Below are 72,089 nucleotides of genomic sequence, written 5' to 3'. Positions count from 1 at the left end.
TAAGCCAATCAACTGAAGAAAAAAAAAAAACCTGAGCAGTTTTTAATCTGAACTACTTACCATCTAAACTTTTCTAAAGACAGTAAGTTCCCCTCAGACATGCATTCATATAACACCTAAATGAATTCCGATTGTTTAGCATCCCAACCGATTTGAATCTTCACATATCTGAATCGATTTTCAACCAGCTCGTGGTTAATAGCTACATCCCTAATAACAAGTGAAACCCACTGCTACAAGCACACGGCACGGAACAAGCAGTGGAAGTCTTATTCATTTTTATTTCTACAGTAAATTACAACTGCCTAATGCTCACAAAGCACACAATTTTCTTTATTTTTAAGTACCACAATCTCTAATAGCTGTCAGCAGAGAATTCCAGTGTTCTACTGCTTCAACTAAAAAGGCTGACCTGGCAAATGTTGTTGATCTATATTTAATTCACTTCTAGAAGCCGACTTAGTCATCATAGTAACAGAAGGGTTTAAATTTGTTTTTTTATTATTTGTGCCATGTAGTTTCCATCAGCTAATTTCAATCACACTTATAACCAACAGCGTCAGAAATGAACCAGGGCTTGTAGCAAAAAGCCTAACAGGGACAAAAAAGCCATCAAAATCCAAAGCTTCAGCGGCTAATAAGAAGAAGAAGAATGAAATGTACATGTTTTGCATGTAATATCGGATAATATATTATAAATATCACATATATTATGAGTGGATGTTCATTCAATTTATAATAACAAAATGTTTGCAACAAAATTATGTTTAGAATAAGGCCTTCATCCAAGTAAAAAGTTCATTTCTGACACTGATAACCAGCTAACACTGGCTTGTCTTTTACACTGATTGGAGTGAATTTATATATTATATAGGCCTGTTTTTATATTTTATAAAAATGAAAACAACCACTCCATAAAAACAATAACAACTCCTAAATAATTAGATGCCAGTTCTGGTGTTGTCTTTACAAAGAGTGTTTACTGCAAGAATTAAAATGATTAGTGTCAAAAACCAATTTAATTACCAACGTAACGTTAGGCAGCATCTGGGACCTTGTAGGCAAATTATAATGTTCAAATTCAACACCTTTGATACCCAAAATGCTAAATAAACAGGCAACTCGTTAGGTTTAGAGACACATCCATTAACAGGTCGGTTTCCAAGAGCAGGCAACAGTACTGGCCCTCAGTGCAGCAGTTACAAAACACGTCCAGCCCGGTAACGTTAGATAACGCTAGCCTGCTAGTTAGTTTGACAAATGTGGTGTAACTTACTTTTATTATGTCCAAATCACCCTTCGAGTAGACGCCACTTTCCAGGCGGCCGTCAAATGTGCCTTTCTGACGAGAACCCACTCGCTAAACATCTAAATATTTGGACCGTTATTGATATTAGCGCGTTTCGACTAGCGCAGCTAAAGGTAAACCCAGCTAGCTGGCTAGCTAATGCGGTTAAATTCACACGGTCAGGTCTGATCTCAACGGCTCTCGTCTGGGATTACGAGCTGGAACGAACATCTTTGACATGCTGTTTCACTTCGGCTCAAAGGAAACATAAGTGCGCCCTGACTCGTGGTCATCTGAGTTGAATTTCGAGCCGTGTTAGCGTTTCTAGCTACATGTTAGAGACAGGTGACGTGCCATTGACGGCCGCGCGCTGGGGTCTGTGTTATGGGAGGGGCCTCGCCTCTATGATTGACATCATTGGCCGAGAACTTTGCCTGTGCTGAAAAGAGGCTCAGAATCAAACTGATTCATACGTGCATACATGCTTGCTTGCTTGCTTACTTAATTATTTACTTACTTATTTAGACTATGTATGCATGTATGTATTTGTTTGATTGATTGTCTGTCTGTCTGTCTATCTATCTATCTATCTATATAATAATAAATTAAGTCTCAAATTAAAGTCTCAAAATAAAGTCCTCCTACCCTTGTGAAAAAGAAGTACAATAGCATACTCTTAAAAAGAGTACTTATTACGAAAATGATATACTTTAAAAGAATATACTTAAGTGTCAACAGATGTGAGGTTTTCAGACAATTGTCTGTTATTGCAGTTAAATGAAAATGAAGGCCTAATTTAGATTTATATAGAGATACAGGATTTATATTAAATGCAGTTAGCTAAAGAGTGCTTTACTGCATTTAAATAGGATTTAAGTAAATATTATTTATGTGTCATTTAATTCTTTTATTGTCTTTGAAGTATGGTTAAAGTATACAGCGAATGTACTGACAAGTATTTATAAACTTAAACATTTAAATGTAATTATATTGACGTTTGTATGAGTTGCAATTTAGCAAAAAGGTTAAAAGCATCAAGTATTTTACATCAACAGATCAAAATAAGTGTTCTTATTTAAAGCATGATAAAATATGAATAAAGCATAATAATATAAATGTAATTTAAAAGCATAGTAAGTGTATTGTCTTCAAGGACACTTAAGTGGCCTTTTATTTCACTAAAATAGTAATATCTGCACATTTATGTTTTTTTTAAGATTTGAAGTGTACAAGTGCACATTCAATACACCTAAGCACACTTCTTCACAAGGGTACGGTGATTGTATTTGAATCATTAACTTGTAGTCTTTGGAGAAATGTGTTTAAGCACTATATTCTAACAGGCATTTATAGACTGATAATTTTGTCATTCTGTAGATGAAAATGTTGTTACTTATTGAATTTTAAACTAATTTTTACTTATAAACATGTTACCTATAAGCTGTTTACTTATAGCTGCGAAGTTTATATTTTAGATAACTATTGACTCGTGGATTGCTTCACATTCCTACATCCTGCAGATAATCTTTGCACCTCTTCTGTGAGCTTGTCAATTAACTCACAGGTATCTATCTTCATCAATTATTGATTAGTATTAGTAACAGAATCTGGTTCCCACAGGTAATCTTACCGGGAAGGCAGATACCTCTAACTTTAGAATGGGTTAATCAGCATTTACATGATTAATTTCAGATACATTTAATCAGATACAGGATCACACTAAAACTTTTCTGGTTCAAATTTAATAAATAAATATAGCTGGAAAGATTTAGAAAATGAAAGCAAATTTTTAAGTCAACTTCTTAAAGTTGTTGCAATGAGAATGGATATTTCAAGAAATCTCCTAATTAGACACAAACCATTTGGAGCAGACTAAAGAATCAGACTATCAAACTTTCAAGGTTGCTGTGAAATCTAAAATACTGCTCCCTCCTTGCATTTAGCCCAGATGTCTAAGGCTGCAGACCACAATGAGCTTTTTTAAGTTTCTTAGCTCTTAAGTTTCTAAACTTCTCAAAAATTACCTTAACAAATTCACCAACCTGGAGATCTGAGTTATCAAGATTATCTTTCACACTTATTTCTTTTTCTGTCATATTGTGAACTGATGACTTATGTACAATGTGTTTTAAATACCATTTGTGTATGAAGTGCATGAAAATGCTAAAATAATAAAACTGTTACATACACAGATAGACTGCATAACAGATAATGTAATAAAATACATTGAAGATGTCTTAATAAAAATTTTACTTCTGTCAACCCATATTTTTATATATCTTAAGAGCAAATCTTAAAATATATCACCAGTCAACAAACTTGGTTTAATAAGTAAAAAAAAAAAAAACGCTTTTTAATTTTAATATTTTGAGAAATGCAATATCCTGTAAAGATTTTAAAAATGAACATTTGACAAACATATTGTCTCATAAACATGGTCAAATCAGTTCTTCACAACACAAGCTTTACATTTGAAAAACAGTTTGTGGATTTTTGCTACAGTAGCTAAACCTGTTTTTGTTACATTTTCTGTTGGCTGGAAGTTAAATGACCTGTTATGTCATTATAAAGATGTGTTGTGTGCAGGGTAATACCTCATCATGCTTATTGCTCTTTGATGACATCACTGATTAGATCATAGCAGGACCATAACAGACTGATTAGATTATTGGAGAGCCAGCTGATAAACTCCTCAGTGATTACATAAATGATCTCATCATGAGTTTATGGGTGGATAAAGATAGGCACTGCTGTCAGATGGGCCTAACCCATCAACTTAACTACAGTAAACAGTAGGCCAAGTACCAAACCTGTACCTAGTAAGTGCTGAAGGAGCATCACTATGGAGACTGCAGAGTGGTTTTTATCACCATGGAGACTAGTATAGTCTGAACATTACAATCTTGTTATTCAGAAATAAATGGTAGCTGTAGCCTAGTGGCTATTGAGGAAAACCACCACTTCTAAAGTTACTGGTTTAGTCTTTAATTGTGACCAATTACTGTACACCACCCTAGATGCCCAACTGCAGATATGCCTTTTACTAAGTTACTGTTACTGTATTAGCTTATTAACTTAAAGGAATAGTAGAAAATATTATAATTCTAGTATTTCATGGAAGAAAGAAAACACAATGGTGAGTCAATTATTATAAAGTAAAATATGAAAAAAAAATTCTTACATTTGTAAAATTTGTATTTATTCATCTATCATTTTATAACTTTTGCTTATAAGAATATTTGCATTTTGTATATGCCACATTCCGGTTAACACCTCAAAACATTACCTTAATTATTTTGAAAAGAATCTGACCACTCATGCATTTAAATGTCATGACCTGAAGATCAAGAGGGGTAGATTGTAGGAAATTATCACGGAGTACCAGTAAAAGGTCAAGAAGCAAAAGCAGCAGGTGACTTGAGCACCTATACAAATTGTCAGAGATAAGTGCTCTTTTTGACAATTATTGTATAGAACTTGGATATATGGTAAATACTAAAATGTATGTGCAGTTTAATCTCTAACTACAAGCTTATGTTCCACTTAAGACAACACAAAATGACAGAAATAAGGTTTTTAACAAGAGGTAATTGTCCAGCAGGGTGACAAAATACAAATAAAAATTACTGAAAAAATGAATTATTTATACTTACAGAATTTTTAATGAACATATTATTATTATTATTATTGCTGTTGTTATTTTATATTTCAACAATTTTTAGTTGTGTCTTGTGTGGTTGTAATAAACAAATTTATCATTAAGGCTATTTTAACTTTTTGTTTCCCACATCTATCCACAATATTGCTTTCTCCAGTAAATAAGTCATCTCGTCTAAAACAGGAGAGAAATATGCATATATCAAGCACCATTAACAAGCAAACATAGTCCAAAACCCTAAAATAAGAAAGGTGGATTTTGATGTGGATTGGTGATTTTAGTGGATTTGGATTTAAGAGAACAACAGGGGTTTGGTTTTTCACTGGAGGAAGTATTATGGATTATAGACTTGTATTTTGGCCACAAGATACAACAAAATTAAAATGCCTTAAGGATGGATTTGTTTGTTACAAACATGCATATTTTTGCTTCACAAGATGTTTTTATCATCTGTTTAGGCTCTCATTCTGACGGCACCCATTCACTGCAGAGGATCCGTTGGTGAGCAAGTGATATAATGCTACATTTCTCCAAATCTGTTCTGATGATGAAACTCATAAAAGTGAATATTTCAGTAAATTTTAATTATTTAATTATTTTATGTAAAGCATTTTGAATTCCCATTGTGTATGAAATATGCCATATAAATAAACTTGCCTTGCCTTGAACTATTCCTTTAATGTTCTTAATGTAAGTTATTATGAAATGAAGCATTTTATAATAGGTGGTCCTTGGGTTGTGGCTGAGAGTCTGGATAGGTCGACTCAATGCTGGAAAAGACTGAAAATGCCTTAAGTGGTTATATATGGTATAGGCTTTCTGACTGCAATAAACATGGAATAATGACAGTCAGTTTGTCACAAAAAGTGTTTAACACACTCACAACCTCTCCAGATGTACCCAATTACAAAGTTAGTTTTTGTTGTTGTTGTTGTTGTTTGTTTTATTGTTTTTTTTACAAGTCTTGCCATCTGCATCAAGGTCAGTTGTACTGTATATGTGTGTGTGTTTGGGGGGGGGGGGGGTAAATAAAAAATGCTATAATGAAATAATATTCAGAAATTATGCCATCGCTCAGTGCCTTAGGTCAACACATCCTCCTTGCTTTTTCTGTATCCTAAAGGAATGAGGCCATGTCTGTATGGACATCCATTTCTATGACATTTACAGACCACAAAACCAATTAAGAAACATATTTTCCTCTGTTCACCCTTATGCAAATGCAAAACATGCCACACTGTCACTCTCTGTAATTCTCTGTATGCTCTCATTAAACAGCTGTCTCTCAGAGGTTTATTTTTCTCTCACTGTCATTTAGAAATGTTAAGACCATTTTTGATCTGTGGCAAACAGCACAGGATAAGAGCCAGGTGGGTGAGAGATAGTGGGAACCACACCAGCTGCAGAGAGACTGCCTGCCTGATCAAGACTAACCCACATATGACCCTTCAGTCTCCACATATTACAATGCATGGCTTATAATCATATCTAAAGACATGTACATCTTTATTATCTGTTTCTATATAAAATATTAATTATATTTAAATGAATAAATATTTACCTAAATGATAAGAAATAATCTATAACATTATAGAACCTTAGAGATAGAGACTTATTTATAAATAAAACAATAATAATAAACTATGACATTCCAAATCATATAAAAACAAAGTTACCCATAAACCAACTAGACAAGGGGGAAAAAAACACTTGAAAAATCTTGTTTTTTCACATGGGCAATTCCTGAATATATAGCCACAAAAACAGTTCACAGTGTCTTACTGAATGTGGCTAAACAAACCGGCTTATCTTACACCATTCTCTCCTGCCAAAATGATTTAATGATTGAAGAAGCAGACAAGCAGGTATCGTCAGGTGTGTAGTGTTGTTGCCGTTGTGTTTATTTCAGATCAGAAGCTTATAGCACCATCTAGTGGTTCTTAGTAATCCAGCTCACATGAGACTTACATACCTGCAATGTACCATTTTTTTTATCAGAGAGTTTATTTGCAAAAACAGATAACTCAGATAACTCTGAGTTTTCATACATCATGTTTTTATTGTGTTTTATTGCATCAGTTATTTTTATTATTATTCAATCAAAGCAACCAAACTGCAGTTTGATTGATATTCATTGGAATGCAGGATAAAAAACAACTTATCTGTTTTTGCAAATGACCTCTTCATATATATGAATGTATATGACATGCTTTTCAAGTTATTGCAAGACGATTTCCTTTCTTTTCTATTCTTTCCTATCTTTAATCCTTCCATTATATTTGTGTTTCTCATCCTTTCTTCATACTTGCATCCAAACTAAAATCTGACAGCTTTTAATTTAATACATGTTGTCATTTTTTTTTTTTTTTTTTTTTTTTTTTACTGCTAAATAACACAAATCTGATAATCACATAATCACAAATCACATAAAATTATTGGTGAAAATAAAGCAATACAACAAACAAAACATAACAGCTAATATACAACCCTATTTTGTATCTAAAGTGCCACCTAAATGTTCTTGAGGCATCTTTTTGTGTTTATAGATTTTCTAAGAGAAAGGTTAAACAAGCATTCTTCAGAAATAACATTCCATGCGCGCAGTGAGCTACTGTTGTTCTTGGTTGGTAACAAAAGTTCATCAGTGCAGTATGTGCTACAGTGAGCTACGGTATGCTGCTACTTTCAATTCTTTCAAAGTGACCCCCAGAACAACATCATGACCCCTTCATCCTTGTATCACATTCCTCAGAGTGTTTCCCAGAAGCAGTTCATCCAGAAGAAATCATTTAATGATTGAATGCTGGCTTTTTCAGGAGCATCCACCAGGCTTCTTCTGCCTCTGCATGCCATTTAATGTTAATTGATTTCCACAGGAGAACAAGCCAGATTTGTTTACTGAACAAACACAGTTTTATTTGGATTTTCAGTGGAGAGTGTTGAGTGTGGACTGATTTATTTTTATACAGTCATTATACTGAATTTGTATTGTCAGAGCAGAGGACATGAACATGCAGTTTGTGTTCAAGAAGATTAGTGCATTCCTGATCCATGATTATAAAATACAAATGAACTGATTTTAAGTGTCAGTTATTTAGAGCAGAAATAAATGTAAATGTTGATAGTTGATTTAGCTTTATTTCGAGGAAAAAATGTCATGTTAATCCCCAGCTTCTTTGCATATAAAATTTGTAGTAAGCATTTAGCTAATGAGGCAAACTAGGTTAATGAGACTCGTCTTTAAATTAGTGATGCAAATCTCAGACTGACCTGCAAAATGTGTGTGTGAGCCTATATCAGTGTAGCATGGGACATAGTTAAGATGTTCCCTCGTCCATGCGGAGCTGTCACTGATATTTAGCGTCCATTATTGATGATGTCATTTAAATATGTATCAGGACAAAAGAGGTTACCAAGTATCATAAGAAGAGTGTAATTTTATCTTACTGTTTCATTATAAAATTAAATAAGAGATCGGGATGATGAAAATTATAAGTAATATTTTCTTTAGAGTACAATCTAAACTGTGGCATACAGAACAGTGATGGATGTTTTCCCAGATTAACAAAAACATACACACTACCATTCAAAAGGTTTTTTTCTTAGAAAAATAATACTTTTATGCACCAAGGATGTATTAAATTGATCAAAGGTGACAGTAAAGACACTCATAATGTTGTTTCTTGAGCAGCAAATCAGCATATTAAAGTTTTTTCAACTGCTTACACAAAAAAATTCTTTACTTGTCACACAATGGATTTGTGTGTAAAGTTTTAGGGAAAAAAGAGGCAAAGTTTTGAAAATGTGTGTAAGCAGTTGAAAAAAACTGTAGAATGATTTCTGAAAGATCACGTGACTCTGAAAACTGGAGTAATGCCACTGAAAAATCAGGTTTGCCATCATAGAAATAAATTTAAATGTAATAATATTTCACAATATTAATGTTTTACTGTGCTTTTGGAGTAACAGGAAAAGGATATTGAATTTATTTATTGATTTTATTGATTTATTTGTAATTTAATACCAAGGCTATAACACAAAAGTATATTGTAAAATAAATGTACTGTACATTACTGTAACAAAAAAGTACGACAGATCTCAACTCAGCGTTTTTTTGTGACTGCATGTGTTTGTTCTTGATTTTTTTTTTTGTTTTTGTTTTTTTTGATTTCCTTAACCTGCATCAAATTTTATATAATGTTGTATATGTAATATATAAAAAAAGAATATATAAAACCTTTACTATGTTTTCAGTGTTAACAACTGTGGAAACACATCAGTCTGTGAAAAGGGTTCCATGATAGCAGTACCTGTGTGTGTGTGTGTGTGTGTGTGTGTGTGTGTGTGTGTGTGTGTGTGTGTGTGTGAGAGAGAGAGAGAGAGAGAGAGAGAGAAAATTATAACCATTTTTCATCAGCATTAGTGTGTGCATGCTGTCTCAGTCTGTGACCACGGATGTGTGATCTAACAGTAGCTGACAGGGAGGTTGGAGGGCATTCTCTAGGGTCCTCAGACTGGGAGCACTCTAGACCGCATACAGCAGAACTGTTCCCTGTCCCACTGAGCTAACAATTAGCACACACACCATATAGGGCTCAAGCGGGCAAGTGTTTCATACAACCTACATTTCTCTGTCCATTTAAATGTGAATGATGTCTTTGTATTTGATGCATTTTCATTAGTTTTTAATAGAATTTAGTCATGTATGTATATATTAGGTGTATGTACACATTGTTAGATGCACAGTTTGAAATACACCATATGGCGTATTTCAAACTGTGCATCTACCAGTGTGTACCTAAATGGCTCAACCAGAGGCATGATGGTGAACTGGTGGCACAATTTTAGGAGCTCAGTAGCACTAACGTGAATGGACATCTATGTGTCTGGTGAAGACCTCTCCATCTCCCCTCAGTTTTGGAGGAATCCACCCCAGAATTCACAGCTTCCAACCCACACACTTCACAACATGATCCGCAAGCCTTTGAAAGTGTAAAAACTGCCCATTTAAATAGTATTTTACTGCACACGTAGTGTCTGTGAAGTTTGGGGGGGGGGGGGTAGGTACACAGGATGTAGAGTGTGTGTTTTCGAAGCCAAGGTCAAAGGGTGGTTGAGCAAGATCGATGCCATGATTGCTGGTGTGTGAGATGGATATTCACCAGTGACCCTCTGTCCCCAGACGTCTCATGCAAGAAAGTTGTCCATCCCCTGAGACACTCAGACTGTCTGTATTGTGAGCATGACATGCTTTACCCAATCACTTTGTGTGTGTGTGTAATATAGTAGGTGACAATAACAATAATTCATTTAGCGAATTTGTTGTTTTAGTCAGAGCAGGTAAAAGGCACTTGAGCAAACTCATTGGGCTTGGCAGCAATTTAGCAAAGCAGAATAAAGTTAAAAGTAAGCTGCCTTTTAAACTTGCATTCTGAGTCTCATTTAATTTCATAACAGTGAAATATAGTTTGCTTTGTTAAAGATAAAAATTCTTAGATATTCTAAGTTAAATTCTTAGATAAAAATTATAGAATTCTTAGTTCTTATGGCCAAAGTGTCAGTCATGCTGTGAACATTAGTAAACACTTATGAAAGTGAGTCCTCTAAAGTATTTCGTATACATAACACAGTAATAATTCAATTAATCTTATATTTATATAAGATAGATAGATAGATAGATAGATATAAATATATACATATACACATAAATTTAAATTTTCAAAGTACATATACTTTTATATAAAATATAGTTTAAGTTAATTGCAAAATATACACATATAAATAAAAAGTATTTTTTTTCATAACACACATTGGCTGATGCATCATCATCCTGCACATTATAATGTATATATATATATATATATATATAATATATATATATATATATATATATATATATATATATATATATATATATATATATATACACACACACATAATAAAAAAAAATCATTATATAACACCATAATTCCATCACTTGGTAGAGGCCATCACTAATTGTTTTTCTAAAGAACTAGAGATTCTTTCAGGTGGCCTCAGTCTGTAAAACCTTTTTTGATTTGAACTGGAACCTTAAAGCATGTGCATATGAGTGGAATGCGAGTAAAATCTCTCTAGCTCTTTGACAGAGCAGAAGATGCTCTTTAAAGAGTACTTGTATGTTTGGGAGCGTGTGACTGAAGGTTTTGCGTTGCTCAAGGGCAGCAAGAAGGTGACACCCAGCATATGATCCTGAAAGCCCGTGACGGCTACTGCATCACCCCCTCCCTCCCCTGACTGACAACCGCCCATCATAAACCCCTGCCCCACTCCTGCAAGTAGCCAGGGGCTACACAAACAGAGAAGTCCCGCAACGGAGGGATGGATGAGCGGACGGATGAACTGGAGGCCAGTGCACAGACAGATACAGAGACAGACAGAGCACCAAAGGGCAGGTGGCTTAGCAGACAGCTGTCCACTGTCGTAGCCAAGTCACTCAACTCAGGGGTCAAGAGATCATTGTGACAAATATAAGAGTACGGATGGAAGGAATGAAAAAGATGAGGGCTGATAAGGTTTGAGACCTCCCTTAGGAGAGGTTGATGGAGTGAGGAAAGGCCATGACAGATGAGCGAGGCAGTTTGGATCAACAAAGCCAGCCCAGTCCCTCAATCTAATGTGATTCTTGCCACGAGAGCGATATGAGGATGTGGAAACGAAGGGCTGAGGGAGAGAGAGGGGACAAGAAATGGGAGAGATGAGAACCTGAAGATGAGTACATGACTTCTGACAGAGAGTCAAGATGCCAAGATGAAAGCATCTGGAGAAACTGACCATGACCTTGTTCACACTGCACACTAATATAATTTGGTTTTCAAATATTTAGGGCTGACTCATTTTGCAAGCGATGAAAGCAGATTCATTTGTCAATATCAAATTGCATAATCATTATCATCTGTATCTACATTCATAGCTGAAATAATGATTTAAATGTACTGTGAGTGATTTTAGATGAAGGACATCACTGAATTGAGCTTTCTGAAATATCAAACCTATCTTTGTGACTGCCTTCTGCAAGGTTATTTGTTTAGCCAAACAGAAAACTTTCTGCTTTCAGTCTGTCGGTCATATTGTGAGTTCACAGTACAGTCTTGTGCATGGGAGAGTAAACTAAATTTAAAATGAAAACAGAAAAAATATATAAAAACAGTTTAAATATTAATAAAATCACATATATTATATTTTATAAAAATCATTTTGTTTAATCTTATTTTTTGTTATCAGTAGGATGTTCTGTTCTGTTTTCTGTAATTAAGTCAATGTTTATTTAAATATTTTAGTGTTGAGTGTGTACTGTCCAGTCCACCATATGTATATGAGTATTTTCTATGTTTTATGACTTACAGTGAACCCTGTTTTATCATGTGGCTATATGTTTTACCACCTGTATTATCATGGTGGTTATTTTTACATAGAAAGCATGTTTTGGTAGTTTAAGTGGTATATTATGGTATATAAACATCCAAGTTTCAGAACTCAAAACTTTCATTTTAGTCTAAAAACAGCTTATATTGAAGCCAGTTTGCCAAAAACGACAGGTTGCCTCTTTATGATGTAATAGTGTGGCTAAACATGGCCTCCACAGAAGAAGATCAAAGCCTGCTGCTACAGCACTGCCTGTTTAGCCCCACCCACCGATTAGTGCATGTAGTGTAAATAGTGAGAGAGGTGAACGCAGGTCTACGCAGAAACAAAATGATAAAGATGGCTCCGAAGACAAGACCCTGTGCAGTGCCAAGCTGTGGAAAAACAGTCTTTGCATTGCCTTTCTTCTGATCCCAACTTTAGGAAAGAGTGGATGAACTTTTGTTAAATTAAGTTCCAGTTGAGACCGCGTCAGTAAGAACTTGGTCTTTTGTTAATTTCATTTTACTGCGGATTCGTTTAGCATTTTTTATCTAAATCACAGGAATCTATAAGGAATCAGCTGTTAGCCAGTCATAGCAGTAAGCGTTTACTTCTGCCATCAGAGCGTTCTGATGAGGGGCATTATAAACACGACAGAAAATAGCCTATTACCTCTAAATTATGATGGTTTTTGATGTAAAAATCTTGATGACATTATAAGGGGACCCCATAGGTAGTTCATGATCCCTTTAATATTTACTGTTATAAGTTACACAAACACTATACAAACTATACAAACACCAATATGTTATGCTGTAATAAATGAAACATTGTTACTATATTTTTTACAGTGAATTTCTGGCAATGACGTGCTGTTATTTTACTTTACAGTTAATATTATATTTAATGTTTTATAACAAATGTGGTGTAATTATCATTACAAATGATTTTAAATAAATATATTCTAATGTTTATTTTAAATATTATTTTTCAAAATATGATCAAAAAGGATTTTTAAGGTTTAGCTACTTACCATGGCTCTATTAACCCTTGCTGTTAGATGCATTCTCCAATACATGTACTGTATTCTGACATTTCTGTCATCATATCCCTCAATAATATTTCACTTTTGATTACTTTTAAAACATAGACTTATATTTTTCATGTTTACTTCCTGTCAATCACAGTTCATGATAGCTGAGGTAGTGAAGTACTTTTCAGGATATTATTGAAATGAATGGGAAAGGATAGCTTCCTCCAGGTACTATAGACCTCTTTGGTTCAGAGCACAAAAAACTAAACAGATCTGAGTTGGAAACACACACATAACAAAACAAACAAACAAAATTTTTCTGTTTAAAAAAGGTGGCACATGGACACATTTGAGTCTACCCATGATCCTCTCACAGCCCATGCAGTCAAAAGGCCCAGGGGCTTGTGTTGGTGATGTGCAGGAAGGTAGCAGCATCATGACAGTAATCTCTCTCCCTCAGGACACACAGACTCTGACTGATAAGTGCCAGGGAGCAGGGGGAACCTATTCCGTTCTGGGTGTCTCAAGCAGAGCGCGAGGCCATCCGGCATCCCCTCAGAGCTCAGCCCCGTAATCTGACACGACACGGCTGACATTACACACTGACATCAGTGATGGCGAGCCTCTCAAACTAACTGCAAGAGAGGATGAGGAGGAGTGTTTTGGGTGCCCTGGCATCCTGTGATGAATTACTGGGTTTGGATTATGAAACTGAGATCAGAAAAGTATACACACATATTCAACAACTTAAGCAGACAGCAGTAAGAAACATAAAACGGTTATTGCATTAACAATAACTGACAATGAGCAATTATTATTATTACAGTTTACAACAACATTACTCCTGATGTAAGATCAGAAAAGTATACACACATATAATCCACACAAAAAAGTATACACACATATAATCCACACTCTAATATACACACCAATACACCCACGCAATTATAATCACATAACTTAAATTCAATTGGCCATTTTTTTCAGCGGATGCAGAAACCGGAGGGAAAAAGAATATTTGCTCTATAGGCCAAACTGAAAATTGTGCTATCAGGTAGAAAATAGTAAAAAATACAATAAATATATATATAAATAAATAGTAGTAGTAGCAAACATTTTGGAAACTTGCCAACAGAACAAAAGTCTGAATGAATGCATTATTTGAATGCATGATTAAATATTGGGTTTAAAAGGGGCATTTTTTTCTCCCTAAGGTCCTGAGTGTAACTTTTTATTTTTTGTACCTAGTGTAAATTAGATTTATGAAACAAAATGAGGGTTAAATATTAAAATTACAATAAAGATACACATATCTGACCAAATTATGCTGGTTGCAATGATCACTGAAAAAACAGAAGTGAAAAAAACAAAATGTGAGGATGCAAGGGTTAAAAAACATGAACAGATCCATCTTTCGCTTTTAATAACATATTAGTAAATGTTTAAATAATTATTACCAATGATTAATAGATGCTTTATAGATGCCGAATATGCACAAAATCAATAATATCCCTTCATCTATCCAATCAGTTTGTGTGAAATTACTTGCACTTGGGTAAATTGTAAATGACCGATCTGTGTAAACTGCATTTATCTCATGACAGCCGAGGACAGCAGATGAGGAAGTGAAGGAACTGGAAAGGGCATAATTTTTAATGATTGAGGACAGAAGACATGTAACTTCAGGCTGTGAAGTAGAGAGGAAAAGGTCAGGTCAGATTGAAGTCTCCGCACCTACTCTTGGTCTTGTCATTACTGAGATGGAGGATGAATTTTATAAACCCCCCTCTAAACACCATGTAAAAAAAGAACAGAGGAAATACAATGGGACATTTCCAAAATGTCATGTGGCTTAAGGCTGCTTGGGTCAAAAGGCAGAAGAGCTGGGCTAAAGCTCTCAGGAACGGGCTTTGACGAGGTGGACAAGGAAACAAGCAAAGGTGAGGAAGACCATGCAGCCAAAGGAAGAAGGTCAGCATGTCTGTCTCAGTTTTCAGCACCTGGTGTCTAGTTTTTGGCACCCAGTGTCACCGGTGTTTAAGTCTGGTAAAGCCACGGGGCACATGAGTAATTCAACGCAGATTTGTTCAAAGCACATAAAGCCTCAACCAAAACAACAAAAAACAATTAGTGTTTCTAATTAAACATATCTTGAAATGTATGTCAAATATATGTTAATTAAACTAAAATATTTGCTAAATTATTTGAATAATTCTTATTATTAATTATTCATACATATTATTTTTATTATTTTATTTTATTACATATGTTATATTTTGAGCCAATTCAATTGAAATTAATTGACAGCAATCCCATTTTTTAAAGGAAATTTATTTTTAACTTTACTAAGCAAATTTGCTCTCTAAAATAGTCACATTAGGTGAACTTGATGTAAGTTCTCGAGAACACCTTAAATTGGATGCATGGATTTCCTAACCCAATCTCCTGAAAAATAAATAAATAAATAAATAAATTATGTGTATACATATATGAGTGCTGTCAAGCAATTTAATCAAGATTAATCGCATCCAAAATAAAAGTTTTTGTTTACATATAATATATGTGTGTATACTGAGTATATTTTTTATGTATATATAAACACACACACATACAGTATATATTTTGAAAATATTTTCATGTATATATATATATATATATGTGTGTGTTATAAATATATATATATATATATATATATATATATATAAATAAATGTGTGTGTGTGTGTGTATGCATATGTGTGTGTGTGTGTATATATAATTCATTTATTTATTTTTCCATGAAGGTCCACCCCTAAACCTAACTCCCAGTGGGCCTTGAATCAGCCATCAATTCGTTAAAGCAGTTATGAATACTTGTGAATTTCCATATTTCCATCAAAGTGTGTTGCATTTCTTTGAAAATGTTTGAATTAAGGGTTTACATTTCAAGTGAGTTCATTTTTGTAATGGACATTTGCTGGAATCCCTTTTGAGGTGTTGCAGGTTGAGATGTCAATGTGACAATCGCATGTTGACGACTCCATGAAGATAAGCTAAAGGGCAGCTGTATATTATGGAGAGGCTTCTTCTTTCTCCCTGCATCATGTCGCTCTCAGGGTTTCCCTGGCTGTTGACATGCTGTTGCATATGCTTGAATGAACACTTGCATCCTCCAATGCCTCGCTCATAATTGCTTCTTAGTAATCAACTCCATTACAGCATTGTTAATTCAGGGTGTGAAATATGAGATGCTATGAGGACAGCTGAGGGATGTGATGGAGCTTAATGTTTGTTAAACTGCTTGGGAATCTGGGATTTGCCTCTTCATTGCATAAGATGCTGATAAATACAAAGTAGGGCAGAGTGGGGTAAGATGTGCCACTCTGCAAGCTGTGTTGCTCCCTCGATCAGGAAAATTGTGCATCATTTTTGTTACATTATTACATTTAAAACCAGCTTGTGGTTAAAGGTACTGTACAAACTTATTAAAAAAAATTGGAACAGCCCTACAATAAATATAGAACCCTTGACAAAATGTGACAAGAAAACCTGGTATTGCAATAATCTGGACATGGTTTATGTGACTGACTCAATCAGTCAGACTCAAGAACTGAATCAGTGAAAAGATCTGAGTTAAAAAGTGTGATTCAGACACCATTTCTCATGAACTCGTATAAACATGCCAGTGAATAATGATTTGATTTTCAGTTTCTCACATGAAATTGTTGTATGACTTGTAAAACTTGAAATATAACTCATATCGACTACATTTATGTACCAATTACTACACAGCAGTCTTCTAAATTTCGATTTTTATTTTAGTTTTCTAAGATTAATGTTTTCTTAATTTTGTTGTTTTTTTGTAATTTTTATCAATTTTTTGTGTCTATAGTTTTGTTTTAGTTATTTTAGTACATCAAGTTAAACTAAATGAAAATGAGACATGTTGCCTTGGCAAGTTTTTTTATCACCCAATTTTTATTTAATTACATTAGAAGTTTATTAAGTAAAAAAAAAGTAAATAAAGTTAAATAAAATTTATAATGAATAATATAGAACTTATATATAAAGTAATATGTATTTATATACACATGAAATATTTGTGATTAATTGACATAATATTTTACTTTATATTTTATTAAAATATTTCAAATTACTTTGAATAGTTACTTAGAATAGCCACACATAAGAAGAGCTGTCTGTCAGTTTTTCACAAATAAAACAGCACACACACACAAAAAGAGAAATGTGAACACTATATGTAAAGCAACAAGCTTCATTTATAATCTTACAATCTGCTTTTTGAAGCCATGTGCATCTCATTTGGAGTGACAGCCTGTAGTAAGGACTACACACTTCACTGCATCACATAGTATAGAAATAAACACTAGGTGTGTGTGCGTGTGTGTGCTGTCAAGACCCCTACCCAATCAGAGTCCAAACACAGGAAGTGCAGCAGAAACCATCCTGTCACTGATCACAGAGGCATGTATAATTCTCAGGTAATTATTTTTCAGCCCGAGGCATCATTACAGTAGCGTATCACATCATTCCTGCCTGGCTCAGGCACAGTTCTCCTACACCAAAGTCACAGGATCTTGGCCTGTCATGAGATCAGCCAGGCAGTCTCATGTGAGAGTGTGCAAATATATGATTTCTCCTTTACTGTCACGCTTGAACAGGTCAGCGGAGGGATGGAGCTGGCCGCCGCATGCTGAAACGGAGATGGAATCAGACAGGACTGGATTCATGAGGAGCAGAGAGGGAAGTGATGATGCATGAAAGGCCCTGGATGACAATAACAACATAATGATAGAAGTAATGATACATGGATGATGGCAAATGCCACAATGTAGTCTTATCAGACAGATTACTATCACTGTTTTGTACACAGTCTTACACTTGCACACAGAAAATACAGCTTTGCCATCACAGGAATAAGTTATACTTTAAACTACAAAAGCCAAAAAAAAAACACCACATATACTAATTAATTTCCTCATATAAATGAATGTTATAACTTATTGCATTCTTGGGATTAATAAAAGCCATGGCTGAGATTTTGGGACAGCTCTTACAATGTGAGAAAACATCAGCTTAGATCTGTGAGGCTGTGTGCTCATGTTCTGCTGCCTGTACGTCTCTCAGCCCCTTGAGATTTCCACGTGTTTGCAGTGTCGTTTCCTGCCCACGGTTCTGCCTTCTATCCTCATGTGTGACATTCAAGTTCACAAGGATCTCAGAGAAACAACTCTCTTCACACCAGAGAGCCCTGCAACTGCCATCACATTCACACTGTCTGATCCACACAGAAACGGACAAATCCTCAGGGACGGCCTGTTTTCTCTCTTTCCTCAACACTCCAGCTCTCTCTCTCTGTTCTCTGTAGCTCAGCACAGTAGCACAGTCGAGTCTCTGAGCCTTAGATTTGCTAATTATTTACACTTAATGTCTTCCCAAAATAATATATTCTGAGATAGCTAGTGTCCACAGTAATGGGGAACTATTCCAGAGGCACTTGAATTGAATTGCTGTCATAAATAAAAACATAAAGTCTAAAGACAGCAACCATTGTGAATTATGGGAAAAGAATGAGCTGGTTGGGTCATAATCTCGTGCTGGTTAATAGGTAAGTCAGGCAATGTGAAGTTACCTACATTCCTTTTGACAACAAATCTTCCTGTCATATTAAGAAATAAGGAATGGCAGAGGCCTCTGGACATAACCTATAGGTGACAAGATGCTTGTGCCCTGCTTTGCTGGCCAACCTGACAGAAATTATTAAGTCATAAACAATGCAGTATTCTGTATTCCATGGTAGAAACTTTTCTAGGTGGATCTAGAAGGTTTTTTTTGAATAAGAAAATGAGAATGATATGTGCAGAGGCATTGTTTTCAATTATGAGTAGGAGGAAGAAAGATCAGCAAAAATCTTTTGTAAAAGAGGGAAAATAATCAGTTAATAATTGATAGTTTTGATGAATAATAAATCACTAACACAGATGCATTCATGCTGCAGAAAAACAGAACAGACCCTTCTTGAGTTCATTCAGCAAACAGAAAGGAGGAAAGGAGCAAGCCTTTCCTCTCAGCTCACCTCATCTCTCCTCTTCTATAATTCAGTGACCTTGAGATATTTCTTCCCCTGAGCTCACCACTTTTAGCTCTCATGCCTACGAAAAGCAAGGGCTCCCTTCGGAATAAGAAGTAAACTGACGGTACAAGTCTCTGGGAGTGGCACATGCTCGCTGACTTTGCAGGTGAGGGTCGGCGATTAATTCTTTAACAGCTCAGTGAAACAAACAAACTTTGAGATACATGGTCTTTATGTTGTGATATTGCTTACCAGTTCAATGAAGAAGTTCATATTTAGTAACTTACTATTTAGGCACAATACTGACAGTTATGTTGTGTGTATTTGCTTGAAAATGATAATGAATCCAAAAGCAGGACTGACTGAGTTGTGCATTTCAGAGCAACTAACAGTGTAGTTCCTGAAAGGATCTGTGTTTTAGAAAAAATAAATTGTGAATGATACATTTATGCTGCCTTCAAAAATCATTCAGATGAAGGTATCTCAGGAGACAGTAAGTCTATTAAGTTAATGTTGGATTCAGACATACCTTGATGCCTAATACATTCTTCGAAGGCAGCATTTTTCAGCTTTCGGATGCAGCCAGTGTTTTTGAATGAATTGGTTGAGTGAATAATTCAATGACTTGCTCACTTTTCTGTTACTGAGTGAATCAGTTAAGTGAATGATTTAATGACTCTGTCATTAGTCACTTGGTTTGTTCCTGAATGAATCTGTTGAGTGAGTGTTTCAGTGGCCTCACTCATAAGTCACTTGTTTAATTCCTGAATGAATTAGTGTCCTAGAAAACTTCAGATGAGTGAATGATTCATGGCCTCACTCATTAGTCACTTGTTTTGCTCCCGAATTAATTTTTTTTTTTCAGAATGAATCATTTGACTCATATATTGATCGATTCGTATAGCCAGTCACTTGTCACCAATTGGTGTATCAATGTAGAATCCCCACCACTAATGCACAGACTGACAGTCTGTCTTGAACGTGATATCACAGACAAATGGAGTGATACAAATAGTAAGAAGTCCCAGTGCTGTCAAATGCATATTAGATTTATAACAGGCTCATGCAATATATGATAAACACTATTCAGTTTTGAAAGATTCAAGGTATAGTGGAAATATATGTGTGTGTGGGTGCTGAAAAGCACACTGAAAAGTATGGGGAGGTTCAGATTTGCTCTAACAGATAAATTTCTACTGCCTGTCTACTTTAAACATTTAAATCATTTGCATTATCAATTTATTTAATAAGCAAGTTCTGCACTTTAGCTTTTAATACACATTACTGCTATTCTTGCTGCTCACCATGCCTTGCCAAAGCAGCTCAGCATCCTCCCAACCCCAACATCATCCCACTGTGGGGGACTCGGCAGACAGGGATGGGCTCTCCAGCGGGCGAAACAACATGCCTGGCAGGCAATGCCTGTTCACTGTCACCTGTCAGCTGTGTAGTGTGTACTGCTGTGCGGGTGGCTTGCAGTGTGTCAGCCAGGGAAATGAGTTTGGCATGCCACACGTCTGACAAATTGGGGCCCCCTGGCCCCTGATGCCTGGCACGAGACAGAGTGGCCCAGTGGGCATTAGTCTGTGCTTGACAACACCCCACCTAGCTGACCTTTTCCAAAACTGACCCCAAGCTGCCACCAATCAGCTTCCAGCTCCAGTAAGCCGGTAAACAATGTGTCTCTCATCAAGCTAAAAACACATGGCAAGATTAATCCAACACATACCTTTCTGCAATTGAAATTAATTTAGATTTTTCATGAGGACAATACAATTAGGATTGGGTATACAGCCATTATAGTCATTGAAAAAGATTAGGAATATATTGCAAATTTTGTAAAAATGACTATAGCGTTATTATGTGACATGTTAGGTTGTAAAATGTTGAAGTCACAGATCTGAAATTATTTTCATGTTTACTTCGACATTGTTTAAGCAAGGTTGTTATTTTAAACTAAAACTGATGAAAATCATCTTCAGTATTTGAAATACAGCTGAAATAAAATAAAATAAAATAAAAAATAAATACTAGATGAAAAACTGAAACATAAAAAAAAAAAAAATCTGGAAGTTAGAAGTTAAAGTAAAAATTATACAATGAAATAATAACATTTATACTAAAACCGCAATAAAATAATATATAGAGCGATATAGAAATTACTGAACTTAAATTAAAAAGAAAGGTTAATATATATGCTAATTCAAAATACATGACATAACAAACACATTTAATTATTTTATATCAAGCTAAAGTGTGCTAGATTATTTTGTGTATTTTGTTTATACATGTTCATTTGTCCATTAGCTTCCGTAATATTTTCAGAATGATCAAACGGAACGCATCTGAGCAATTTGAACAATAACGCACTTGAGTAGACTGAATCCCCCCCCACCCCATGAATACATTGGTCTCGTCCATTGCTCTCTGGCCTGTCACATGATGCGGATGTCCTTCGCGTTTCCTCTCTCTGCATGCTAAACATGGCTGCGCTCTTAAGATCAGCCCGGCTCCTTAAATGTTCACCGACTGCATTGCTTCAGGTCTTTGGAAACAGCAGACATGTACCGGCAGCTGGTCGTCTTTACAGCGGAGCGGTCGGGACTACTCGTGCAGGGTTATGTGTCCAGACAGTCCCGGGACGCTTAGATGTAAACAGGTATATAACGCAGCATGACTGCCATGCGTGTGTAACGTTAGATCATGCAGTTGTCATTGAGAGGTGATCACTCCTTTAACAATACTGTGCAGTTGTAACACGTTGATCAGGTGCTGTATGCAGGTTATTTCACCAAATTTGAATGAACAGCCCTAAATCTAAACCATCTAATGAAGTTATATATATATTTGAGATGTGCCTTTCTTGTATAAGCTCATAACCTGCAGTATGTGGTGACCCATGAACATCACTGCAGAATATATGAATGTATCCATTACACCTTTTCTTTGTAATGCTTATAACATTTTTCAATCAGATTATTTTTCAACCCGCCTTTTTGGAAACAAAGTAGTAGTATTAAAGCCTTAATTTAAATACATAACCATTAATTCATTAACTAAACCATTGACTAAAAGCCTAGGAAGAAAATAAATCTGTCCATATAATACAATAGTGTTTTGTTGTGTATAGTAGTTTTAGACTAATACTAGCATTTCAGTAAGCTGTATGCTAACATGTGCCAAAACTCAAAGGTCAACATGCCAAGGTCGTTTTGATCTGTCTCAAAATACTGCACATCATATTGGCCAACATTTAGTCCAGGGGTCGACAACCTTTTCGGCCTGACGTGCCATTTTTAATTTTTCTGGTTAACCACTGTGCCAACCTCCCCCACCCCACCCCCCTCTTTTTTAATGCATTCTGTATTATACAGTATGCATTAATGCTTTGTACAGTACATGCACATTTTTAAATGATATGAATAAAAATAAACAATAGGCCTATTTTGATTTTCATGCAAATAGTTTTTGAAGATCTTTTCATAAATTGTTTTTTAAACTTTTTAAAAGTTTCTTGAATAACAGATGTACAGTGTTGACCGTACTGAACATCACTGTATGTGTATGTGTATGTGTGTGTGTGTGTGTGTGTGTGTGTGACAAGGCCAATGCATTAATACCATTCAGTTTAATCGCCTTTCTATATTAATACGCTGCATTTATTGATGTGCGCACACAAACACACACCACTGGCACACAGATCTGATATCACGCTGTGAAAAAGTAACATTCAGAAGCTCATAAACTTGTCGTCAGCGCTGCCACACATCTTTTATTAATCGATGCTGAATCACTTATATTTCTCAGTAAGGAGGGGTGGAAAATTAAAAACTAAACTTGGCTTCATATTTTTGTAGAGAGAGATAGACGCAGACAATTTACAATTTATCTCTCTCGCTCTCAAAATGGCCATATTTGAGAAAAAAGAAATAAATTTGAGTAGTTTGCGTCACTGGATATAGCTGTCGTAAACGTATCGTTAAAAGTTGACTAATATTAAATGATTTGCAGCTTCATCTTACCTTGCTCTCTTTAACGTTAAAGGTGCTGTATGTAAGATTTTGACTCTACTAAAGCATAAAAATACCATAATATGTTTGCAGATATTTTTAAGTAACATGCTAAGTTAACATATTTGTTTGTCTGAAAAACAAATCTACAGTCAGTTATTCTCCTTTGAAAATGTACGTTCCGGGCCGGAATGTCGGTCTCTGTTTTGGTTTGTAAAACCCACCCACTGCCAGTTCACCCAATTGTATTTCGTCACCCTGGGTTGCCAATTGGCGGAAAAGACAGCGTATTTCGTGTCTTTCATCGTCAAGTACGCTCGTTTTTGTTGGTGTCGTCATCCCAAATGGCACCCTAAACCCTTGTGGTCTTCCTCTGACTCCGCACTTTCGTGACGTAATGCCGCTTTGACTGTCGGGTAGAAGTCTACTGCAGAGCTCGCCCCAGTGAGGGCTCGGCTGAAGTGCGGATCGAGGGTGCATAATGGCCGCAAAGGGGGCGCTAGTGAGCACCCTTCTGAACGCTCAAATGACAAATGGGACACCCTATGGTCCTGTGGACTTAATGGACACGTGCACGCGCTGCTCTCGTGCCAGCGATTATCACTCTGCGTGCCACTGTTGGCACGTGTGCTGTAGGTTGCCAACCCCTGGTTTAGTCTGTTTCTTGCTTGTTGGTTACTTAATGTTTTCCTCATATTCTTCATATTCTATGTGGTGGTTAGTTCACAGCAGGGACAGAAATGGGCTTTTTCATTAAGTGGTGATACCTGCCCCCCTTAAATTAATTCCCAGAGGCATTTTTACTATTTACTTTACTTTTTTTTTTTTTTTTTTTTACTTAAATATGTCATAATTTCAAATTCTTGTATTTATTCAATACATTTTACTATAATAAAACACTGTAGGACTGTCTGTTACAAATCAAATGAAACAGTATCAACAAAATCCATCTCTGCACTGCAGAGGAAACACAGAATCTGTATTTGAAGTGGCTTTTATGTACATTTAAATAGACTATTTATTGCAGCTCAGAGGTAACATAACTGTATTCACACTGTAATTACAGTTGTGTAAATAATACTATGACTTTGAGATTGTTTCAAAATAAAATTTTGAATATTGAAAAAGAAACATTTTTAAATATAAGACTACAACTAAGAGGTTGGAAGAAAATCATGGAATCATTCATTCAAATTATTTGTTTAAACAAAGCAAGCGAATGCAGTCTTTATGAAGCGACTGTCTCTATGATGCTCAACAGTTCTTATGAGGCATTGTTTGCTAATTATTTTTTTTGTGGGGGGGGGTATTTTAACTGCATCCTAAATGGAAAAGTGTTACATCGTCTAAAATAATATAATTGTTTTAATAATGTGCGAGATGACACTTTCAGGGTGTGTTTTTGTTTGGCTGTGAGTGACATGCTTGATAATGTCATTTCGCACATTATTAAAACAATTATCTTATTCGATACTGTAACACTTTATTTTAAGGACCAATTCTTATTATTAACTAGTTGCTTATTAGCATGCATATTACTAACATAATGGCTGTTAATTAGTACTTATAAAGCACATATTACTACCTTATTCTGCATGACCATATTTTAGATCCCTTAGTCCCTACTCCATATTAATAAGCAACAAATGAGGTGTTTATTGAGGCAAAAGTTGTAGTTAATAGTTAGCAATAACCCATACTTATACATGATTCATGGGCATGATTTTAACTTTGATTTTATCAGTTTTTTTTAATGAGGCCTGTTAATTTTGTAATTGGTTTTGTAGTGATCACCTTCATTTCTTGTAGTGCCATGCGTGTGAATTGATTGTATACACTTTTGTTTTTGCAGTTTGTCCTCCTACAGATCGACCCTGCCCTGTGTGAGCTGTCGTCAGTATTGTGTTGTCCCGGAGCAGAGGGGGCTGGTGAAGGATGAGTCCAGTGTGGCGGTCCGTTCCAAGCAGGCTCAGCAGTTTGACTGGGCTCTGGCCAAACTAGACAGCTCAGTCCGAAGGACAGGCAGGGTCACCAAAACACTGCTGCTGCGTATCTTCCATGATATTTGCAGAACAGGTACTTGTCTGTTTGTTTAAGGATCTTTCTTGCATCCATTTCCATGTCATCTCATTTCTGAAATCACTTCTGATAGGATATCCGAGTGGAAATCAAGCCCTGTTGTTGCTGAGAAGCTGTGGCTCTCTGCTTCCTGAGGTTCCCTTGGCTGAGCGCGTAGAGCTGTCACAACGGATCTGGGATAAGCTTCAAGAACTGGGTATGTGTAGAGACAATTGCACAGTTGCTCGTTGTACTTCTAAATCTGGTTTTAACTCTCCTATTGCTGTTCACTACAGGTGCTACCTATGATGTAAGCCATTACAACGCCCTGCTTAAGACGTACCTGCAGAATGAGTTCAGGTTCTCTCCAACTGACTTCCTTGCTAAAATGGAATCTGCTAATGTTCAGCCGAACAGGGTGAGTTTAATTGTAATTAAAGGTGGAGTAAACAAAATATATATTTACAGTATATATGTGTGTGTGTTTATGTATATGTTGCTACATCGCAGCTCCAAGGACAGAAAAAAAATGCTAAAATTAAATGAAACATTCACTAAAAAAATCTATTGATAATCTATTGTAAGACTGCCACAAGGTGCAACAAACAATGATGCTATATAGATATATTGTCTTATCACTGATGATAGCTAGGAAATTTAATTGGAAACCATGTTTATTTACATTTATATTATATTGTGCCTGACTAGGTGACTTATCAGAGACTCATTGCAGCCTATTGTGAAGTTGGCGACATTGAAGGTGCAAGGCGAGTTGGGATTTTTGATTTTCTTCCAATAAGTTTACCCTTGTAATTCTGTAAAATTCTATGTAATGCAACATTGAAGTAACAGTGTTTATTTCACAACTTCTTGAGTACAATCCTGGGCTTTATGAAGAGCAAAGACCTGCCCATCACAGAAGCTGTGTTCAACTCGCTGGTGACAGGCCATGCCCGTGGAGGGTGAGTGGACAGTGCTGCTGATTTGGTGCTTCTTTGTGTCTGGTGCCTTTGTGTTGAGTGACTTGTGTTTGTACAGGGACATGGACAGCGCTGAAGGCATCCTATCAGTCATGAAAGGTGCAGGGATTGAGCCGGGCCCAGACACGTACCTGTCTCTCCTCAACGTGTATGCTGAGAAAGGAGATATTGCCAAAATTAAACAGGTCTGTTATTATGGGGAATGAAATGGACTCATTAAGATAATGCTGTGTGTAATGATTCATTTATATATTTAAAATAAACAGCTTGCTGACCTCAGATTTTTGAATGGTTGTGTATACATTTCATTATTTAGATTTTTTAAGAACCGTTGCATAATCAAAAGTTAAAATGCAGTGATTGATTTTCTTGTTTATTTGTATTTGTTTTTAGGTAATAATAATATATACATCTTATTTTGTCTCCTCTAGACTCTAGAGACGGTGGAGAATGCAGATATCCTTCTGATGGACAGAGATTTGATGCAAGTGGTTTTCAGTCTGACTAAGGCCAGCCATCAGCAGTATGTGCCTGAGATTGTGGAGCGCATGCGTCACGAGAGAGGATATGTGCCAGGTGTGTCTGCTGACTGCAGTGTCATGTCATGGAAGAGGAAGGAATATGCAACCATACGCTTTGAATTTTGCTCTAAGCGCTTACCATAGTGGTCCATACTGAGCCATAATGGTCCCATATGTATTCATAGCAGTATTCCATTTTAAGGGTTTTAAATATGAACCCAGGCCAATTAGAGAAATGGGATATATCAAATATTGATGCAGTGAGAGGTTGTTATGGGATTTTGGGAAAGTTATCAATAATTGATATAGTTTTTTATTTTGATACTGACCCATCCATTTGTTTCTATTTCCTCAGATGCTATGAACCTGTGCTTGAGTCTGATTACCCACGGACACGAAGAGACTGCGTTTTCTGTGCTAAAGAGCTTCACCGGCCTGCTGGTAGAGTCACAGACCACTGATTCCCCAGACTTGGGAAACTTCTTTCTTCGACACTGCGTCAATATGGACAAGGTAAAGGGAACCAACCTAAACATTTTTACAAGTGCATATTAAGTGTACATGTATGGTAAAGGAATAGTTCACCACAAAATGGATTTTTCTGTCATTTAATTACCATAATTTCGGTCCAAACCTGTATGAGTTTCTTTCTTGCAACAGTTTTTGGTCCCCATTGACTTCCATAGTTAGGAAAAAAAAATACTATGGAAGTAAATGGAGACCATCATCTGTTTGATTTCCAGCATTCGTCAAAATATCTTCTTTTATGTTCAACATGAGAAAGAAACTTATACAGGTTTGGAATGACTTTACATTGTTCTGAGATGGCTTAATATTATTAATGCTGTGTTCATTTGTATGTTTATGCTTTACAGCCTGTGGAAAACATAGTTGGGTTTTGCAAAGATCTTAAAGATTCAGGTCTGCACTCATCGCCACTGCAGTTCACCCTTCAGTGCGCCCTGGAAGCTAAAAAGACCAGTGAGTGCAATGATGATTTCAAAAACAAATCTTAATCCTCAGTTATTGTCTTTTCAAATCCTAGGCTTTTACTGCAAGTTTATTTGTCCATTTTTCTTTCTTTTGTAATTCAAAGATATTAACCTAATAAGAAAGATAGCAAGGTGTTTGAAATTTTGAAACATTAATACACAGGAGGTATTATTTTAACAAGATTAAAATGATCCTGTGTTAAACATTTCTGGGCCCAGTTCTTTCTCTTTATTTTTAGTTTATCTGATAATCTCACAACTCGATTTGTGAAATGTGCTTCATCATTTTAAGGTATAGCTGTTGAGCTCATGAGAAGCATGAAGGAGGAGGGCTTGCCTCTCAGACCTCACTACTTCTGGCCCCTGTTCACTCATTACCAGAAAGACAAGAACATTCCCGGTGAGTCCTGAGCTTCCAGCCTTCTTCTTAAACACACTGATCTGTACAGTCATTATTGTGCATGTTGTGGCCACATTTACTTCCATAATATGATGTATTTCCTATTGATATACAAAAAGGAAGAATTTTCCAGGATTTGGAATTATTCATCTGGAATGAATTGGATTGTGAATAGTCAGAGTAGTCTATTTATTTACTTTGTCTTTAGCTTTGGAATAGGAAAAATTGGCACCTTTTTGACACCTAGATGATGAATAGAATTTTTTCATCCATAATTCTTTCAGTTTCTCTGTTCCAGACTTACAAATAAATGTTCTGACAAATGAGCATGTCCAGATAAATCCTGCTGAAACTGCAACAGCGAGTATAAAAACATTTCATTTTTAACCAATAACCTTTATTAAACATGCAGGATCACTCTCACCTCTCTGTTCCTGTACAGGTTTTTTTTTTTTTTTTTTTTTTTTTTGCACATTGTTGAAGTCTGCACTACGTGAAGGTTACATGACAGAATTTGTAGTGACTGGGTCTCATGTAAATGCGAGCGCTCTGAGGGAATTCACTTTAAATTACGTGCGCCACTGTGCACGGCCGTGAAATATTTAGCGCCATGTCACATTCAGTCCACAGGTGTCACCAGCGGGCAGACGCCCATCCCCCTTTTCACCCACCGGTTTTCCACCCGTTCACGAGTGCGGAGAGGAGGAAAAGTTTGCATTTTTATGAGGTGTGGATTTGGGCAGGCGATTTTGAAAAAGCATATGCTAGCTTTGTCTCAGCAGCCGCGAGCGAGCAGGGCTTGTCAGATTCAAGAAGCAGTGCAGCTCATTGCTTGTGACATGGTGCGAGAAGAATGCCTTAGTCCCTCACATAGCGCACAACAGGCTTTTACATCTGCATCTTGAACACTCTTTGCCCTAGTCACATTTTGAAAATCCATGTTTTGTCATCCACTTGCATTGGATGCTGGGTTCTTTCAAATCACAGTAACTGCAGAAAGCCACTTTAGGGCTTCCATCAACTTTAATATCCTTTCTTAGGGGAATCCTCTCAAGGACTAGAGGTGGGAAGTGATCTTGCCATTTAGCTCCTCTCTATTTCTTCATATCATCTTGTTTCTGGAGATTTCTTGAACTGGCACATTTTTCTTTCTGGATTACATAAAACAGGAAGACTCAATCTGCAATGGATTTGCCTTGTTCTTACACATTCTGTTGTCAGATAATGTATATTGTAGTTATAGCACTACAGAAACTTTCAAAACCTAGTGTCCCATTTGTCTTCTGAGTCTGACCATAAAGGCAGCTGCCTTTTAAATGAGCATTCTAAGGCTTATGTGGAATTTGTTGACTTCAATTTTTGCTTCTAGCAAGATATACTTTTGGTTTTTAAAATTTAAAAAATCCATTTCATTTCAAAATTGTTGACAGTTTGAACTCTGACCTCTCCCTTTTAGTGCTCCTCTAGTAAGAGAGACCACAGTCTTGGTTACTTCCCGCACTTACAGGTCAATCATCAAACCCGGTGATGTAGCAAACAGAAACTTGGAGGTCGCCCGAGAATTCATTGAACCGGATTTGTTCCATAAAAGCCCTCTCACACACTTTCTGAATTGAGAGAAGTCTTGAATCAGCGGGTGATGTGACTGGATATCCATTTTCTATCCCCATTCACATGCTACCTATCAGCCAGCGCTGTCTGGGCCAACTTTTATGGCTGACAAATGGATCAATGGATTATTTAACAGCAAAACAGGTGTGCTTCTCTCATAAAAATGAAAGAATGAATAGACAGACGGCCCTCAGGCTCCATTGAGAAGAGAGTGTCTGGATGACTGTTTACGTTTGCTTGAAAGCAAAGAGCTACTGAGTTGCAAGAAAGGATGAATGGAGAAAGACGCTCAGATGAGAATGAAATGGAGAGATGGGATGGATGGATGGAGCCTCCAGGTGCTTTACCTGGCTAATGCTCTCACACACTGGTTGCCGGCCGCTCCTGGTGCTAGATGCAGGTTTTAATGGCAGATAAAAGCAGCTCTTATCTTTTATTCAGGTGTGTAGGTGTCCCCTGAGCATTGCGATACAGAGTGCCAAGGACCAAGGTGAAGAGTAAACAGAACACAAATCGCTAGTTCACGTGTTCCCACACACACACAGACGTTTGCCCGAGTAGGTCGAGAGACTGTTCCATATGCATGTGGTGCTTTAGGCAGGAGTGAAGGGCCCTGCTGGAGAGCCGGGTACAGGCCTGAATCCTCTGCCTGAAGGAGGTGTTCCTCCAGGCCATGCCACTGGAAGACTGATGTGATAATTCTAATTATCAGAGTATTTTATCTCATTTGTTTATTAATGCTTTCAATTTAAGACCTGGTTCAGTGAATTGCAAACATCTTTGGGCTTTAAGTCGTGTTGCTGGTTTAAAAAAAATCCCATAACCACTGTAGCATTAGTCTTCATACTTATGAAAAGATGTTTTTGCTTATTTCTTTCCCACATAATAGGAAAGAATCTTTTTTTTTTACCTTCTTTTTAAATCAGAAATTATGATTCATATATGTAATGTTGAGTCATTGCTTGGGTGGACTGAAAGAACAGTTGTGATGGTGGAATGTGATTTTCAATTTTTATTTTTTTTTGTATCTGTATTTTCCAACCTATAATGTATGACCCACATTAATTGCATAAATTCAAGGAGAGAAAGAGCAGCTGGTTTCCCCTTTTTTGTTTTTTGCTTATCACATGTATTACAAGACTATAGGGTGTCCTATTTGTCACTTAATGTTTCATGAGAACTTGAGGGCCCTATTTTGCTCCATAGACTTCCATCTTTGTACTCTGGAGCAGACGCAACTTTTGTTTGTCATGAATCACATTTTAAGGTGCACATGTTTGAATAAATCACTTTTTGTTTCCTTTCAGGTACTCTGCAAGCTCTGAGAGCCATGCAAGAACTGGGCGTTGCGTCAGATGTTGATACTTTTAGTATCTATATCCTGCCATCTTTCCCATCAGTGGACAGTGCCCGCACTTCTCTTAAGGTTATTGTGCTGGATGTGTGTGTGGCTTGTTGGTTTATGTGACTGTTCTGAAACACTCTTTAACTTGGGTTGATAATTGCAGGAGGCAGGTATTGACGTGGACGGCAATATTTTGATTGCGGCAGAGTTACGAACTGAAGCATCACGTGGAAACCTTGCAGGGCTGTTCTCTCTGAGTAAGTATTAGCTTTCATGAAAATTGACCCCTTTTCCTTTCTTTTAACCGCTCTGTGCCTGTCTGTATATCATGTACTCTGTGGAGAGATTTTTTTAGATGTACCCTCCCTGTATGATAGTACTCATCACTTTGAGACTAATTGCCGTCCATCAGGACTTCACATACATAGCCACTCAAACATGCACTCTACCAAGCAGCTACATGCCCATTAGGTCATTTAAGTGATTAGAGAGTGAAAAAAGTACATGCATATATTGGATATATACTGTGTGTGTATAAATAGATAGATAGATAGATAAATAGATAGATATGCAATATGTAGCAATGGAGTGAAGCTCCTTATCTGATCAAGGTGAATGGGGACAGATGTTGTTGAATTATGGATGGTACATTTTCCCCTTCACTGTTGTGCCCCTTGCTGTCTCTTTTTTTTTTTTTTTTTTTCTTTTTTTTTTATAGACTTAATTCCTCTTGGTTTAATTTTGAATTCAAAAGGAGTTTTAGTACTGGAATGATTTTATTTATTTTTTTTACCCAGAAAGTTTGACAAAAGGTCTAAATTCATAATAAGTCAACATGCAGGTCACTAAGAAAATTAGCTTTAGTTACGATGTTAACGGTGTTACATGTTTGAAATCTTTCTGTTGTCATGACATTCATCACATTTACACTCTTGCAGTGTCTTCACCTGCTTTTCCAAACATTGACCTCAGTGCTTTCAGAGCCAGTCTGATCTCTGGATTCAGAGGGTAAGTAACGAAACAAACTCTTTGTGTGTGTGTGTGTGTGTGTGTGTGTGTGTGTGTTAGTTAGCAGAATTTTCTGCCTTTTGGCTAGACAGCCACTCACTCGTCACCTCATGCATATGGACGCAGTCATCTCTAGCCCAATTACAGCATGGGAGGAATGCAAATAGAGTTTCTCCTCTTTGTTGCTTTGCCTCTTATGCCTCTCTGTCCGATGCTGAAAGACTCTTAACTATCCCGACTGCCGCTGATGGAGAGATGCAAAGACTCACATAGGCATTTTAGCCATCAGCTAACCCCCCCAAGCCCCCCTCCCAGAAGATCATCTCATTCCTCACATATACTCATAAACTTGTCACGGTATTTCATTTATCACATCATTTTCTTATGGTATCACTTAGTGCACTCACTCAGCTTACATCTAAAATCAATCCCATCATGCACAATAGTTGAGGACCAGCTCTGTTTTTAACTCTGATTTGAGCACAGAGGCTGTAGGGCAGCAGATGCTGCTGTCCTCTGTATTTAGCAAAGCATTTAGATGTGAAAGCTGAGCGGGGAGGTTGCCGGCAGCGATGGATGTCAGGTTTGTAATTGGGGTTGTCAGAAGGGTAGAGGGGGTTTTCGGGGGCCCTGTCTCCTTAGCGACCTGCTCTTGTAATAATCAAGGTCAGGAGATAATTTAATCATTAAACAATGCTGAATCTTTTTTTCCTTCCTCACCTCCCTGCTGTCCGCAGTCAACACTCCCTACCACTACTGCATCTTGATTTCTCAGCGTGTTGTTGGACTTTATGTGAATGTGCATTTGTATGTATGTGACCACTGAGGCTCTAGAAAGCTTGTTTTTTTTTAAAGATATACAGTACTATAAATATATTAATGATATTATATGATGACTATATTATTGTTACTCAAAACATATAATCATACAATGTATAGTAATATATACTAAAGTTTTAGGTCAGCAAGTTTTTTTTCTTTTTTTCTTTTTTTTTTGAAATTTTTATTTAGCAAGGATGTATTAAATTGATTAAAAGTGACGGTAAAGATTTTTATAATGTTACAAAACATTTATATTTTCAAATAATGTTGTTCTTTTGAACTTTCTATACATCAGAGAATCCTCTAGAAAATGTATTCCAGTTTTGGAAATTCGCAGCAGTACTGTTTTTAACACTGATGATAATAAGAAATGTTTCTTATTCACCAAATCAGCATATTAGAATGATTTCTAAAGGATCATGTAACACTGAAGACTGGAGTGATGGTGCTGAAAACTCAGCTTTGTCTTCACAGGAATAAAATACATTCAGTTCATTTCAGTTCACATTTATTTAGATGGCACTTATCACAATACATATAGTTTCAAAGCATTCAAAATATCAAAAGTTATTTTAAAATGTAATAATTAACAATGTTTTTGTTTTAACTATTTTTGATTAAATAAATACAGCCTTGGTGAGCGTCATTAACATGTTTTAAATATATTATCACATATATTATTTTCTCACTCACTGCTATAAAGTATTTTATTCACCTTTAGATTGCAGTCGCTATGTAATTATTAAAAAAAAAAATCCTTTCATCATGGGTGACTGGAAAAATCCTGGAAAGAAATCACAGAGATTCATTGGTCAGAAAGTCTGAGGAACCTGTTAAATGTTCTGATATTTCAAATGAAGCCTAGTCACACCAGATATTTACTGGATTTTGAAATCTCTCTCTGACAGATGATCAGCCAAAGTATTTTGTTTGAAAGTTGCTAGAAATGTTTTTGTCTGTCTGTATGAGAGTCATCTCTGATCCTCTACTGCCCCCTACAGGTTTCACAATGTGGAGCTTATGGCAAAGGTAGGTATGAAACCAAGTGATTTTAAGAAAGATGGTAAAAAACAAATGAAAATAACTTTTGTGAAAGTGACGTCTTCATCTACTGTTACAGATTACAGAGCTTCTCTATAAAGACCCTCGGTTCAATAGTGCTGACCCCGAAACTTCAGGTAAGTTGTTTGTTTAACACTATTTCACATTCTGTATTTGCCTGTTCATATTTCTGTATTTTACATTTATTTAAAATGAAAATGGAAAGGGGGGATTTTTCTTTTTCTTTTTAACTTTTCAGTTGATTTAAATGCTTCTGCAGTATGACAAACTTCATTCAAAGTACAATATTTCAGTTTAACTTTTTTCTTTTATTTATTCTCTTGCTTTATTTACATAATGTCCATGATGATCTTAACTGATAGCCAGTATAATATCAGCTCTTGTGCTAATTGGCACTAGAAAATCTCAATGCCTATATGTACTCTGAGCTGGTTTCACTGACGGTATCGTGTGTGTGTGTGTGTGCACTGAGTCCTGTTGGGCCACTGGCAGTGATGGAGTGTATCCTGACAGCTATACTTTGCATTAAGTGTGTGTGTGTGTGTGTGTCTGATGCAGTCTGAATAGTAGCCGTGTGCTGCTTGCTGACTCTGTGCTGAGTTAACAGATCTTCCTCGAGTGTTTGTGGTCTCGCTGCATTGAAGCTGGCATCCTCACTGGTGTCCGAGCAGGTGGGAGCGATGGAGATGGTCTCTCTGTCTCATCCCATCACCATGCACAATGCAAATATGTGCGTGAGGCTGTCAGCTGCCAGCCACTTGTTAAAACAGACTTCAGTCAAGTCTGCAGCAAACTGCTTGTGTCAGCATAACACACACGGTTTAAGAGCTTATTTGCTGGATTGCGGAATTTTTGTTGTTCTGGTCCTACAGAAGCTCCCTTTGTGTAATTATATGACTCTATTAATGTATTTATAGAAAGCAGAAAGTGTCAAATTGGTTCTTCTCTCCTTTTTGCAGAAAATGTGGCCTACTTCCTTTACAACCTGATTGATTCCATGAACGAGACAGAGGTGCACGCCAAAGAAGAGCAGCTTAGGGAGTACTTTGGCCTGCTTAAGAACATGGTATGTTGGCAAACACTCAAGCATAGTGTCGTGAACCGCTCATTATGGACCCCAGCAGATGCCTTATGATTAGATAAAAACATTTGTACACTGTCGTTCAAAATGTGGGATCAAGAAGTTGTTTCAACACATTAAATATGAGTGACAGTAAAAACTTAAGTTATAAAAGATTTTTTGTTTGACATAAATGCTGTTCTTTTTGAATCCAGAGAGAAAAAACATTAATGAACAGAATAACATACATACAGAAGCACTGAAGCAAAGCTAAAGATCATCTGTTACTTTGTTAGATCAGTAGTTACTCGATGTTAATAATTTCTCTTCTTTCAGAATATCAGCATCTCGCTGAACATCTTCAGAGGAATCAGGAACATTCTGGAGTCCTATCAAGTTCCAGAACTTGTTAAGGTATTTTATAAATACTGCTGTTAGCAAAGTATAATTTTCTACACTTGCAGATTTGAATCTGACACCATTTCCATAGCTTTCAGCCAAGAATTATACCATAATTCAACATTAGAGGCGTGCTAGTACTTTTCTAAGCGAAAGGGCTTTATTTTTTTACCTGGCAGACAATAAAATGGCCAAAAAACACATTGTGCATTAATTAGCATTAGCTAATTAATTAATTTCATAGCAACACTGGCATCACAGAGATTTTTGCATGGCAAAACCACTAAATATTTTCTTCAAAAACTTCACAAATCTGTTTTTAATAATTTTTTTTTTTTTTTTTCATAAAGCATGTCATATTTTTTTTTCTTTCAGGATGTCCTTGCGCTTGTGGATAAAAAGGACAATGGGTTGGAATCTGATGCAACACTGCTTAGAGTAAGTATTTGTATGTATATATTTTTTAACCAAAAGTGCTCAATCCATGAGCTGAGCTGTGCCAGTCAGATAAACTCATGTTTTTGTAGGGTTTGGAGGGGAAACTTTCATTCCTGGAGAAGACCCTGGCAGAGCTGAAAGCTGAGGGCAAGCCAGCCAGCTCCATCCTCAAAAAAGTAATCACTGTCCTGTGTTCCGAGGAGGTGAGGTCTGTTATTCTCATAAATAGACATCAGTATATTTAGTGTTCTGGACACTGATTACTATTTTTATAGACATTTATAGAGGTCAACTGATTTGATTGAACCAATTATGCGCCTTATTTTGAATGCATGGGTGGGTTCGGACAGTTATTTTTATTCTCCAGTTATTTTAGCTGTACAAAATGTTTATTCTGCTAGTGTATTACCTATAGTGGCTAATGAAGTCCCGCACATTCACAGAAAGTAGTTTGGTTCCACTTGATAAAATATGGTGGACATTGGTCTGTCACAAGTCACCATTCAAAACCATTCATCAGTATTTGTGTATACATGTTTGCAGTTTATTTTTTCTATAACTTTATATCTCTCATTAGAAACTGGAGCGAGCTCTGGAGCTTAAAACTCAGTATGAAACAGATATGACTCCTGCCGCATATGCCATGCTCATCAATTTGTGCTGCCGCCATGACAATGCCGAGGAAGCCCTCAAGCTAAAGATAGAATTGTAAGTTAGACGTACACATTATAACTGTCATACAAACATCCTTGTTTTGTTTTGTGAACAGTTAAAGGAACGGTTCGCCAAGTAATTAAAATGTCATTAGTTATATCATTCCACAATTGTAACACAAGGAAATTTTTGAAGAACATTCTGGTTGCTTCTTTACAATGAATAGAGATGGAGCATTCAAGCTTCATAAAGGATGCAAAAGTCAATCAGTCAATTTGTACTGTTCTAAACAAATAATTCAGACCAGAGTTGAGAACTGAATCAACCAAGTCATTCATATCTGGCTTCATAGAATGATTCGTTCGCATCTATACATCTCTCATGAGTGCTCCTTAACATGAAAGGTAGAGTGAATGTCAAAATGATCAGTGAATGATAACTTGAAATTTATTTGCTTTTGGTCAGACTATCACAGTCCTATATGAGTCATTTTAACCACTTTTTTTGGTGCATATTATTTATTTAATTTAAAGTGGCTTGGATATTTGTAAAAATCACCTTTTTCTTACGAATGAAATCAATTTAGAAGGATTTGTAACAACATGATGGGGGTGAGCAAATAATGTCAGTTTAATTCTCAAGTGAAGTATCCATTTGAAACTTTCGTAGCACCAAGAATGTGACTTAAAAATTCATTTGTCAACCTGTGTTTACTCTTCTTTGGCGTTTCAGGGCTCGCAAGGACTCTGAGGCAGCGCTGGATGCTCAGAAGTATGTGGCCTTGGTCCGAGTGCTATCCAAACATGGCAAGCTGGAAGGTTAGTGGTCCCGTCTGTGCCCGTGTGAATGCGTCAGGCCCTTTTGAAATAATAACAGACGCCTTCTTATTGATTAATGAAATAATTTAGTTTAGTTTGTCACAAATAATGTGGGCCGTCACATTAGGTGTGCCTTGCCTCACTTTTTAAACCACTTAGGACATCAAGGTACCAATGAGCATTTTGTGTTACTTATCACGGTGCTATCAAAAGCTTGCCACTTGCTTAATTAGTTTCTTAAAGGCGGCGTTGAGCGTGAGCGGCCATGAGAGCTCATCTATGTGCAAGAGTGAGGTCCAAGACACCTGTCTGTCTGCATGGGGACATTAATCAGCCATTATCTGAATTCCACGGTGGATTTCTCCATGCTCATGCAAGACGCAATTACAATAAAAGTGTTTCTTCTTTGCTTTGTGCACACAGTGATGGTGAAAATACACGCTCCGTCTCTCTTTTCATGATGCGTGTCACTCTTTAGCTGCCCCCTCCCTCTCGCTCGGACTCATCCTGTCACCGAGCGAGGGAAAATTACAGGACCGGCTGCACTTTAACAGAATTACCGAAATCCGTCCTGATACTAATGGCATATCATGTCGGGGAAAGTGCTTGAGTATTTCACACACACACATACACACACACGCACATTTGCATGTGAATTCAGGCGAAAGTGTGTGATGAGGGAAGTGTGTGTGTATGTATATGTGTGTCCATCAGAGCGAGCCTGTGGCCATTAGTCCGCCGGTGTGCGCTTGGAGCTTGTCATTCACATTAACACACCTCAGCGCCCCAGCCTGCCCGCATCTCCGCCACAACCCGATCCGCTTGAAGATCATGACTCGTGGCACCTTAGCGCACTGGCTGGCCTGGCTTTTAATGGCCTTGTTTTTGTTTGAAACCCTTTCTCGTCTCTTGTTTTTTTTTTCTCTTGTTTCCTTACATTTGATACAGAGTTCATAAAATGCTGTTGCCGGTTCACAGACTGGCAGAAGGCCGTGGAATGAGCTTGAGGACTAATGGGCTGTATGATATTTGTTTACCTCAGTGTGTATGTGGTATCAGACAGTGGGCCGGGATGCTTCGCTGTTAGCCGTCCATTCGGGCCCATTTACCACCAGCAGCTGATTGTGTGTGATTAGTGGTTCTGTCAGAAGAGAAGAATTTGAGCTGTCTGCCGTCACAGAGCTTTCTCATATGGCTGAAGTTCAGCTCGGTTGCTGTTTGTGGTCCAGCGATGTGTGAACCGTGCTCTGTATGACCAGAGAGTGGTCTGAGAGGCTTTATTTGGGACTCAGAAGTTTGTCTTGCTCACTCATCCATAACCTCAGGACACGCTCATCAGGAAGTCCTAGTATTGTGCAGAAGTTTACACACCTTGTGGCCTAGTGCTGTTGCACTGACACATTGAGCTATGATACTTAAAGGGTTAGTTTAAACTTTGCTTCCTTTGCTCCTGTAAACAAACTCGTGAAACTATCATATCTCACAGGTGCGTGCGCTGCGCCTACATCCTATGTCATCCGCCGGAATGGCTTCCATGTCGACAGGTAGCGGAAGTGAGACACAAGGGTTTATAATGTTTTAAATATTGAACATTTTCTCACAAAAATGCATCGATTTGCTACAGAAGGCCTTTATGGACTATTGGACTGTTAAAAAAAAAAAAAAAAAAAAAAACCTGCCTACTGCCATTTTAATGCTTGGAAGAGCAAGAATAATTTTTAATATATCTCCAATTGGATTCATCTGAAAGAAGAAAGTCATATACACATAGGATGCCTTAAGGGTGAGTACAACATGGGCTAATTTTCATTTTTGGGTGAACTAACCCTTTAAAACCCTGTTCTGCTCATAATTTTTATACTGTTTCTTCAGTGTATTCTAAAACATAGACACCTTCCTGACTTTTAAAACCGCACAAGTGATTCAAAGTGACTTGCACTACAATGGCAGCCACTTCATATAAAGGCATATAAGTATGTGTAAGGTTACTTAAATGCTTTTATTTTTAATTGCAGGGCTGTTGCGATTCCTCAATTAGATTTGACTTAACCGTTTTAAAAAATATATATAAAAAAAATCCTCGATTGCAATTTGCCTGTGTCGATTAACCGTCAAAATGCTGCTGTGCATAAACAGTTATAATTTACATGCGTGGACCGTCCCAACCTCCATACTTGCATATTGCTGAGTTTGGGTTTATTATAACTTTCATCTGGGAACAATGTGCACCATTCTATCAGATTTATAAGGTAAATCATTTACAGTGGGGGAAATATTTATTTAAAGAGGTCATATGATCCTGCTAAAAACAACATTATTTTCTGTATTTAGTGTAATGAAATGTGGTTATGCGGTTTAAGTTTCAAAAAACACATTATTTTCCGCATATTGTACATTATTGTTTCTCCTCTATGTCCCGCCTTTCTGAAACGTGTTGATTTTTACAAAGCTAATCATTCTGAAAAGCAAGGTGTGCTCTGATTGGACAGCTGTCCAGTGCTTTGTGATTGGCCGAATACCTCCTGGAGCGCCGAGACAAAAACATTAAAACCCATTATAAACAAGGCATTTGTTGCATACAGTGGGGACATAATTACGGATTATGATAATGCCAGCGGTTCCAGTCCTCGCGGCCCCCAGCTCTGCATATTTTGCATGTCTCTCTTTGTTAACACACCTAATTCTAATGCGCCTAATGCGCAACATCTTCACACGGAGAAGTGTGACATCATATACCTCTGTAAATAAATACAATTTAAATTCACGTCTCACACACTTCAATGCACTTTGAATGGAACATATATGTTCACTTCGAACTGGAATCATGGTGGAATATCCTGTGATGTCCACTTCGCAGGGCACTTACGTTCGAATAGAACAAATGTCTGAAGCCATAAGAGAAACATACAAAATGTGCAGAGCAGGGGGGCGCGAGGACTGGAATTGAGAACCGTTGAGTTGTACTGTCTTTTTACACGTTGTGTTGCGTATCGTGCCGCGTAAGCATAAAACCATGTCTGCATTTGTGAACGGAGAAACAACAAACGCTGCTCTACACTGCTCAAAACTCTCGTTTGAATCATCAGTGGCAAATCCGTTACATATGTAAACGTACTTACAGACTGTGAGTAAGAACAACCGGCATTGTAGTCTTCTCTCCCAGGATCAGGAAATAGTCCTCCAAAAAATGCACTGCACACATCTGAATATTTGGGTTAAACTGTTCTGGAACAGTGTTGTAAATACAACTTAACCACTGATTTCTAGTTGTGTCCTCTTTTGGAAGACCAAACTAAAAAAACTTTCACCTTCTTTCTTTGCGTGAACATTTGGGTGGCGTTATGCAAATCTTTCCACATCGTGATGTAGACATGTGGGGGCGTGTTAGGATGAGCCGTTTTAGGAGGGCGTGGTTGACTCTTAACCTTTATAAAGAATATCTCTTTGGATTTGAGACTTTAGTCTTTGCAACTTTACAGATCTTCTTTATGCAGCAAGAGCTTGTATCACTCCAAAGAGAAAGGGAAAATATAAATCGCATCATATGACCCCTTTAAGGTCATGGAGTGGCCTAGCCAGTCTCCAGACCTCAATCCTATAGAAACTCTGTGGAGGGAGCTGGAACTTCAAGTTGCCAAACGACAGCCAAGAACCTTAAGGAATTAGAGAGAATCTGTAAAGAGAAGTGGACCAAAATCCCTCCTGAAATGTGTGCAAACCTGGTGACCAACTACAAAAAACATCTTCCCTCTGTGCTTGCCAACAAGGGTTTGTGCACCAAATACGAAGTCATGTTTTTCTTGGGGATCAAATACTTATTTCACTCACTGAAATGCAAATCAATTTCTAACCTTTATATAATGTGTTTTTTTCTGGATTTTTTTTGGTTGGTATTCTGTCTTTATTCGTTAAAATAAACCTACCCTTCATTTCTTTGTGGGCAAACTTACAAAATAAATTTTCAAACTTTCAAATAAATATTCCCCCACTGTATAAACCTGTGCCAACCCAGGAATATAGCTTTCCAAATATGTTAACTGTTTATGGTGACTTCAAAATAAAAGTTTAAATTCTCGCTCTGAGTTTGCATGTTTTGATGACAGTGGCTGTATCATTTCTATCATAAAGAAGTGGCCAAATACTGAAGATTAAGCAGACATTTGAGTTAAATGTTTAGTCAATATTAAACAAGGTTTAGATTGCACTGTAATGTGTAAAAACAATCGTCAAGCTGTTGGCGCCCTCTGCAGGCATATGATATAATGCATAATGTACATAAGTTATGATTATATTGTTTAATTACATTATGTAATTTAACGGTTTTGTTTAATAAAACCATATTAGAACTTGCTTTTGATCATTTATTTGAACCAATTATTATTGTCTCATTGCTATTATATATGTATTTTAAGTCATTTTAAAGTCTGTTGTTGGCTTAGGTCTATTTTTATGACTACAAAAAAAACAAAAAAAATATATCTGACTACTGAATTAATCGTCAGAATAATCGACGCTTACTCGACTATAAAAAATTAATTGTTATTGAAAGCCCTAATTAAATAAATTACCATTTACATAAAACATATGTCTGTTCATGTATTTTAGTTAAAATAAATCTAAATTTTAATAGTTTAATAGATCTAGTTTCTAGCAGATAAATAACTTCCTTTTATATGGCTGTAATGTTTTACTATATCAGTGTGCTCTGTACAACAATGCTTGCAAAGCCCTGGGCTTTAAGAAAAGTACATGGTTGAGTGCCTAGAGCGACGGCCCAAGAATCAAGAGGTTGTTAGTTCTAATCCCCTCGTGGGTATCGCTGTCACGACGCCCTCCGGCGATCCACTTAACCTCCATTGCTTCAATTCATATCCAGCTGTTAACACATAACATGTGGCACTTTTTAGACAAGAGCGCTTCTTAAATGACAAGCCTCTATTTAAATGGGCTGACTGCTGGGATCTTGATAAAACAATCCTCAAAAATTAAAAAAGCAGTAAAGGATGAGATCTGTGCCCGAATAACAGCGTGACTGAGTAGATAAGTGAACAGAGCTTTATCATACAAAAGCAGCCTCTTAAAAACTCAGCATGACCCTGCTGAACCTCCTGTTCCCCGCTTCACTGTTCCTTTTGGCTCATCACTTTTCCTGACAGTACGGAGCGCTGCGCTGGATTTGCATAACAACAGGACAAAAATTGCAGGGTGATGAAGTGACAGATTGGAGTTTGTGGGCTAAAACAAGCTGGCTGTCTCTGTTTGAGTGTATGTGCGTGTGTGTGTGGAGACTGAAGTGAACTGTGTTGCTGTAGGTCGGCCTGCATTGTATATTTCCATATGCATACCGTTACTCTCCATACTTGAGGTCCTAGTTATTGTCAAAACATTGTAGGAATACTTGTTGGGTAAAGGTGAGGGATTTTTTCTACTGAAATTCACAGTTTAAGATGCAACTGTAAGTGGGCATTTGTAGGTTAATTTCCATCTGTTCAGTCTCTGTGGGTTCGTAGGATTTGTTGCCAAGGCTTCATTTAATAGATCAAAAATACAGTAATATTACAACTTAAAACAAATGTTTCTAAAATAAGTTATTTCTATAATGCAAAGCTAAAGTTTCAGCAGTCATCACTCCAGTCTTCAGTGTCACAGGATCCTTCAGAAATCATTTTAATATGATGATTTGGTGCTTAAGAAACATTTCTTATTATTAGCAGAGTTGAAAACAGTTGTGCTGCTTAATGTTGTGTAATGATTAATAGGAAGTCTTTTGATTAATATATGTAGGAAAACAGCATTTATTTGAAATAGAAATATTTTGTAATATTATAAATGTCTTTACTGTCACTTTTGATCAATTTAATGCATCATTGCTGAATAAAAATATTAATTTATTAGTGGCAGGTGTTTAAGAAATTTGTATGAATTAGTCAATGTAATTGCAACTGTTTGGTGATGCTAGTCGGATAGAAATTATATATTTCAACTTCAAAAGTGATTTTTTTTTTTTTTTTTTTTTTTTCATTTAAAATATGTTCTGCATATTAAAGGGATACTCCACCCAAAATGAAAATTTTGTCAATAATCACTTACCCCCATGTCGTTCCAAACCTGTAAAAGCTTTGTTCGTCTTTGGAACACAATTTAAGATATTTTGGATGAAAACAGGGAGGCTTGTGACTGTCCCATTAACTTCCAAGTAACTTACACTGTCAAGGTCCAGAAAAGTATGAAAGACATTGTCCAAAACCAAAATAACGACTTAATTCAACAATTCGTCTCCTCGTGTCTCTCCACATCACTGCAGTGCCATTTTGGAGAATATCTGCTGAATGTAAGTGGCTTACACCATTCTTTGTCAGCCGCGCTGTACAGATGCACTGTTTTCGTTCAAATCAAAGTGTAAATACTAGGGGTGGAACGGTACACAGGTGTCACGGTTCGGTACATATGTACAAAATAAAATACAGTGAACCAAACATCAGCGCACCGGCCTCTGTGTCACCGTTGGGACGCGACTGACGTACAAAGCCTATAATTTACATAATAAATAATAGTTTAGCATTCAGATACATTACATCGCTAATATTTAAATATGGAATATTTGGATTTGTGCCGAATGAGAGAAGTACAAAGCTCCATTTTGTCAACAGTTGAGTGCACAAGCCTTTAAAGTATACTCCTATGTAGGTCTGTGAGAGACGCATTCAGTATCAGCACATGGTCACTCTCTAGTGGGCTTTGTTTTCAAGTGCGCATCTCATGGCATTTGCTGTTCTTTTGCTGGCGGCCAGTTATCAAACAGCGTTGCATTGCTGCAGGCGCCCCCTTCTGGATTGGGGGTGAATTGTCTGTATTCGTTGTAAGGCCTCATGCACCGAACCGAGATGTCTGTACTGTGACGGTTCGGTACAAATACAGTACATGTATCATTCCACCCCTAGTAAATACACATAGAAAATGTATCTTTGTGTCGCAACTGACACAGAAGAGTGTAAGCTGCTTGCGTTCAGTGGATATTCTTCAAAATGGAGCTACGGTGATGTGGAGAGATACAGTGGTTAAAGAAACATTTAACACAAAAATTAAAATCCTGAAAACAAATACTCACCCTCATGTCGTTCCAAACCTGTAAGACCTTCGTTCATCTTCGGAACACAAATTAAGATAATACTGTTGTGTTATAAAATCATTGCTTTTTAAGTTTACTGACACAGCAGTAATTGCTCAACCATTAAACTTTTGGGTGGGACTGTTTATCAACCAATGGCATGTGTTCAAGAAATGGTAAATTTTGCAATTTGCTAATGGCGTGAAAACTAGCACTTTATCTACTTTATCTAAGTACTATGAAGAAATGGAGATGAACCGCAGAACTGCTGTGAGTCATGGGAATTTGGGAGTTTGCCTGACTGCCTGTGGCCAGCGCTGACTCCCACATGCACACAGCTGTGATGATGGTATCCTCATTCTCTCTCTCTGTGTCACTCTCTCTCAGTTCTAGATGATTAGTATCGCCAGTGCAAACAGGCCCTATCGGTATCAGCCCATTAGCTAGCCTCTAAACAGCGCGTAAACACATCTTAATTATCTGGCTTGGTGACAGAGCAGCTGTGGAGGTGGACCCTCTCCCCTCTGCCAGATGGGAGCATCGCCCAGTAAAAAGCCTCCATTACGGTAGCAAAGCTGTGTCGTATCCACGACCAGAGCCTGCCGAGTTCACGCCGGGCACTCGCCGCACACCTATAATTTCCCGGCATGCTTTCGCAGGGAACCGTGAAAAAAAAGCCTACTATTGTGGGGGCCTCCATAATTGTAGTCTCGTTTAGAAATGCAAGTAGTAATTAACGGCGAATTGGCATTATACGGCAGCATTTGCATCCCCGCTGGGTGTAAAATGTTGTTTTAATAGCGGTTTGTTTTCCCCACATGAAATTATCTAAGGGGGCTTTTATCACCTCTTCCCCTCTCTCGCTCTCTCTCGCACTCTCTTGTCTGGCACCGGCCCATCGGGGGACGGCTAAGCACACAGATATACAAAAAATCTCCACAAGTCTGTGGAACAGTCAACTAGACAGTTAAACCTTTGTTTGCACTTGCGATTGATGAAACACCGCCCTGAATACCAAGTAACCACTGTATACATGTGTTGTGTACCATGCAACTAGTTGCATGTAGAGGATTCAAGCATTAATTTGTAGAATTTCATACAAATATTGTAAAATTCCAAAACTTGTTGAAATTTACATAATTAAGTGGACTCAATTTGAAGTAGTGAGTCATGGTTGGATAACTGGTCAGAATGTATGACCACTGCTAGGCCATCACTGATATTTTGGCTAATCTATCTTTTTCTCTTTTTCATTTTCTCTTTCTCTGATGATGTCATACAGAGGCGATAGACATGCTGAAGGAGATGAAGGAGAAGGATGTGCAGTTAAGGGACAGCACAATCAGTTTGCTCACCCTCACAATGAACACGGCTGCGATGAAAGGAGATGCCAACACTATTCGACGCCTACAGGAGACAATCTTCACTTTGGGCCTGGCTAAACCATCCAGTAACCTCTGCTCACCCCTCATCTCTTGCTATCTGGAGAGGTGAGTTGGTAAAAAGTTGCCAGACTTTGTGCTGTTCTTGTCTGTGTGTAGCACCTACAGCTCTGAACACCCTTCTGAAGGATCCCAGCATTAGAACAGAATGCCTGACATTTTATTTTTAACAGTGTTGCTGTTTAAAGATTCATTTATGGCATGTTTAGCCTTTATTTGGATAGGACATTTCATTAACAGGAAGTGAGTGGGAAAGAGAGAGGGGGTGGGATTGGGAAAGGTTCACAAGCTAGGACTCTAACTCGGGACCCTATATGTCGGTACACTGCCACGAGGCTATTGGCGCCAACAACAATGTTGCTGCTTAAGCCTCCTGTTGCATTTGGGTCAGTTTTGAAGTAAAAGGGGTGCATCAGCAGAAAAGTGTCTTTGTTACACGTTACATGTACTAGCTATAATGATAAAATTGAATTATGCATAATTACAAGCAACTAGCCAGTGCACTCAAGGGCAACTTAAAATAGTGTTTCAGAAAAAAATCCCCAAAATGTAATGGTAATATGGTAATAACACAAATTTAGAAAACATTCAAATCTTTGCACATTTGCATATTGTTGCAAAATTAATAATCAGATACAATAAAGTTTTAAATAGAAATTTAAGTAATGAATGTTTTATAAGCTGAAGTTTCATCAGCTCAAAACTGACTCGGGAAGGTAAAAGTGATATGCAGATTTTGAATCTATTGGTTAAGTTTAACCTTAACAGTTTGTGCAGCCCATTCAAGTGCAGATTGTTTTGTAAACCTGTCACAATGTAATGCAGACTTAACAAAGAGTATGTTATCGGAAAAATGGTGCTACACTACTATTTTTAACATGTCAACAAGTGTTGTAATTCATTTCTCATACAAAGAGGTAATTTAAACAGAAGCCATCAGGAAAAAATGCCAGACAGAGGGTGTAAAGTGATTATGTATAGTCTAAATGCCAAGTTCTGTCATGAAACTCTAGATGATGCAGGCTGATGGGTCCTTATTGCAAACTGATGATATTTACAGCATCAATGAGCCAATGAGCTTTACTGCTCTACATTTAAATGGCTGGTTAGCATCCACTAGAGCATTTCGCAGTGTGCTTTCAGAGTTACTCTGAAACCCTCCACCTCCCCAGCTCCACCTGTATAGATCTGCTATGGGTTATTTTGTATTCTATTTCTGCAGCATCAGCATACTCACAGCACTGTGTCAGCGGATGTATTGGCAGTAGCAAGTTACTGTACATACTTCTACAACAGCAGCAGCAATTCAGCAGTATAGCAGATCTATTCTGCCAAGACCAAATACATTAACATTGTCACATCCATTACCATGCTAAAATCTTCAGAGAGTTATCATGACAGAACTTAAAAAAATTATTTAGCATTATAAAAGGATCTCAGCCAAAAAAGAAAAAAATATGGTTGACAAGTAGTGAGTTTGGAAACAACATGAATATAACCTGAAAACAAACATTAATAACAGTGTCTGATTGTAAAGGGCAGAGCTCCACTCCTCCTGAAGCTTGTCGTTTCACTGTTCATTTCATATAATCTGTCGTTACCTTATAGCAAAATGCAGCATGGTGGGAAAAGGAATTAACTTCCACAAGTTTGGCCCGTCTTTCCTGCCCCCCATCCGTTCAGGTCTATTTGTTAGAGCAGCTTTTAAGCAGATCAACTAATTTGCATGTTAATTATGCACCCTGTGCTAATTACTGGATTTGCCTGGGCCTAGCGGTGCACTGCGTAAGTGCCTTTCCCCCTCCCCGCTGAGGGATATTGAGGTTGGCAATACACCTTAACTGATAGCGCTAGAGTCAACACACACATACACATACAGGCTTCCTGGGTGCCCCACCGAGACTGTTTGTTTTTCTGTCACTTGAGTGCCACAACCACACTGGCACGTGCACGCTTTAATTGCTGCCTTGTGTGCGATAAGGTTTCCAATTTAGCTCAGGTTCATTAAGGAGCAGATACAGAGAGATCAGAGCGACTCTCAGCAGAGACTCTGATAAACTGTGAACGTTTACATCACACACACACACACACACACACACACAGTGAGTGGCAGCCACACATTCCAGTGGGGGAGAGCCGTCTCAGAGCTCACAGCAGCCAGGCCTGCTTGGATACAGCCTCCGCTAGGAACTCTGTAGTACCTGTCTGATTTGTTTATGATATACTGTAGTCATATTTAAATAAAAGGTAGTCAGAGTATCTGATAAAAAATATTGGTCAAAGACAGAAAGGATGATGATTGAGTTGAAAGGCCCAGGCACAGATGAAATGTTTTTTTTATTATTATTATTTATTTAATTTTGTATGTTTGAAGCTGATTTTTAGGAAAATGTTCAGTTTCATTCATGCTTGCGAAGCGGGAAGTGATTGAATTCTACAGAATGGATGTAAACATGTGAAATGTGTCCACTGGTAGCTGAAAGCGAAATTAGCTAAAATATACAGTTAACATGCATTTTATTTATTCTTAATTATTTTTTTAATTGCCTTTTATTATTATTGTCAGTTTTAATTTTAGTTTTAGTAACTTTTTGTGCTTTTGCCATTTATTTATGTATTTTATTTATTTGTTTGTTTAAAAATATTTCTATTCAATTTCTATTTCTATTCTATACAATTATTTCAGTTTTAATTTGTTTACTTAAACTTATTTAGTTCAGTAAGTCAAGGCAACATTTCTAATTTTATTTATGTATTAAGTTGTTTTCTGATATTTATCTGGAGTTTGACTTAGAAGTAAAATTTTAATCAAAGTAATTTATTTTTTAGTTATCAATTTTTCTGTTTAATATAAACACTCTGTTGTTGATTAAGACTACTTATTAAATTTAGTTAGTGTTTTTTTTTTTTTTTTTTTTTTGTATTTAGAAAAGATATTGGTAAATGATATTACTACTAAATTCCTTTGGTTTTACCCAAAGCAGCATGAAGTTGAATCAGAACTTGTGATGTACATTTGTTATACATACACACACACAATCGACAGATCAAACAATCAACCCACATAAGGTGATGCTTTGTCCAATCCGGCCTTTGACCAAAAATGTGTTTGGCACCCCTGCTATCGACAGCTCTTTTATTTTCTCCAGCGTTCTCTCCGTTCTGCCCTCATCCATCTCTCTCTCCACTCGTCTCTGTCTCCTCTTTGGTCTGGGCTGCACTAAAGAGGACAAAGCGGTGTGTGTCAGTGTCTCGTCAGCATGTCAACTGTAATGACTTAATGAACACTTCTCTATGGGATTAACTCTGACAGCCGTCAGCCCGTCTCCACGACAACAGCAGCCGCCGCTCCCGATCCGTATCCTCAGTCTCTAATGAGCCTAACAAAGGGAATTGCCAGAACTTTTTTTGTGGAAGGGATTTTTTGAGAGACAGGGACTCTAAAAAGAGGGCGGGGATGTCGAAGTCTGTCAGATGTTTGTTTTAAACTGAGTCACGTACATATATAGTGAGGTTTACATAGTGAGGGAGTTTACATTTAAAAATCATTGCCGCGTTCTGCAGTTTTGTGTTTGATAGATGTATTCGATTCTTAGTCAAATCATTAAGCATTAACCCTCTCTAGCTACCAACATACGCGCACACACACTTCAATGTAAAGGAAAAAAGAAATTAAAAAAGCAGTCGTTCTTTTTAAAAGTGGAAAGGGTGATAACATGGGTGCCAATCTCGGTAACAAAAGAGATGGGAGTCAGGGATGTAGGGAGAGTGTCACAAGAAGAGGAGGTTCAGAAGAGGGGTGGATGAAATTAGCTTTCTTGTCTAATCCTTCAGGTTCCTCGCGCAAAGCACCGCATTCGCGTTTTTTATTCTCCTTCAACTTAATTGGCTGGAAAGTGCTTGACATGCAAAGTTAGTGACATTAAGAGGAACATGTTGCAGTAAGCCTGAGCGCCACTGACAGCTAAATTGTATCCGGGGAAATTATGAAGCCTTCAACATGGTTAATTCTTTTTTGTGGGGGGGTTTAGTTAGACGAGGGTGGAGAAGGGGGGTTGGGGTTTGAAGGAGGGGGTGGGGTAATTGCCGTTGCTCATATTGATGGGAATTGTGAAGAAGTCTTGTAGTTTTATGCTGCTTATGCTTTGGGGGGCTGGGAAATGTAACATCTGTGTCACATCGTATTCATGTGGCCTTCTGAATACATGAAGTTCAAGGAATTTCTGCTTCCATCAGGCCTTGTCAGTAAACACGACACTTTAAAAGTTCTGTTGAGTTTAGGGTTTGTTTTCAATGCTGGCTGCTTTTGTTATAATCTGAGAATATTCCAATGTCAGGTGAAGATTAGGGCAAGTATTTCCTACCTTTTGTTTGCTAGAGTTTACTGACCTTATTACAGTTCAAAAGTTTGGAGTCAGCGAGAAAAAATAAATAAATGAATACTTTTTTCAGCAATGATGCATTAAATAGATCAAATGTTACAGAAAAAAAAAAAAAAATGAATTCCTTTAAATCCTGGTTTACACTAAAATATTTAGCGTCACAACTGTTTTCAACTTTGATAATAATAAGAAATGTTTCTTGAGCAGCAAACTGATTTCTGAAGGATCATGTGATGTGAAGACTGGAGTATTGCCTACTGAAAATTCAACTTTGCCATCACACAAATAAATTTTGAAATGTATTAAAATAGAAACAATTCTTTAAATTGTAATAACATTTATATAATACATACATATATCATGTTTTCTCTGGAGTGCCAAGCATTTACAGCCAAATTTAAGTGATTTTTTTTTTCTTCATTTATTTATTTTAGTTTTTTATTTCATGAATTACTTTTAACTAAATTAGGCATTGATTAAACATTTTTTCTGTGGTCAACTATTTGTATAATAACTGCAAAACTATACTATATCATCAACTGTTTTTCAAAGTAACAGAATTACTACACATCTTTCTAATTTCTTGACATTGTGTCTTTTTTCTTACTTGAAGTAATTCTATCTCAATTTTTTGTATTTTATGTATTTTTATTTATTTGATAAATTGGATAAATACATAAGATAAAGTACAGTTAGCTAAACAGTATGGAATAAGAAACCAGCTTTATTTTGCCATTAGGACACATATTCAGTGTCACCAAAATGCAACACTTTATGATTGTCTTTATATTTTATAACAAAATATGAAACTGGTCATTTATTTTTAAACCACAAACACACTTTAGAAGCAAAACATTTCACAGAAAGTTTTTTTTTTTCTTTTTTTTTCAGATTGTAAAATAGCTATACTGTCAGTTTTGATTAAAAACAGTTCTGTAGTATAATTTGTTTACAGATGTCACTTGGTTTGTTTTCTCATACAGTGTAATTCATACATTTTTAAGTGTTATTTTTTGGAGCCTGTCGATAAGAAATGCCATAACTAACAGGCCTGTGATTCACAATCAGTAATTTTTTGACAAAAATTGCAAAACAATTTTGAAATTATAGAGTTGACTGTTGGATGGCTCTGTTTCTCTATCAGTCTCGCTCCCTTTGCTTTTTTTATATGGGCCTTAATCAAATGAGACACTGTCCAAATTCTCTCTCACTCTCGCTCAAGTGCATTGCGCAATCATCCAGCGTGTGTTCGAATTGGCTCTTGACTCCCGCTTGATGAATAATATTGTCGCTCTTCATTCCAATTAAGTGCGATTGCCTAAGAGCTGGCGTCACGTTCCGGCTCAATCACTGCCCTGTTTTTTTGTCCATCTCCCTCACGCCCCCCTCTCCTCTCCTCCCATTCAACCCACCTTTCAAGGTCACCTCTCTCTAAAGCACATATCCCTTCTCTGACTGTATAATCTCCGGGGTTGAAAACACTACTGAAATTACACCTGTTAAAACCCCACAGGTTCACTTTCCCTCCACACCCGCCCCTCCTGCCGGTGCCCTGTCTGCTTTGACCCCTGTGTGATTGGCGTGGTAATTACCCAATCACTCGATGGCTGCCACTGCAGTCACAATAGAGTGATTGGAGTGGTGTTTTTCTTGTCTATTCCTTTGCTTTATTCCTCTGTCAGCCCCGGCACTGAGCTCTTTGTTAGAAAGGGGTAGAGAGAGGGAGGAAGACGGGGAAGAAGATGTGTGTGAGAGGGGAGAGAGCAGATCTAATTTTGTTGCCATATTCTGCCAAACGGCCCGGTTGGGGGTGAGGGCACTGGGGGCCGTAGAGGAAGGAGAGAGCCACAGGAAGTTGCAAGAAGCTAAAGATCTTTGTTGCACATGGCCATGAAATGTTTATTTAGAAATGTGTATATATACTATTTAATTATTTTTTTATTTGTATGTTTATTTAAATGTTCTATAGTTTCTTAATTATGCATGGTTGTTTTTTTTATTTAAAAATTAATTTTATTGTTTAAAAAAGTACTTACAACTTGACATTTAGAACTACAAAGTAGTTTGAGACCAGTGCTGTTTCTTTTAAATATTTGTGCTTCAGACATAATGAACATTATATATATATATTTTTCAATATTATTTTTTGAAATGTAATGTGAACATTTAACTTTATATGTATTTTTACATATTTAGTTCTTTCTTTTTTTGTATTTAAATGTTCATTTAGGTTTTTTTTTTTAAATTCTGTGATATTACATATTTAAAAGGGCAATTTGGTTTAATAAGGTAGTTTTTGACCAGTGCAGTTTCTTTTAAATATTTGTGCTTTAAATCATATTGACCATTTAACTATATATATTTTTAATATGTACAGTATGTAACATTTACATTTAATGTTTTAGATTATTTATTCTTACATTTTTATTGTGGAAATTAAGTATATTTCTTTTTATTATTATTTTTTAATTATTATTATTTGTGTATTTATTCAAATGTTTATATAGATGCTCATGGTTCTTCTTAAAGTTACTTTTGTTTTAATATTTTAAAGGGTAGTTTGATGTTTTAAAAAGTAATTTAAACTTTCAAAGTTTCAAAATTTCAGCCTGCTTGGCAATAAAACTCTCCCGTGATGATAATACCCCTATAAAAGCTTCAGCAGTAATCACAACATGAAGACTTGATACTGGCTCAATGTGTAGTGCTGTTTTGGTGTAATATGTCATGTTTTTCTACAGTGGGAACTATGCGGGTGCATTCGATGCCACTGTGGAGGTCCATAAACAATACAACCAGTTGCCCAAAATCCACGACCTCATCTGTGGCCTGGTGGAAAAAGGAGATGCCGAGTTGTTACAGAAAGGTGTGTAACACCCACCCACCCACGCACACACACACACCCACACACACAGCACATTAATTACATTTCTGCGTGTCACTTGTTAGTCACAAGTAGTTTGTCTGGTCGTCTATGTGTGTGTGTGTGTGTGTTCTGGTTTGCTGTCTATTGAGATGGTCATATGTAGAAAGTGTGTGTTCGGTGTTTTCAAGAGTGCCACCCACTAAAGGGGAGGTTGGACAACCTAGATGATGGTGGTTTCAATAGTCTCTGTATTTGTCAGGGTTAGTGGAGGGGTTAAGTGCGCTGTGTGTTGGGGGTGAGTGGATTTGAAGTGTTAAGGCAGTGAGACCTCTACGATGGAGGGCCACTTTACGGCCCCGATGACCCAGCACTCTGAATGTGCCACAGCAAACCCATTGATGGACATAAATGTACATATACCCGCAAGAGTTCACTATCTTTGTGTTGCTGTGGCTTCTCTGGACTGTTCTGAAGTGGCAAGCAAAGAGTACAGATCTGCTTGCCATTGACAGACAATGGAGCCAATCTGTTAATTCTGATAGCATTTAAGCAATACTGTCAAGTAAAGAGATTATTGGTGGCTATATGAACCAGAGATTGAATCTAAAAATAATCTTTTTAAAAATATCGCAAGACATTCATTAATATAGCTTCTATTCTTTAATATACACTTGTTATTAATGAAATGCTGGGCTGCTGAAAGACATTTACTCTGCTTAAGGTTGATAGAATAGAGACCATGTACACAGAGTACACAAATGTGACGGTTTCTTCACCTTCCCGTCTCTCTCTTTTTTGTTTCACAGTCATGGAGTTTTTGAGTCAGGAGCGAGGCGAGATGATGATGCTCTACGACCTTTACTTTGCGTTCCTGCAAACGGGCCGCTACAAGGAGGCACGCAAAATCATCGAGGTGGGACTACTGTAATTGTGTTCAAACCACACAGCTATTTAACAGCTTTAATTACTGCCACACTGATATTTCCTCTTTTAAATTAGATTGGCTCCAAAGCCACTCTAATGCTTTTCAAGCAAGGCAATAGGTACAATGATTTTTCAAAGGATTGAGAGGGTGTGTGCGAGTGTGAAGGAGAAAACGACGACTACAAAGACCAATTACTGGGAAAATTGAAGTATTGTGATATTGTGATAATATTTTGCATCTTAATTTTTTTTTATAGTTTGTTTTTAAGTTGTAAAACTTTCCACGTTGATTTCCAGATTTTAATGGAAATTATTCAATTATTTGGGAAGGGATACATAAAAAAAATCTACAATGCCTTAAGTGTTTTTGGCTGAAAGTATATACATATATGCATATGTTTTCAATAATGTTATATTTTGTTTACTGACAAATTTTGAAATAATAGCTGGGATATTATGCAATGTAAGGCAGAATCAATACTTATTCTTTCTGATGCTACCAAGACTATCACAAGTAATTCTTCCAATCAAAACTATTCCAGACAGCTTTTTACCTAGCTAACAGGTTAAAAAAGAACTAATTTTGAAATGTGAAATCCATGTACAAGTTATAGTGCTCTGTTATAGTACACTGTTCTCGGGTCAGAGGGCCATATTTATTGAATGAGAATAGCATCTGCTTAAAGTAGAACTTCTCATCCCGTCTCAGGACTGTGAAGTTTTCAGACACATTTTCGATGCATGTGTAGACATCTTTTGTTGTCTGGAGAGATTGAGCATGTCTCTGTTCACTCATCAGGCCCTTCAGTGAGCGCTCTGTCCGGGAAGTAACTGATTTTGAGACGCTTGACGTGTTTTGAGCGCTTCGTCCAGAATGGGTCTTTCGGGGATATCTTGAGGCTGTGTTCTGTCTTGTTCTTTCAGAAGACAGCATCTCACGAGTCTACACTTCCACTGCGAAACAGCTCTGACAAAGCCATTTAGATGTTCAATTAGCCAGCTGCTCTAATACGACACCACTCAACTCCCTCAGTGCTGCCATGTGGGAGTACGGCGAAATGTCAGCGCCAGTCAAGCCACTTCTTGCCGGTTTCTCATGCACAGTCTTTGTCTGAGGTTGTTTCACCTTTCTGTGCAGTTTTATTTTTCCAGCCTTCTGCAGCGTTCTCTGTTTTTCTTGTCTCTCTGCATCTGTCCTCCACAAACCCTCATCTCATCTCTTGCAGTATTTTACTAGAAAATGATCAGGCACTGCTGGAAATGTATTGAATTTCAACTGATCTGTAGTTGTAGACAATATTTGCTCATTGTGTCCATTGTATTTGATTAGAATTGCTATTAGTCATTGAAAACAAAGCTCTGTCATATCTTTCTACACCTGGTAGTTAAAATAGTTTTATACATCTGAATTCCCTCCACTATAAACTCTCTAAAAGTTGGTGTTTAATGGTGGCTTGTTGAGCATCCTTGTGCTTGACAGGTCAGAAGCCCCACTCGTTCCCTGGAGCGTTTTCCACACATCCTCTCTTCCATCCAGAGCTGGATAATTAAAAACACTGATATCTAAGTAGCATTAGCAGACACAGAGCTCTACTCCACTCTCTAATAGAAACTTTAAGTGCAGTGATGGAGTGCTGGTCAGTGGTCAGGTGATTGTGCTGTCTATAATTGTCAGATTATTAATAATGGTGGTAATTAAGTGAAATGCTGGTGTAATTAAAATGGTTTTCACATTGTGTGTGAGTGTTTCAGAGTGTGTGACCTGTGTTTGAGAGAATGATGGCATCTTCAGCGTGATGATGGGTGTTTTTGCTCAAAGGTCTGAATGAATGGGGAGTTTTTGTTTACTGTAACTTTGTTAAGGTCATGAAAATGGAACACTCTGGTTTCCTTTTTTGTGAAGCATTAGACTCATAAACCCAAAGTTTTTTTTTTTCTTGGTGAGAACGATTAAATGTTTTTTTAACTATCCAACATTAACAAAATTAAGCTAGCATGAAAAATAGTTTTAAGTGTCTCAAATATTTGCCAGAAGTCTTGACCTTCTGGACTTTATCTGACAGTTTATTTTATTTATTTATTTTGCTATACATTTATAAAGATGTATTATAATTTTAATAACAGTGTTGCAAACTACACAGAAAAAATACACTTTTCCCCCTTTATTTTTGTAAGATTTTCAGGACTTTTTTCCTGCTCTCTTCATAGAAACTTCTGACTTCATGATAGAAAATGATAATTTGACAGAAAATTACATAAGCAGTGGATTAGTTTATATTTTCTAGCATTTTTATTGACTATATAAGGCTAAAATCTTAATAGAGAAAGAATTTATCAATTTATTGTTGTTGATAAAAAAAAAATCTGTCATCTATTTGTCTTTGCAGACTCTTAATCACCTGACCTAGATGTTCTTTTTGGCTATTGGCTGTGTGTGTGTGTGTGTGTGTAAGTGTGTGTGTTTGGGTCAAATGAATTTGTGTGTTTGTGTGTTGATTTGCTCTCTTATATAGGAAGATTGGTGGAGTGGGGATGCTCATCATCCTGGATTTATTTAAGAGAAGATTTGCCCCAGGGGGCTTTACGCATCAGGCCCAGGGGCTGCTCCTACATTTATAGTAACACAAAAAAAGACTAGGACTATGTAGCGGTTCAATTTTGGTCTTATTTGCTAAGCAGATTAGGCTTGAGGAAGGCTGGAGTGATTTTGAACTTGGCCTGGAGGCTGATTTGCTGCAGAGTAATTCTGTTTGGATGCTGCTGGTGCAATATCCTCCAAAGAGGAGAGACAATGTGAATTTAGAAATCTGTGTGTGTGTGTGTGTGTGTGTGTGTGTGTGTGTGTGTGTGTGTGTGTGTGTGTGTTAGTGAAGATTCTCATTTACTGTAGGTGCACCAGAGCATTATGATTCAGTGCTGTATATGAGAAATAATCATGTTATACAACTAGAACTATATTGTCTGTACCACCCCCAAAATTGTGTTAATTTGTGTATTTTTTTATTTTTTGTTTTGGTTTGTTTGATTTTTTTTTTTTTTTTTTTTTTTTTTGGTTGGGATTTGTATTTTGTTTTTTTTTAATCTATTTATTTTGGTTTCGTTTTTTTTTTGTTTGTTTGTTTTGTTTTGTTTGCTTTTGTTTTGTTTGGTGTTTGGTTTTGTTTTGAGATGACCTGGGCATAATTTGAGCAGTTAGTTTATTTTATATTTTGCGTTTGATATGCCCTTTCTCATGATTGTTCATGCACACTGTGCCCTCTGATAGTATTAGTGCAGTGTTTGTGATTTGCACCAATTTAGTTTGTTGAGATCTCATACATTTCTTTTTTTTTTACCCATGTGCAGACTCCTGGTCTAAGGGCACGACCAACCCGTCTGCAGTGGTTTGCAGAGAAATGCATTGCAGCCCAACAGGTCAGTGTTTCTCTGCCGTTTTGTCTGAAAAAGTGATTTGCTGTAGGTCAACAGAGTGTGTATCACTATTTGAATCTCTCTTTCCCCAGATGGAGTCCCTTGAGAACATGGTGGACATGACTGTCAAGCTGTTCGAGTGTGACAGAGATGACATGTACCACTATTTGTTACGCCTCTGCAGTAAGTCTCATGTGTTGGAGCTGAGACGGCAAACAGTAGATGAGCGTAACTGCTTTGCACTGACATTGTTTTTTTTTTTCTTGTCAGAGGAGACCAATGACTGGCAAAAGGCTGAAGCAACCTGGATGAAAATGCAAGAGGAAAATCTGGCTCCAAGAGAGAGGACACTGCGTTTGCTTGCTGATATCCTTAAAAACAATGACAAGGAGGTGCCTTTCGAGGTGCCTGAGGTAAAAGAACCTATTCAATGTCCCGTACAAAAATCTGTTACACAAATCCGGAAACAAAGGCAGTTGAAAACCACCGCCCTTCAGCATTTGGAACTTTTTCTTTAGTCAGATACATTTAGTACTTATTGTCCTGCTTCTTATAATCTCTGTAGCAGGTGGAAACCATGAATTAATTAAACTTGATTTAATATCCAGAATTTAAGGAAGCATAATGGTGTAATAATGTGGCTGTTTTATGTGTAGGTGTGGTTTGAGGAGGTCAAAGGTCAGCCTGAGATGTTTTTGGAGAAAGAGAACAAATCTAGCCCCATGGTTCAGGCCGCTCCTCGTAAAAGGGTTGCTGCTTCAGTCTCTAAAGAGGCCACAGTTGATGACTACAGACTTAAGGTCCTGTCTCTTTGCAAGAAGGGCAAAGCTCAAGGTTAGTTCTTTATGTAACTTTATGTAACTTCCCTTAAATCACTAGGGTAAGCCATAGAGTTGTCAGGACAGATTTCCAAGAAAATGGCGTACTTGCGCTATTCAACTTTTGTAATTGTAACTTTTGTCTATTCTAGTTTTATTTTTCAGCCTTTAGACAGCAAAAAGTTACATAGTCACATACATACATTAAATTAAATATATAATAAAATAAAAATGAATTAAAAGGTCAAATAATATAAAAAAAAATCTAAATAAAACTTTATATACAATATATTTTTATACTGTGTAGATAATATTTAATATATTAGCTGTCAGCTTAGATTAAGTCAAGTCAGGTTTATTTATATAGTTATATATAATAGCTTTAAAATTGCTTCATAGTAGCTTTATAGTAAAAGTTAGTGTGACTGTCTCAAGATTATTTTTCAGGATGGTTAAATAATGGCCATATGCATGATTATCTGTAGTGGTCTGAGTAGATTACGTATAGTTTTTACCCCTGTTGTTATTAATTCTCAGAGGCCTATGACATCCTGAAGAAAGCAGATAGCATGGGCATGGTCCTCAGCCCTGCTCCATATGACACCCTCATCAAAGCCCTCCTAGCCACAGGCAACATTGAGGATGCCATGGCTGTCAAAAACATGTGAGTCTGTCTGTGGGGGTCTCACCATCTAATATGTTTAAATTTGTATTGCAGGTTGCTAAATTACAGGTTTTAAGGTCATGGCCGTTGTACCCGATTTTGCAGCATCAGAAAATCGTCTTGAATTGAAACGGATGAATGCTGATAAGCTCCTTCTAGCTGAACACACACACACACACACACACATACATGTCTTATGGTTTTAGCCCTTTCAGAGTTACTAGATAATCTCTGAGTTCTCAAAAGAGCTTGGCAAGATGCAAAAATGACAGTCCTTTGCCGATTAGTAATAGATCTTTGTGTTTGTGCTGATCTTTGATCTATCCATAAAGCTCAGATGTTTCACTGGGTCATATTATGTCTGATTATATATCCTTATGAAAGAAAGCCATCGCCACTATAATGCTGTGCATACTTTCAGGAAGCATTCAGAAATGTCTATATACCAGGCTATCACGCAATAGCCATTGCGGTGGGTGTTAACTGACCCTGTACATTGACTTTTAGTGAATGCATACCACATGATCTCTCACTGTATTACACTGTAGTTTTGTTGTTGCAAAGGTACTTTTAACCAAGTTTTTAGAAGCTATATATATATATATATATATATATATATATATTATATATATATATTATATATATATAAATATATATATATATATATACACATACATACACACAGAGAGAGAGCTGGGTAGATTACTTAGAATTGTAGTCTGCTACTGATTTCAAGTTACATGACAAAAATTGTAGTCAGTAACATAATCCATTACATTACACTTTTTAGGTAATATATTCAGACTACTTTAATTATACTATAATTATTTAAATATTTAAATAGGATAATCTTGTACCATATTGATATAAAAATGCAAAGAGAAAGGAAATGTATTATATTTGTTGTTATTAACACCATGATGTGTATTAAACATAACATTACATTACATAAAGGTTTCCTAAACTGGGGCACTGAATGGCAGTACAGAAAACAACAGTACTATCCTTTACTGTTAATTATGATGGCCAGTATATTGAAAATCATGCATATAAGGTACGTGTGTGTGTGGTGGACTTCATGCAGATGTTTGGCAGGATGTTGGTCTTGGCCAGCGGGGTGCTTTAAAGACAGATTAAGGGGATTGGGATTGGAAGAGAGAAGCGAGGGATGGGATTGCCCAGCACTTAAAGGGCTAGACGAGAGTAAGGAGAAGGACACAAGGATTTTCTTTGGATTGATAAGAGTAACTCTGACTCTGGTCTCTGGGCCAGTCTGCCGTGTGAGCGACTGTTGGCAGGTCGCTGTTGAGATAAGGAGCGGCGGCTGATGCTCAATTGGGCGGCCGGATTAATCTGGCCAGCGAGGGTAATAAAAAAAGAAGACTTTGATTGAGGTTTAAGTGACGAATGAGGGAAAACGGACGTGTAGAGTGGATCCAGATTTGTTCAGTCTCACACACATGTATGCGCACAATTTTAAGATGAGCAGTGAAAAAAAGACTCTCAGCATCAACACACATACACAACATCATGTATTATTCATAAATACAGCTGATCCCACAACACAAACTACAAGATGTGTTCAACCAATACCTTTTCAATCTTCCTTTTGTCTTCTCAGTGCCACTGATCATATTCCTGGATTCAGTTTAAGTGACAATGCCAACAATCTTCTCATCATCTCTCAGATGAAGAGAGGCCAGATGAAAGGTGAGTACAAAAGTGGATTTGTTCTCCCAGTTACTGTTGAATACTGGGGAACGCCATCGTTTCTTCCAAGGCTTTGTTTTATTAAACCTGACCACATGATCTCTCTCACAGATGCCATGGGGACTCTTAAGGGCATGTTACAGGCTGACCAGGTGCCCACTCAGCTGGCCATCACTCGACTGGTCCAGGGTCTCGCAAGTCAAGGAAACACACAGGACATCCAGGAAGTGGAGGCCTTGGTGAAGACTTTAGGCTCCATCAAGATGTCCAGCATGTTATTTGTCAACAATACTGCTCTCGCTCATATTAAAAAGTACGTTTTATTTATTAATTTTTTTGGTTAAGGCAAGATTTGCTACTATTGCTTATGAACTCCTTACTAAACAAAACTGCAAATCTCACAAACTATGGTTCTCTATGAAATTCTTTGTTGAATAGAATGTTCAAAATAACAGAATTATTATTATTATTTTGTTTTTTAAGTATTAATTTCTTTAATTTCAAAAGAAAAAGAGTCCCCAAACGTATGAACGGTAGTGTATTATGCAGCCAGAAAAAAAGCCATTTTCTTTAGAAGTTTTGAAACATGGAAATGGAAAAAAAAAAAAGGGATTTTTTTCTAGTTAAGCTTGTAGTGAAAACACTAAACAGTAACCTAATTTATTATAAAATAAATTAAATATCTAATTTAATTTATAATAATAATAATAATAATAGTGGCACAAAAATAAAATCTGTTAAAAAAAAATTTTTTAATACTGTAATTATGAACAATTGAAAAAGTCAGCTGAAAAAAGCATGGCAGCTCATCGGTCAAAAGGAGTAGGAATGACATACATTGGGACATGAATCATATGGAATAACCAGAATATCAATAGACACTTGTGGAAGCAAACACCTAGACATTATGGCATGAATGCAAAGCACCAACATCTAGTGTATAGCTACAAGACTCAAAAGTTTGCATTGGGTCAGCTACTAGAGCTGCTCACAATACCTGAGATGAGCAGTCATTCAGATGTTTTTAAAGTGGATGCACAGTTCAATTAAATGCAGCTAAAATTGGCACCACATACCTGGCAGCTGGAGGGAAGCAGATGACACAGAGGTTAAGACTGTGATTGACTACGACAAAGACTTGATTATAGATGTATTATTATCTCAGGAACTCTGAACCACATGCTCAGTGTTTCTAACAAAGGGAGCACTAGCAGACTGTCTGGTGGGTGAGATTAGATTCCACCTGCACAAACTTTTCTTGGTTATTTTGGTGAAAACAAATTCATGAAAAGAACAATGAAGCACCCTTGTTTCTGTAAATAACATGAAATGTGCCCTCTCTGTGGTTTGACCTTGACTTAAAATTGGTGTCATCGCAGGTTTGTTGTTGCTACAAAGGACCGCCCGCTCATGTGGCCTTTTCTCACACCTCAATTTCATCTTCTGTTCTTTCATCTTACCTTTCCTCCATCCCCTTCACCCCTCTCCACCCATTATTATTAAAGGCTCAAATCTGCTGTGATGGCTAGGACTATGTAGTCTGAATAATTCACAATGGGCCGCACTAATGTGGTGCCCGGTTTCCGGAGCCCCGTCTCGCCTCTTAACCAGTCAATTTGGCTCAGCCACACACAGCACACGTGTCACTGTTGCTTAGGTCCGCCCGGGGGTCAGAGTTCCCCCCGACAAGACAAAGCAGTGCAAACGGGAAGCCACCAAATCATTCGTGAGGAACGCTTCGCTCTTCCGCTGTCCTACACTGTCTTAAGACTTTGGGAATGGTGGGGAATGACAGTCTATGGCTAGGCTGGGAATATTAATGTAGCTGATTAAAGTTTCAGCACTTACTGTTCTGTAAATGAAGGTCGGGGATGGAAGAGACGCAGAAATGGAATGGAAATTTTCACCTTTTTTTTTTTTCAAAGGCATGTCTTATAAAGGCACTTACACCAAGTATGAACTCTCTTTTCTTCTTTTGCAGTGAGGACATAGACAGTGCGGTGGAGCTGTTGGAGTCCTTTTACATCCAGAACACAGAGAATCAGAAATCCAGTATTTCTTTTGTCTTCCGCAAAGTTCTAGATGCCAACAACGATGCTGTACTAGATAAATGTAAGACCCACACAGCACCTCTTCATCACAACAATATCATCTCAACCAAACAAGCACATCAAACTCAAACTTCCAACACCTCCAAAAAAAAAAAAGCCTGCAATAAATGTACTTTTAGTGGGACATCAACACTGGGGCAGTCTCAAAGGGACATTTTATTTAACCCATAGGAAAGGTCATAGTGGTAGCTTATTACTGCTTTAAGGTAGTAATGTGCACTTTTTTGGGGGGGTCAATACAAAATTGCCCCCTGTTGCTCCCTGTTGCACCAGTGGCTGTTGTATCCCAAAAGGTACAATTTTTGCATTATTTTTTTTCTGACAGAAAATGGGCTGCAAGATGATTGTAAAATATTTAAGAAATTACTTAAAGTAAGTCATGTCAAAGTAAGCTGACATATTTCTAATTTCAATCTTCATGTAAGTCAAGGGAGTGGTGGCACGTAAATGTTTTTGTTTAAAGATTACAAGGGTTTATATTTACAAACCAGTAGTACAGAGGAGTCTTCGGATGGGCTTTTTGAAGTCAAAAAGGTTGATAGCCACTGATACACAACTGTGTTCTTTGAGTACTTCTGAACGGACTTCTAGCCCTTGTTTGTGTGTTTCTGGATTGCAGAAACATTACAGCACCTGCTGGTGTGTTGTAACCTAGTAATCACCATCGAAGCATGTGAATGATTGACATCTCTCTCTTTGTCCAGTGAGTGCCATGGCGGAAAGGCTCTGCAATCACTTTGCCTCCTACAGAGCCGCTACAGACCTCTTCCTGATTTACTTGGACACGGGCAGGACAGAAGAGGCCAAGTTCCTCCTGCAGGTACCGTCTCTCACAAACCAAGATATGCATGAGGACTCCGTGACCTTGTTAAATTGCTGAATCGAATTCGAGTTGGTATTGGAAGTGGCTGACCCTGTCACTAACTACAATTCCGTCTCAAGTGATCGCTGCTCTTTCTGACCTCTCCCTGTCTCATATTTTAATCATTCGGTCACTTTTGCATGCTGAGATACTCTTGTTTAAGTAAGATCTTTCCTCTCCCTCTTTCAAAAAGCACTTTAGCGAGTTGAGGAACAAAATGGCTGCATTAAGGTACCACTAAACCCAGGAGTGAGTAAAATCCTTTGAGATGTGGAAATAACAGGAAGCTTTGCTTCTCAGCGTCCCCGAGATGGAATGCTAAATATCATAAGATGATTTTACAGAAAGTCTCAGATCAGCATGTTCGTTTTAGTCTTGTTCGCTGTGTTGTAGGTGTCGTGAATCGCATCAGAGAGTATCTCTCAGGAGTGAAGCTGCTGGGCTGCAGTTTTAAGTGCTCTGATCGTCGTGTCAGTTCATTTTAATATAGCAGCCTGTTAAAAGCCTCCCAGACCCCTCAGCTTTTAAATTAGCAGATGCAAGAGAAACACACAGCTTTCACGACTGGCTTGTAATGTGACCTCATTGGCGCTGAACCCAGAGAAAGCACAGGGCATTCCAGCGATTTCAAAACACACAAGACAGGATGATGTTTTCCTTCAGAAGAGATTCAGACTTTTTTTTTTTTACAGCAGCATTTTCCAGGTTAATTACAAAGTAAGATCAGTTTTGTTAGAGTAAGGCACCTGCAATGGAAACAATAAACAGGAATGTTCGAAAATATACACTAACCTTCTTTCATTGAAGGTCCATGTAACCAAAGCTTTCACACTTCAAGAAGTTAATAAAGACATCTTAAAAGTAATCCATATGAATTTAGCAGTTTAATTAAGTCTTCTGAAAAGACATGATCGCTTTATATGATGTGTAGGCTTTTACTCACATATAAGCATTGGTCTGTGCACATACATAGAGTGTTAAAAATGTTAAATGGAAGCTCAAATGTGCTTGCTTTACCATATTTTGAATAAGAATTACTCTTAAAATGTCTTTATGAACTTTAAAGTTTTGGTTACATTGACAGAAATGGACAGAAATGCCTAACCAGAAGCTCTAGAACAGATCATGGTCATGAAAAACCTGGAAAGTAACATTGTAATGAAACGTTTTTAGCAGGCAATGCTTATTTGATGATGATGATGATGATTCTGTTTACCTGCATTCTAAGCATTTTACCACAACATGATTTAAAAAAAATGCTATTATGCCACAAATGCTGTCGATGTAACTTGTATTGCAAGGAGAAAGTTTAGTCCATTCTTGCTTTAAAGGTGCCCAGAATATTCATATAAAAGCCTGATTTCTTCATACCTGCTAATATCTTCTTTTTGACAAAGCTGCTTATGGTTGTTGAATCGTCTCAAGACCTACAGTTTCTGTACGGCACAGTTTACTCTTCCAGAATTCACTGTGCCTTCATTTAACTTGTGTTATATTGTCCTGATTAAAGAGTGTGAAAATTGCACACCGGCGCTTGAAAGCTCAGGAGCACGCCGATGCAATTCAAAGCCTTTATACGGCTAAGTGTAGATAATTGTACTTTAAATTGGGCGGACACTGTACATTTTAATTTTCATAAAGAAATAAGTGGTTATTTGCCTGACTCCCTTATTAGCTGTATAATTAACCCTCAACTATAGAGCTCTGCACTGAGTGCTAAAGGATGTAATGGAAGATGGATACATTCAAAAACACACGCTTCCATCATGCTGTTACACACACCTTCATACGCTCCCCTTTGCCTTCTTTTAACTGCCTGCTGTGTGAATACAGCAAATACAAGTAATTGTTTTTTATAGCAAGGGGTTATGTTATGCTTGAGGGCAGATGCTATGCATGCATGTGAACACACACACACACACACACACACATTATGATACACATAAATGTTTGTGTTTGGAGTTTTAAAGTCTCTTGTGCTTCTTTGATTGCTTTAGCGCTGTGCGGCCGTCAGTGAGCAGAAGGACACAATGTTCACATACATGTTGCGAGCGGCTCAACAGCCGGGACAGGTAAACAAACCCAGTTTGTTCTAGTCTTCATGCTCTGAACTTTCAATAAGTGTATGTATGTACATAGTTTACATGCAATATAGTAACACAGTATGTGAATAAAGACAGACTGTTTTCATTCCAATACAGGCTGCCAAAATCAAGGCTCTGTCTGAGCTGATTCCTGACTTCACAGAGAAGGAGAATATCTATTCACATTTGGTGAAATGCTATGGTAAGACCACTGTTTGCATCAACACTGATAGATATACACAAACATTTAAAAGGTCGGGTTCAGTAAGATTTATTATTTATTTATTTATTATCATAATTGTTTTATTCAGCGTCAATGTATTAAACTGATTAAAAGTGACATTTGTAAGATTCTAAGAATTTCAAATAAATGCCTTTTTTTTTTTTTTTTTTGTGTTTCATTAGAGCATGATCAGTGTTAAAAGCTACATGATTCATCTGCTGGACAATGGCATTAATACTCTATTCATCTGGCTGGCCTGTTCGAGTCGCATAGCAAAACTAGTCAGTTAATAGCCTGTCAATTAAAAATGCAACAAGCAGAACGCACTGACTGACTCACAGGAGGCACGCTTGCTAATACAAACACATGTTTCCTAATGAAGGGCTACTTTAGCCAGCGTTCCGTGAGAACTTTAACACGTTTCAGTACTTCGAGACCTCTACAGCATTATTATTTCATGAGACCTGATATGTGCAGAATGAAGTATTGCATGTTTTCTCCCTCACTCTCAACAGGTTTAGACAAGGACTTCAGTTCAGCGAAGGCTCTGTATGAGCGCATGCAGGCTGAGGGGGTGAAGGCTGATGACTTGACTCTCAAGAGACTGGCGCTTCTATACAAGGAAGCTGGAGAAGCTGTTCCCTTCGAAGAGCCTCCGGTAATAATCAGTATTCATTAGCAGAGGAGGATCTGTAGTTTGAGAAATCTTTACTTCACTACATTCCAAAGCATCATGTTACGCTTTTTACTGCACTACATGTCATTAATTAAAGTTGTTAGAGGTTTTTTTTTTTTATAATAATTTTTTTTTTAACCTTTAATACTTACTGTAAGTACTCATGTAGTACTTTCTTGTACTCAAATAAATCTTTGAATTACTTTAACTTGAGTGTATGTAAGAAAGTAATAGATTTCTAATGTAATTAAGTATTGAATGATATTTAATATGAAACGCATTGCAGTATTAAGTACAATATTATGCTTTGAAATGTTTTGAAGTACAGTGTTCTAAAGAAAACACTGATAAAGTTCTGACGATTGAAAGGTACTTTTACAGCAGAGTAAAAATACTTGACTACTATCTGACTTTGTTCTTTGGCATTTAATAGATACTGAATATTAATAAGAGAATTAAATAAGAGAAATCATTTAAACCAAATTAGATGTTGCAGCATAGATTACAATGTTTGTTTTAAGAACTACGTTTAGTAAAAAATATGTAGGCAAAAAGAATAAAAAAAAGTTGTGGTTAAAAATGTAATTGTTTTCTATTGAATGAGTACAAGATTGTATATAGTAATACTAAATATAAATGTAATAAAAATATTTATTATTTACACAGTGTAATTAAGCACAGTATTTTCCTACATATTTTTGCTTAGAATTGCCATAGAGGTTTTGTTGAACATTTTTGAATGATTATGCAGGCAGATTGTTCATTTAGAGTTTTGAATCGATTCAATTGAATGGACAGTTTGATCTGACTCACTGAACTTGAACTTGAATGCCATTTTTGCCACAGCTTTATATATTCCGGAATGCATTAAAAAACATTAACACTTTCATACTCTGAAATTATGAGGCAAAAAAGGCTGGAAAGTGTAGAAGGAAACTTTATGGCCAGATTCTGTGATATTCATTAATTCAACAAAACAAAAACAAAAAAAATATATATTATATAGCCCATCCCAAAAAAAAAATGTTTTAGTAATATTAATCATTTTTTTATAATTTTTTTATAAATGCATACTTTTATTCAGCAAGGATGCATTAAATTGACTAAAAGTGACAGTTAATACTTGTAAAATGTTACAAAAGTTTCTGTTTAAAATAAATGTGGTTCTTTTGAACTTTGTATTGATTAAATAATCCAGTTATTTTAATATTGTATTTTAATACAGTTTCTCAATACTACATTTTTTACTGTAGTTTTGATTAAATAAATGCAGCCTTGATGAGCATGAGATACTTTTTTTGAAAACATTAAAACATTGTACCAACTCTATACTTTTGAACAGTATTATGTATTATGCAACAAATTGCCCACTTCAAATCATGAGCATCTTCATGAACCGCAAATGCTGTGTACACATTGTGTGGGCAGTTATAATTTTTTTTTTTTTTTTTTTGAACAGTGATTGGATGTCAAGCTGCTTTATTTAATAATCATTTTTGAAGTTGGTTAAGCACTAGCTGATTAGAGTCCAGTTTCACCTGAAATACCCCTACTTTTACAGTACCTTAATAGGCCACCTCACGCTCTGGTGTATTATTTACTATGTGCTCCGGTGTTTTTCACCAGCCAGCCAGCCATCTACAAACCCTTCCCCCTCACACACCGCTAAGCTCTCAGTGCACCATTTAAGTTCTCACAAAGCAATCTCAGGTAGCACTCCATCCCGCTCCATTCAACTCCGCTTCTTCCTCCAGTACCACGGCCGCCGCTAATACCACAGTACAAAGAGTCTCCGGAGAGAGGCGATAAGGAGAGATTTGAGGTGCCGTTCACATCTGGCCTCATTTCTCGTACCCAGCAGCTGTTATTTATCGACTTTAATTAGCCCATTAATAAGGGAATATACATTGTTGGAGAAATGGTAATCTTCTAAAGGCACTCACCTTCCAAAAATAAAGAGCGAGTGCTGTTTACAGACGCCTGTGCTTAATTACGGGAGAGGGAACGAGTAAATATGTTATTTGTAAGATGAAACGGGAGCGGAGGATTTGTTTGGAGCATGTGATTGTTATTAGTTTGCCTCAGAGGGCAGGAATCACACAACTACACACAACACGCACTCAAAGTACAATTATGTTGGAGAATTTTGTCTAGTTTAGCCTTTTACTGACTACAAATATCTAAAAAAGCTTTGTTTGTTTTTTTTGTCCCGCAGGAGTCTTTTCGTTTCTACGCAGACAAACTGAAGAAGCAGCGCTCTGAGTCCATGGAGCCGGCCGACAACTAAAAACAACTTGTCATTTATTCTTTATTCTTTTTTTCTTTTCTTTTTTACATTCAACATATGTGCACAGCTTGTGTGTTATACTGTGATTGTTTGTTAGTTTTTTGCCCTTCATAATGATGTCATGATATGGTTAATGTGTACATAGATATTTATGCAAATAAATGTAAACCCAAAACTTTAGTGGCTTTTTCATAAGTTTCTTTTTAATCTTTTCTTTTGTTTGGTCCTGAAGTGATTGTCACACAAGAGATGTTTTATCAAAATGTAAGTTTTGACTTCTGAAAATGCAAATATGTTCATAGAAGATGCATTATATTACACATGGGTGATTTGCGATATGCTCATATAGTCAATTTATGCTTAGTTATGTAGTAATACATACTGTATAATAAACATCTCATTGGAGCAATCATGGAAGCTGTCATGGATTTAACAAAAGCGCAAAAACACATTATCTGGCTTTTAAAACACTTTTTTTTTTCTTTCAAAAGATTTTTGATATAGCCAAATTGGCACAAACTTTCTTAAGCAGACAAATCTTCTACATGTTTAAATAAATAAACATTTAGACTGCAACAAAGAGAAGCTGTTTATGGATATTTACCAAAGCTGAGTTATAATCTCTTGCCAAATTGAACAAAAGTGTGTAAAGAAACGAACAGGACATTGCTGCCATCCAGTGGCTATCAGCTGAAGTCTCTAGAGATCTGGAATGACCGCTGGAGCACCAGCTCTTCTTTTCTGCTGTTTACTAGCATGGGTTTGACCTCTAACCCCTCTCATGACAGTATTCTTTAATACAAATATTTTTAGGATGCTTTCAATATAGAAAGTTCGAAAGAGCAGCATTGGTTTGAACATTAACAACAGCAGCATTTATTATTCTATAACATTATGTAACTTTGCTGCATGTTTGAGTGTTTGTTTTTTGCAGTGGCTGTCTCAAAGGGAGGTGGCCGCTGAGTTCTCTTCTGGAAGCTCAGGAGACTGTCATGCTGAGAGGATTTGTGCAAGCCAAATGCAGCCGGCACAGTAAAAGCTGATGAGATGCCATAGAGGGAAGACTTTATCTTTCAAGAGCTCTTACCAAGCTCAGTAGCATCATTACATTTTAAAATTATATATAAATGATGATATCAAAACAGTTTGAAATAGACTTCTTCAAATGGATCTGCCTTGTTTGTCTTTGCAGAAACTTATACTAGCATATTATACAAGCACGTCCTTCATTTTAACAAGCATTTTGTTGCTTATACTTTTGCCTGTCAGATATTTTAAGACTACTCGTCCACCCTATTTATGACCATCAGAGGGGCGGAGTAATAGTGACGGATATAAGAACACATAAACATTGTATTAGATGAAAAAAAGCTGATCACTGGATTTGATCCATAACAAGTCATACATAACATTTTTATAGACCTCACGTTATCACAGACCCTAACAAATCTCACATCTGTGTACATTTAGAAAGACTTCATCCACAATCATTTTTTTCAACAGGAATTCAGTTTTTACGTGTGATTGTGCGAGACATTTGATTAATTAGCCGCTTTAGGTAAATAGCTAGAAGAATAACAGTGTGGTAAACAGTAAAATTATTGGATTATAGGATAAGTCATAAAATAAAAAATTCTAAATTGTATGAGATGATGATTCTGACATAAAAAGTAAATTATGACATGTCAAAATTATGACTTTTTTTTCTTTTTATCTCATAATTTTGACATGTCACAACTTTTTATCTCATGATTTCGACTTATAATAATCGCTCTCATAATTTTGATACTTCATGTCATGATTATGACTTGGCATGTCATTATTGCAACTTTTGTTATTTTCTTAGACTTTCATTTTTTATCATTAAACTTTTTTTTCATGATTTTTTTCAACTTGTCATAATCAACACGATCATAATTTTGATACTTCATGTCATGATTATGACTTGTCATTCTTGTTTTTCTTAGACTTTAATGTTTTATTGAAATTATGACTTTTTGTCTTTTTTCATGATTTCGACTTGTTATAATCATCACTCTCCTAATTTTGATACCAAATAACAGACATCTTTTTTAAAGAGACATCTGTTGTGCAAGACTGGAACATTTCCAGGATAAATTTGTTCCTGTGACACTAACCATGTGTTATTTATTTAATTGCTCAACACAAGTAATGTTTGAAACATCAGATCAGTAGTTCTTCTTTTCTTTATTTTTCTTCTGGTTATAGTCTCTCTCTCTCTCTCTCTATCTCTCTCTCTCAAAGACTGAAATGTGTTTAACATCATGCTGCATTTAAAATATTACAATAGACATGTGGAATCAAACAAATACATCCTTTGTTGATCAGAATGTTGCACCAGTGCAGTGACTATATTAATAATAATAATAATAATAAAAGCAGTTACTTAATCTTTAACAAAGCTTTCAAAGCTCCTGTAGTGGAGTGCACTGTTCAATAATAATATTATACATACACAACTATTCTGATTTACAAAAGAAAATAAAAGTAAATACATTTAAAAGAAATCTACACTGTGACATGCTGCAGTAAATTTGTTTAAAGGTATCTACCAAACATGAGTTCTGGTGGTTTACTAGAACCAAAAAACAATTAAGTAAACTTAAAAGAGTGTTGAAACATAGTACATTACTGCCATCCAGCGGCAGTTAACGGTAGTCAAATGTTACATTTATATGTCCTCTTCACCAATCCTGACTGGACTTCTGTTTAATGAATCTGAGTGACAGATAATAGAGCAGGATGAAAACAAAAGCAACAGCAATAAGCACCAGGTAGCAGGAATACAGTGGATACTGGTTCATTTTCATCATCTCCACAACCTGAAAACAAAGTTGAGAATGTAATGGCATCCTTTAATATAAAATGCACATCTATATGATTTC

The 72,089-nt window shown here is 36.8% G+C and overlaps 3 protein-coding genes across 3 annotated transcripts in view; 1 reads left to right on the top strand and 2 right to left on the bottom strand.

Moving 5' to 3' along the window:
• The window catches only part of LOC109055250 (protein phosphatase 1B-like), a 38,980-nt gene extending 37,296 nt beyond the window's left edge, over positions 1 to 1,684 (bottom strand). The window contains exon 1 of the mRNA XM_042736713.1: positions 1,277 to 1,684. The gene's annotated coding sequence lies outside the window, so the exon portion shown is untranslated. The remainder of the gene's footprint in view (positions 1 to 1,276) is intronic.
• Positions 1,685 to 21,880: 20,196 nt separating this feature from the next.
• On the top strand, positions 21,881 to 69,592 carry LOC109065453 (leucine-rich PPR motif-containing protein, mitochondrial-like). Its single transcript, XM_042736711.1, has 38 exons — positions 21,881 to 22,096; positions 25,300 to 25,523; positions 25,600 to 25,722; positions 25,802 to 25,923; positions 26,214 to 26,272; positions 26,381 to 26,467; positions 26,544 to 26,670; positions 26,917 to 27,061; positions 27,362 to 27,519; positions 27,882 to 27,987; positions 28,291 to 28,398; positions 31,317 to 31,435; positions 31,518 to 31,611; positions 32,293 to 32,362; positions 34,186 to 34,213; positions 34,305 to 34,362; positions 35,206 to 35,312; positions 35,643 to 35,720; positions 36,081 to 36,143; positions 36,233 to 36,346; positions 36,721 to 36,851; positions 37,530 to 37,615; positions 46,006 to 46,213; positions 53,289 to 53,413; positions 54,220 to 54,326; positions 57,683 to 57,751; positions 57,841 to 57,931; positions 58,019 to 58,161; positions 58,405 to 58,582; positions 59,104 to 59,230; positions 60,852 to 60,940; positions 61,052 to 61,253; positions 62,922 to 63,052; positions 63,756 to 63,871; positions 65,911 to 65,985; positions 66,115 to 66,199; positions 66,736 to 66,878; positions 69,112 to 69,592. The coding sequence occupies exons 1-38, from the start codon at positions 21,912 to 21,914 to the stop codon at positions 69,181 to 69,183; spliced, it is 4,353 nt and encodes a 1,450-aa protein (XP_042592645.1). The 5' UTR covers positions 21,881 to 21,911; the 3' UTR covers positions 69,184 to 69,592.
• Positions 69,593 to 71,536: 1,944 nt separating this feature from the next.
• LOC109065452 (ATP-binding cassette sub-family G member 8-like) overlaps positions 71,537 to 72,089 on the bottom strand; it is a 6,627-nt gene continuing 6,074 nt past the window's right edge. Inside the window, exon 13 of the mRNA XM_042736712.1 lies at positions 71,537 to 72,026. Within this exon, the coding sequence (XP_042592646.1) occupies positions 71,889 to 72,026 (138 nt within the window). The 3' untranslated portion in view covers positions 71,537 to 71,888. The remainder of the gene's footprint in view (positions 72,027 to 72,089) is intronic.

This window comes from Cyprinus carpio, chromosome B13, assembly GCF_018340385.1.
Source record: "Cyprinus carpio isolate SPL01 chromosome B13, ASM1834038v1, whole genome shotgun sequence".
NCBI lineage: Eukaryota > Metazoa > Chordata > Actinopteri > Cypriniformes > Cyprinidae > Cyprinus > Cyprinus carpio.
The sequence above is the reverse complement of the archived record's forward strand: the minus strand, read 5'-3'. Positions and strand labels throughout refer to the sequence as shown.

Coding starts and splice junctions, on each gene's coding strand:
- LOC109065453 (XM_042736711.1), top strand. CDS start 21,912: ATGCTAAACATGGCTGCGCTCTTAAGATCAGCCCGGCTCCTTAAATGT. Junction 32,363..34,185: donor CTGATCTCTGGATTCAGAGG/GTAAGTAACGAA, acceptor TGCCCCCTACAG/GTTTCACAATGTGGAGCTTA. Junction 36,852..37,529: donor CTCAAGCTAAAGATAGAATT/GTAAGTTAGACG, acceptor TTGGCGTTTCAG/GGCTCGCAAGGACTCTGAGG.